The sequence below is a fragment of the Ochotona princeps genome, chromosome 2, assembly GCF_030435755.1.
Source record: "Ochotona princeps isolate mOchPri1 chromosome 2, mOchPri1.hap1, whole genome shotgun sequence".
Classification (NCBI taxonomy): Eukaryota; Metazoa; Chordata; class Mammalia; order Lagomorpha; family Ochotonidae; genus Ochotona; species Ochotona princeps.
The window spans coordinates 73,689,978-73,755,506 of NC_080833.1; the positions used below are offsets into that span (position 1 = coordinate 73,689,978).

At 45.8% G+C, this 65,529-nt stretch overlaps 1 protein-coding gene across 2 annotated transcripts; it reads left to right on the forward strand.

Annotated features, from left to right (window-relative positions):
• Positions 1 to 38,060: 38,060 nt before the first annotated feature.
• LMO4 (LIM domain only 4) lies at positions 38,061 to 54,916 on the forward strand. 2 transcript variants are annotated; one of them, XM_004582074.3, is made up of 5 exons: positions 38,061 to 38,667; positions 41,456 to 41,694; positions 48,921 to 49,017; positions 49,349 to 49,504; positions 54,115 to 54,916. In XM_004582074.3, exons 2-5 carry the CDS (start codon positions 41,459 to 41,461, stop codon positions 54,121 to 54,123), a joined length of 498 nt encoding a protein of 165 aa, XP_004582131.1. In that variant the 5' UTR covers positions 38,061 to 38,667; positions 41,456 to 41,458; the 3' UTR covers positions 54,124 to 54,916. The 2 variants fall into 2 exon arrangements, with proteins under 2 accessions (XP_004582131.1, XP_004582132.1); XM_004582075.3 differs by lacking the exon at positions 38,061 to 38,667 and adding an exon at positions 41,095 to 41,227.
• The last annotated feature ends 10,613 nt before the right edge of the window (positions 54,917 to 65,529 follow it).

Genomic DNA, 65,529 nt, shown 5'->3' on the forward strand with positions numbered 1-65,529 from the left:
CATTGGGGCATGCAAAGGACATGTGGTACCACAGTAGAGGAAAGAGGACAGAACAAATTGGACAACCACCCCAGTCAAACAATGACAGCAAAAATTTGGGTGAATGGAGACCCTAAGTTTGACTATGTCAGCCAATATGCATTGTAAAGCTTTCCTCGTCCTTGGATCAGTGACAGTGACAGCATTTCAGAGCTATTGAAACCACTTGGGCAGAACCCATGCAGCATGCACCACACTGGGGTCCCCATGCTGATACTGGGTGGCCATTCTCCATCCCTGAGTACTGGGGCAGTTGGGAAGCTGGGTATGGCTTATCCTCTTACCTCCCCCTTGACCCCAGATACAAGAGAGGAAAGAGAAACTTGGAAACAACGATCACACCCACTTTCCCTGATCCTCGACCCTTCCTACCGAGATCAACCATGTAAACATCAACAAAAATAAAAATTAAAAATGATCAAAAGAGAGATGAATTATTCTGATTCAGTTGAATTGGAAGTGCCCTGACAGGCCCAAAAGAGAAGCTCAGTAGAAACCTGACTGAATGAATGGGTGAGAAAATCAAGTGCAAGGTCAGAGCCAGGTCCAAGAGGAGCTGTCTGTCTGTGGGGCTGGAGAGGTGGTGGAGTCCAGAGGCAGATGTTGCAGCAGGACCTCTGGCTCGCTGAGACTTAAGGATCACAGGAGCAGAGGCGAGCCCACCAAACAGAAGGAGCAGGCTCAGGTATAGGAGGAGGCAGGGAGAACCACTGTTGCAGGAGCAGGGGTTGCAGCCCGCGCAGGACAATGGAAAGGCTAGTCCCGGGGGACTGGTCACAGGCTCCCAGGCAGCCTCCCTGCTGGCAGCAGCGCTTGCCACTGAGCCTGGTGGTGGGAAGGCGATGTGGTGCTGTGAGAACAGCAGAGACCTTGAGCGCAGACTCTGCCTCAGCCCTACAGTGCAGTGGGGATGCTGTGTGCCTCAGGCCTCCTCTGAGCCTAAGCCCCCAATCCACAAAACGCAGACAGTAGTGCCTTTCGATATGACACACGGGAGGCTTCAAGGAGAGACCCAGGGAGCCTGGCGCCCACCAGGGGTTCATTTCCAGGGCACCCCTTCCTTCCCATTCCCTTCTTGCAGGCGCTATCTGTTGACGGAACTTCCATCAACTCTTCAGCTGAGAAGAGGCAGGACTCCTTGAAGACCTGATGGCAAGTCACTGTCTCGCCTGTAAAAATGACCGTTGCAGGCAGGACTAGGGATGGGGAAGCAGTAAGAGGCAGGAAGTGGAGCGAGAAGTAATGTGGGGATCAGGCTGATGGGACAGAGGCGACCATGAATCTGAGGACCCCTGCCCCAGGGCTGGGAGTGATCTTGTCTCCTAAAAAGGCAATCAAACCAAGCCGGAGGAGACCCGAGGGTTGACAAGGGGCAGTCTTCAAGGCAGAAGGCCATTTAGGACGGCAGGACTCTGGCAGAGGGACCATGGGCTGGAAAGGGACTTTTTGCCCAAAATAAAGAGGATTTCAGAAATCCTGGCGGCAAGCTCTTCCATGCTGTTTCCTATTTCCATGGGAGATATAAGCCCCAGAGGAGGTGGGCTTGCAGAAATTCATTCTCACGCACCCCACACTAGATGCAGGGCGGGGTGGGGGCCCATTATAACCTGGTCGCCCGTGGCTGGGGTGACTTCTCATTACCCACTCACAGCACTCCCATTGGAGCAGCTTTCCTGAGTCCTACCAGAAAGAACGGAAGCAATACAAGTTTACTCAAGTTTTCTTAATAACATTTGCTTCACAATAACCTCTAAGTGACAGCCTATAAAAATGTAAATTATTTTCTTTGCTATCTGTTACTTTGGAGAAATGTTCCAACAACAATCAGGCATCTTAAAAAAATGATCTAACTTCACATTTTATACCAAAATATGGCCACAGAGAAAGGTCGCAGCATCTAGGAAGGTAGATTTTCAGTTTTCGAAGAGCCGGGCCTCTCTGGAGGATGCTGGATCCCTCCGCCAACACTGGGCTCCGCGTAGCTTCCCCTCTGCACACACTCCCCTTTAATTTTAGAAGAGTTTATTCAAAGGTTATTGCACACGTATTTTGGCTCAATCATTGTATAAACTGGTCCAGTTAATCAATACACACCATTTATATTAAAGCGATGTTATTTAGTTGATTTCACAAAGAGCCCCCAGGAGATCTGAAGAGTGGGGAATTTCATATTCACAAACGATTCTCAGCAAGGCGGTGATGGAAATAAGGAAAGGAATCTCCAGAGCAGGGCTTGGGGAGCAACGGTTATGGAGACCCAGATCTACAAGAGAAAGCCTGGAGTGGCTCCCCAGCGGTCAGGGAGCTCAGGCTTTATAGACTGCTCCGTAACCAAGCACGGAGCTGACGTGCTGGGCAGTTTTTGTGTCATGCCACACTGCCTTTTTTGTTTGTTTGTTTTTTGATAGCCAGTGCTAGCCCAGGCTGAAGTCAAACGCCACAGAATCAGTTCAGATGTCCCACATGGATGGCAGGGTCCCAGGTGCTTGGGCCATCACCTGTTGCCTGTCAGAGTCTGTGTTCACAGGGAACCGGGATCAAGAATGGAGCCAAGGCTTGAAGCCAGGCACTCTGCTATGGGATGCAGCCACCCCGGAGAGCATCCTGAGCGCTGCACCAACACCTGCTCCCATGTTGTTTTTCATGGATCTGGCTGGAAGCCGCCTGCGTGCACCTCAGAGTGCTCAACTCACTCCGACCCTCAACAGCAGAGAACAGCCAGCATTACCCCCATAACATTGTCTTTCTTATACAGTAACGCCTTGTCGAACCATATGAAAGCTCCTGCGGGCAGAGTTTATCACACTTTTCTGTTTGTTTTACAGCCCAGGTACCAAGCAAGGCTGTGGCAACTGGGCTCTGAAGCGTTTAGCTTGAGGATCAGCAGATGGCGCTGTTTGTCATTTATTGGTCCCCTTACCCGCGTAGAAAAGCGGGTGGCCTGGCTTCTTGCCTCTTTCATGCGAATATTACAAGTAAAATGTTTTCAACTGTTTATTATGCATGAGCCCAAATTCCATGAGTGTGTAACATTTTCTCCTGTATTTCCCTTCTTTATAACATCATTTAAATTCCTTATTAATAATTGAAAAATGTTCTGGATTTTAATCACTTTTCTCATCACTAAAATGTCTGATGAAGTGATGTTTTCCCTCCGCCGAAGGTGGTATGGAAGGAACCATCAGCACGTAAGGCAGAAGAACTCTCACCCTCAAATCAAGCTCCCAGCCTCGCACGTCACCCCATCTTTCCAGTGTAATTGAATAGTATCTATTTAATTAATAAAAATATCCGTCTAGAGTAGGTTTCAGAAATCCAAGGCTAGCATTGACTGCCATTAATAAAGCACGTTTTTTTATATCCAAGTTTAATTATGGTGGTGTGTGTTTGATAGCTTGTTACTGTAAATAAAAGAGATAAAGGCAGCCCTTCACTAGAGTGGCTGGAGAGCTGTGAAATATGTACCTAATTAAAACTATTGGTGTAAGAGGCTAATAAAGTACATGTGCCTACTAGATGTCTTATTCTAATGAATCTCGGCTAATTTGCTTTGACTGATGAATTTCGGTGTTAGTGGTAGGGGCTGAATAATTATGAAATTTATCACAAGATACAAGGACTCATTAAGGATTACTCAGGTTGAGTTAGAGGAATGTTTCCTTTGTCAAGAACACAGGCCTTGACCAACATAATTACGGCGGTGTCAGCGAGTAGCCCGATTCCGATCCAAACCCAAGTGACTGTTCAATGCCCGGTGCAGGGCTGGGGGGACTGGCTCAGAGCTGGGCTGGGCTGGGCCATGGGGGAGGGGCAGGCAGGAGACACCTGTGGTCAGGCCTGACTTACTAGTGGAAGCTGCCCGAGCCCACAGACCTACTCATGGGGGGGCTCTAGCATCTGTGTTTCTCTCCTTGCGTGACTCTGGGAGACATCCCCCACCGTGTAGGGAGAGCAATGGTAAGGCTAGCCTTTCCTTAGCAAGGAAGGCACATTTAGCACCCTGGCTCTTTTATTTTATTTTTTTTTTCTTCTAAGCTTTAATCCTCTGAGTCCACAGGCTTCTTTCTTTATTTGAGAAAGAGAGGGAGAGAGAGAGAGAGAGGGTGCTCCCTTCCCTATGTCAGTCCCCAAATGTCTGCAACAGCTAGGGCTGGGCTGGAGCTGAAACCAGCAGCCAGAAATAGCATGCAGGTGGCCCACAGGGGTGGCAGGACCACCACGTGCTGCCTCCCAGAGTTTGCCATGACAGGAAGCTGGAGTCAAGAGCCAGTGATGGCATCCAGTGCAGGCTCTCGGATGTGGGACACAGGCACCTTAACCTTGTCTTAACCATGAATTTAATGCCTGCCCTGAGGCCTTTTCGCTCCTTTTCTTAACTCCTGGGGAGTAGACTGCAAAATCAGAATCCATTTGACCAGTATCGTGAAACTGCTTGCAGAATGCTCCTAAAGCAAAACCTCTCTGTACACGCGGAAATGGAGGGCCTCACCGCTGTTCTGGGGGCTGCCAGCAGGGCGTGGGAGAGCTATCACCCCAGTGAGGGCCTGGATGCCTTGCTTGTCACTGCCTAGGGGCCAGAACAGATGATGGCGATCCTGTACCCTTTCTGAGCACCATGGGGCACACAGCTGTGAGACAAGTGTCCTCTTGTGGGTAGCCAGGACCTCAGTTGAGAGGGTGTGAGTGAGCGAATGAATGGATGAATGAATGAGTAGGTAGAAGGCTATGGTGGGCTCAGCTGGTTTCGGTGGAGGGTGTGGTGATGGTGATGGTGATGGTGATGGGGCCATCCCCCAGTGAGTAAAACTTAGCCACACCCCCGTTGGAAATCTTGTCAAACAGTTGGAGGCTCATTTAATCCCCCGCCATTGGACATGGCTGTCCAGGGCTGAAAGCCAGGGAATGGTGCAAAGCCTCATGGAAGCTTCTCGACCCTTATCCCAGTGTGAGAGGGCTTCTCTCTATTCACACACAGGCATTTGCTACGAATAAAGAACTCTACACACACGACATCAAACCAGCTTTATGAATACAAACGTGTACATATCAAACATACCCAATGATGTATTTCTCTAAATGTGATTTAAAACCCTAACAACTAGAGATACAGTTTGTAGATGTGCCACCACTAAAGGTCTCAAACCAATGACCCCTCTCCATTGTTTCTCATTCAGTTTTTTTTCTGCTGTGCAGAGGAATGTCAGATACAACTAGGTACAATTTCAACCTCCAACACAAAGGACCAAAACTTACTGGTTGGTTTGCTGGAATCCACAATGATCCTTTTCCTTGTGTTTTACCTCGGAGAGTCTTCTCTTTTTCAGGGAATAAACTATTTCTGTGATTCAAGACCAGGCTAAGAATGAGGAGGGCTGAGGGCTCTAGTTTCTTCCTGATCGTCCTGATATTAAGTAAAAGTCATCACCAACAGGAAGCTGGGCCAGCAAGTGAGCCACACGACACCGCTGAGACAGGCACCCACATTGTTTCCTTTCTTTTTTCTGCAGAGATTTACCCACTGGTTCAGAGAGCAGAGGGTACGTCCCTCCCACGGTGAGCTGTAGAGTCAGCTTCTACTCCCAGTTGGCCTGCCTAGCCACTGAGCAGTGCTGCCTTCTGATCGAAATACACTCTGTGTCACCTTGAGAATCTTCTAGAATTTCCAACACAATTCAGCATTTCTCATCACTTCATACTAGGACTGATCTTTGTGTTTAAATGAGGAGACTTGGGTTAGCATTTGTTTGAAGGCTTTGCTTCTAAAACTGCAGGCAGTGGGAGGCTCAGCACCAAAGGGAAACCGGGGCAGGGATGAATACTGTCAGGGCCACTACTTGACACATGTATTTTTCCTTTGCCTTGGGTTGACCTGTTCATTGGAACTGGTTGGACAGGTCATGTAAGGGCTGAGAAGGCTGTTAGAAAACCCCCAAATAGGCCCTGCCTCCCTCCTGAAACCTTGCCTCTTCCAACCATGATTTATATGAACTGCTCTGTCTTTTATGGTTTCCTGAGTTAGTTGTTTCAGACTAAATTTGGTGCAATACAAGCCTGAGCGTCCATGATTTCTCAGGTTTTTAATTACAAAATGTAGTTTTGACCTATTAAATCATGTGTGAGGTAAACTTACTGTAATAAAGCTTTATTAATCCTGCACAATTAAGAATTTACAGTTCTTTTGCTGGACTTATTGAATTTCCCAAGAGGATCCTTGCACTGCTGACTGGGAAGAAATGTTCTAGCCTTTAACCAGAAAGCCAACAGAGTACAGGTAAGAGTAGGGTTTGGAAAACAACTTCATCTGTGCATAAGACTTCCTGTTTCAGCCAACAGTATCTTATGGAACCCTGACAATGACCTTGTGGGAAAGGCACTGGTGTTCCCGCTTATAAATGAGGAACCAGAGATACAGAAATGTAATGTGACTTGGCCAAGGTCACACAGCTACTAAGTAGTAGTCAGGATTCGAACCAGGCCCTCCAGCTCCAAGATGCATGCTATAAGCAAGGGTCTACATGCCTCGCTCAACAACAAGAAATCCAGCACTTACTACGCTCCTGGCACTGTCCTACAATAACATTATTTATTGTCACTTATCTCTAGCCATCTCTTGGAGGGGTGTGCTATTCATCGCTGCCCTTTGTAAAGAGGAAACTGAGGCACAGGCAGATCACGTATGTTTTTTGAGATTTCACAGCTGACAAGTGGTAAGCAAGGGACAATGCCAGAGCATTGGGCTGTGGAGTCACTGCTCATGGCCCCATCAGGTCTTGTCCCACCCTCTTCAGGTCCCCCAACTCCCTGTCGTGTCCCAAACCACACCCTGAAAACCTCAGCCGTGGCAATTTTGCCCCTTTCCTTTTTCTGAGCCCACCACATGCTTTCTAACACAAGCCTTGGCTCTGTCTGTTCTCTTGGCCTGGGGAGGGCTCCTGGGCTCTGGAGGAAGACAGGATTGGATCTGCTTTGTCTGCATGATTCCCTAGTTTTTCCCATTTGCCGTGAGAGCCAAATTCCACCTTCTCCCTCTCTGATCACTTCCCAGGGCCACTCAGGTCCAAATCTGGGGATCTACACAGGAAATATTCCCATAGAGGGAAAGCATTTACAGCTCTTATTCTCAAAGCCCCGTTAAGGTCCCTTCCTCTGCAAATCCCTTCCATGGGCAGTCTACTTAGCTGAGCGTGGCCTCTGTGCACACCCCCAGTTAGTGGTAAGCACCACTCGCTCTGTACCAGGCTTACTCCTGTGAGTGTCTGTTTCCTACCAGACTCTGTGGTTCTCAGGGGTCGGAGTCTGTAGCTCATCTTCACATCCCCAAATGCAAGACCAGGACCTTCTGCACTCAATCTCTAAGGAAAATGTGGGTGAATTGAATTGAAAAACAATGTGTTGAAACTGTGAGCTCCATTAATGATGTGCTCCAGGCATCAAGTGGATCTCTGTTAGGCTGGAGTGGCTTCTTGCGATGATTCGAAACAGAGCCAGCCTCCTCCTGCTTTCTTGGTTCCCACCCCGTTCCCCACTGCTGGAGCCACCAGCAGCTGTTCTGGCCAGTGCTTTGTGATCTTGACCTGTTGCAGTGCTGCAAAGGGCACTGGACAGTCCCTGTGCTGGGTCACAGGAGTCCTGGGAGTGATGGGAACAGCCCTCTGAAAGTCGATGTCTTTCCTGAATTCCTAAAGGGAAACCTAATTCCTATAGGGATGATCTTAGGGGTGGGCCCTTTGGGAAGTGATTGGTTTACAACAGTTTGATGAACAGGATCAGTGCCCCAGGTATTTCTCTCCCTTCCTCTACTGTAGGAGGACCCAAATAGGAGTGGATTCCTCATCAGACATGGAATTTGTAGGCATCTTGATCTTGAACTTCCCAGCCCCTAGAACCATGAAAAATGAATTTCTATGGCCCATAAACCACCGGTTTATGGTATTTTGTTATGGTAGCCTGAACAAAAGACAGTCTGTGGTCGATTGAGTTGGTGGCAGAGGTAGTGGACTGACCGCTCTGCCAAGTCTCTCTCCAGAAATCCTGACCTGCGATTCTGGACTAGGAACGCTGTCTTCCTAAGAGTTCTGAAGGAATGGAGGCCTGGAACACGCTGCCAAGGGCTCTATACCTGGTCCTGGCACCCCTTGACATGGCTCCCTGGTAGCTTCACAGCTGAGGGCTGAAGGACTCCTACCTGGAAGTGGCGTCTGTTGACATGGGGTCTGTGTACAGATGGCGTGCAAGCAGAAGATGGTGTCAGCAAAGACAGCCAGGCCTTGGGTGATGGGGATGACACGGAGAGTCCTAGATGACTCACAGAGAATGGAGCACGGGGAAGGTGTGTGGTGGGGAGGGCCATCGCCGGGGGCCCTGTGCTTCCTCGTGGTCCCAAGGCCCCTGCTGCATTTCTAGCGGCTGCACAAGAAGCAGCTTCATTCTTCAATTGTTCCTTCAAGGAGAGAGAGGGAGGCAGGTAGCACCTGTGGCAGTTTAAAGCTCTGACTTGGGGCTGGCACTGGGACGTAGTAGGCACAGCGGCTCTCTGTGATGTCAGTTTCCCATAAGGGTACCAGTTTGAGTCCCAGCTGCTCTACTTCAGATTCAGCTTCCTGCTAATGCTCCTGGGAAGATACTGGGTGGTGACTCAGGTCCATAAGCCCATGTCAACCACAGGGGAAACCCATACGGGCTTCCTGACTTTTGGTCTGGCTCAGACCCGAATCTTGTAATCATCTGGAGAGTGACCCAAAGGGTGGAAGATCTCTCTCTCTCTCTCCTTCTCTTTCGGTGAATCTGACTTTTAAATAAAGAAAGAAATCTTCCAAAACAAAAGAGCTGTGACTCTCGAGCCACAGAGAAGGTGATTTCAATTGTGATTCTGCCAGGAGCTAGTTCAGTGATCCTGGGCAACCTCTTAGTTGCCCTGCCCATTGCTACCATGACTCAGGGAGCCCTGTCTTGCTGGGCACTGAAGCAGAGAAGGCAGCCCCGGCTCCTCCCTGCATCTGTGCCTCCGTCTACTGCAGAAAGTCCCAGTGACTGCAAGAGGCTGCCACAGGCTGCCCATGGTCTACAGAGCACTCCTGTGTGCGTCTTGGAAAGATCCCATTGCATGCATTCTCTGATGCAGCCCTCCCTCTCAGGTGAATGTGCCTGACAAAAGTCACATGGCTTGTCACAGCTGTTCAGGGCAGAGGCAGCTAGCAAGCTGAGCTTCTATCCTGCGCCTGTGGCTGTGGGAGGGCCTGGTGGGCAGTGGGTTTTGGGGATGGGAGTAGTGTTTCCTCAACTCTTAGCAATTGCTACCCCATCCTTAGACCAAAAGAGTGACAGTGCCATGCTTGTACAAACAGGAGATGGCTCTCCGATGGGAGATCACTCGCAGGCTCCATAGCATGCGGCCCATTCCCAGGCCCTAGTTCGGTGAACTTGATCCACTTTCTTTCTTGCCCATGGACATCTCCCTCCTTGTTGGCGATGTTTTCTTTGTTTTCTTCTGGGGCTGGGTTTGGCCCTTGCCTCTCTGCTTCAAGCTGGTGGGTTTTCCCCACCCCCCATCCTCCCCAGCCCTCCCTGGTTCCTATCAGGGATAGGCCGTGATTGAAATTATTGATTCAATCAGTTTATTCTCCTGCCGGGATGCATCTTGGCTGGATCGCTGATTTGGGCACAGCCTCGCACAGTCCACTGGCTTCTCTGCTTAGCGCTGGGGGCGACTGGAGCTGCAAAAACTCCTGGGGTGTCATCAATGAAAGCTGGAGGACTTGACTCCTAATGGGCTCCTGGTCCTCAATCTGGTTGCTCCTGCTGCCACATCCAGAGGGAGAGAGAGAGAGAGAAAGAGAGAGAGAGAGAGAGAAAGAGAGAGAGAGAGAGAGAGATACCCGGCTCTTCCCAAGGCATAGCCTGGCAGCTTGGCCAGCTGCAGCAAAAGGAAGTGCTCAAGCTCCCCAAATTCCTCCAGAGCTGTACCACCCACCACCAGGGATCGCTCTGGAACATTGCTCCCCATGCAATGGGCACCACATGAGTGATGATAAAAGCTTCTGGATGGGGCCAGTTTGGGCAGCCCAGGCAGTGGGCTTGTTGGTATCATCCTAGTTTGCTAGGGTCCTCAAGTTCTCTCAGTCAACCTCGTTTATTTTACGGGAATTCTGTGTAGCTGAAGTAACGTGCATGAATGTTTCGTAACACCCTGTGGATGGATACAGCATTGTAGAAATAATTTAATTGATGAACTGTAATGAAAAGAGCGCTGGGCAAGTCGCTGGGGTTGCAATTTCTCTATGTATTTTTACATGGCCGTGGCTAGCGCTGTTGACGTGAATAGGCCAGTATTGATTTCATTTAAAATTTTCAGCATCTGAATGATGTGAGCAGTGATCTGTGGGAAGATACTGCGGCGTTGCTGGCACAGCCCCTGCTAACAAAATACCATTTTAAAAGGATTTTTCTATTAGCATTCACAAAGAGAAGAGGGAATAAAAGGGGCCAGAGAGAATGTTAAAATTTTCACTAACTAAAGAAGGATGAAGTCACCATTTTCATTTTCCTCTTAATTAATTGAGTTATTGGACCTCGTATAATCCTCTGTTAAGTACCTAAAGGAAAGCAGGCCGGCACCTCGAGGTGATTGTCTGGACTACTGAGTTTTCTAAAGGGAGCACCGGCAATGACCCCACAGAAAGTCCCTGCCGCCAATCAGATACCTGCCCCGCCCCCAGAACTGGACTTCAAATGCGACTGTGACTCCTTCACACCGTCCCGTTAATGAGTTCCAACTCAGTGATTCCAAGCAATCGTCCTCACACAACACTGCCACAGACGGAATTCTCTAACTTTCCCAAATGCTGCTTCTCATGATGCCTGAGACATTCAGGCAACAAACGTCTGGGGGAGAGGCGGGCATTGGGCAGCTGGCCCCAGGTTCTTGCTTTGAATAGCAACCGTGTGGGGTACTGAGGACCCTAGCCGATTCCCTCTCCAGGGAGTGAGAGTTTGAGGTGCTCTCTGTGCCTGCCTCAGAGAAGGCTTCCCGTCACAATGTGGATCCGCACTAAGATGGCAGTTCCGCACCCTCCTCTTTCTCTTTACCTGGAAGTTACCAAAGTCAGGCACGCTAGCAGGGCTGTTGCGAACCTTCCTTTAGGTCCTTGAAGGGCTGAGAAGTCACCGGAGACTGAGAGGTAGCCCCAGCCTTCCTACCTTTTCATAGCCTGTGCTCACCTTCTGCTCAGACACAGACAAGAGATGCGAAGGGCAAAAGCAGGGGAGTGCTTTGTAGAATGCCAGGAGATAGGGCTGATGAAAGGGGCCGCTGAAGGCAGTGCTAGCTAGGCTGTGGGTGCTCCTGGATACTGGCCACTGTCGCATACCACAGGCTGTGCTGAGAATGCGAGAGCGGGCCCATCGTGGAGTGCCTGGCCCAAAGCACACAGCACAGAGAGCGCTCTTGCTGATTGTGGTTGAAGCCAACTGTGGCTTCAGCTCTGGCAGGGACAGGGGAGGGGACAGGGTAGCCACGAGGCTATAGAGGAAGGCACAGCGGGGATTCTGGGCTTCACCCCAAGAACCACAGGAAATCATGAAAATATTTTAGGCCAATGGAGAAGCATTATCCTCAGAGACACTCAGGTGTGACTGTGAACGCAGTGCCAATGCTGTCACGGCGTTCTTAGCATATCCCCTATCTAGCTTCTCATACTGTGTATCATCTCCATGGAAAACAATGAAGCTAGCATCATTTTGAACACAACTGTAACTTGATCAACTTTTTAAAAAAATGACATTGGGCCTGATGCAGTGGCCTAGTGGCTGAAGTCCTCACCTTGCACGCACCAAGATCCCATGTGGGTGCCAGTTTGTATCCCAGCACCCCACTTCCTATCCAGCTCCTTGTCTTTGGCCTGGGAAAGCAGTCAAGAATGGCCCATTGGGATGCTGCATCTGCATGGGAGACCCGGAACAGACTCCAGGCTCCTGGCTTCAGATCAGCTCAGCTCCGGCCATTGCAATTACTTGGAGAGTGAATCAACGGAGAGATCTTCCTCTCTTGTCTCTCCTCTCTGTGTATCTGACTTTCCAGTAATATATATATTTATTTATATGTAATATAAAATATAAAATATTTTATATATATGACATATATATTTTCAAAAAAATTAAAATGACATTGGAGTGTCATCACTGCACAGGCTGAGTGAGGCCCCTGGCACTGATGGGCATGGGTGGGGCAGGTGCCCAGGCCTAGCGTGTTTCCATCTGTCAGACGGCATGAGAGGCTTCCCTGTCTTGTCAGAGTCCCAGGACGGGTAGCCAGAGCAGCAACAACAACCACAACCAAGCCTGCCACCATGGCCCCCTGGACACTCTCCTGCAGCATCACACTGCGGGCTGGCACCCCAGCGTGAAGCCACCCCAGGGAATCATGGCTTGTCACCTTCACCCAAGTGTCTCCTACAACAGCTTGATATTCCCAAAGTCAGAGATAAGTCAGAGGTTAGCCACTATCTCTGGAAAGTTCCCCAGAGAACCTGTGGGCTACTATTTAGTGCTGGCGTGAGAGAAGACTGTTCTTGTAAGATGCCCTATCAAGGGGCCCAAGAGGCCTGAAATCCCTCTGGTCCATAACCCATGGTTACTCTGAGGAGAAAAAGAATAAAACATGGAACATATGTGACACATGATGCCAATGAGAATGTTGGCTTGCAAACCCATTGCAAAGCCTAACAACCTTGGGCTGGACCACAGGGAAGGCGGAGCCCCTCGTGTCGAACCTGCTGCTTCTGGGCTGCCCACATTGCAGTGGGCTGGGGACTTTGCTGGCATTGCGCTCCAGTGCCCTGGTGCTCCTGTTCCTGGAGCTTACTGCAGTGATGATGAAGGAGGTAGATTCAGGGCGCAGTGGACCTAAGGCACCAGGGATGGGAAGCAAGTTTCTTCTCGGTGCTTAGCAGAGAGCTGGCGCACCTTGTCTTCCAGTGAAAAGCAGGGAGAAAATGCAAGGCAAGGGACAAAAGGAGTGTCCCCAGCGGTGTGAGTCCACCACGCCTTGCCACACTGCTGTGGAGAGTGTGCTGGTACCCTGCGAAATGAGAAGACTGAGTTCAGCATCGTATGTGTGACTGATGCCAATTGTTCTTGGGGCAGTCCACACAGTCCTGACAGAACAGTTTTCATGTTGCCCAGGAATGGTCTATCGGTGCAACTTCAGGGTCAGACAGTCTTGTTTTAAGGTGATTTGAGGTTGGCTCATGGATATCGTTAATGAAGTATATTGCTTCATTTAATGAGAAAATGCTTCCATTTAAAATCCTTTCAATCCTCCTAATTAATTCAAGGACATTATCTCAATTGGTGCTATGTATCTTTAACACCTTTTTCATAATTTAGTTCATCTCCCTTATTCACAGAGCATAGGCCTCAGCCTCAGAGCCTTCAACAGGCTAAAATACAGAGCAAAGATTTATGAGCGAGTTTTTATTTTTGTCTGTTCCGTTTTGTGTTAGTTCTTTTTAAATAAATGTCATTTACTTAATTCCTTTAAGGTAGACAAAAAAGATCATCCTCTTACGTTTTTAATAATATAAAAGCAAGAGTCATGTAACACCAGGGACTAGAAATTGTGGTATTTATTGTATACTATTCTCCCCCTCTTATTTTATTTTTTTTTTATTTTATTTTTTTTTTAGTTTTAAAGTAAGATTTATTAGAAAAGCTAAGAAAGGAGACTCCCGCCCTAGTGACGGGAGGGGGTTCTGAGATAGAAAAGACCCCCCCCCTCTTATTTTAAAAGGCAGGGTCACAGAAAAAAGGAGACACACAGAAAGCTCTTCCAACTGCTAGATCACTTCCCAGATGGCGGCAAAGGCCACAGGTGGCTGATTTGAAGCCAGAAACCAGAAACTTCTTTCGGGTTTCCCAAGGAGCAGAGTCCCAAGGACCTAGCCATCCTCTGTTGTTTTCCCAGACCATTATCTGGGAGCTGGATTGGAAATGGAGTAGCCTTGATTCAAACCAGTGTCTGTATGAGATACTGGCTTAGCCTACTGCACCATGAATCAGTCTATGAACTCTCATGTTAAAAACATGTATTTATTTCATTTTTATTTGCTGATTGATATTGGTTTCTGTGCCATTTATTTCTCCTGATGGAGACTGGGGAGACAGCAGGCATAGAACACTGCTGATGGCAGATACAGACTAGGGCCAGGGCAGCCCTGAAGTGAAGGCGCAGCCGTTCCAGCCTGCGTTGGGTGCATTCATGTCACTGTGGTTGACATAGATTCTGTCAGGGCTGACACACAGGTGCTTGGCCAGCAGGTCCCACAGAGCTTGCTGAGGGTGCTGATGTGGTACAGGCTGTGCAGGCTGCAGAGCATGCATGCTCACTGCAGCCTCAGAACCCACAATCTGGTCCAGGACCACATGCACCATGCTGTACTGGGCCAACTTACCTGTGGCCTGCACCAGGTGCTGGGTGAGCTCCAACAGAGGCACAGGGGACATTGGTGTTCACGACAAACAACGGCATGATGGATCTCTGACAGCGAGGCTGGAGCAATGCACTTAAGATTTATTTTATTTATTTTAAAGGCAGTTACAGAGAGGGAGAGAAAGAGTTGGGGAAGGTCTTCTACTTACTGGTTGACTTGTCAAATGACTAGTAGCCAGGGCTGGACCGGGTTAAGCCAGGAGCTAGAAATTTAATCTGCGTCTACTATGCAGCTAGGATTCAAGCACTTGGACTGTTTTCTGCTCCTTTCCCAGGTGCCCCTAGCAGGGAGCTGGATCAGAAGTGGAGCAGCAAGGACTCAAACTGATGTCCATATGGAATGCTGGTATCGCAGGCAGAGACTGAACTTGCTAAGCCACCATGCCAGCCCTGCATAGTATCGACAGAGACAGAGAGACAGATGATCTTTCTATTTGGTGGTTCGTTTCCCAAATGCCTGTAACAATTGGGGGCTGTTCCAGGCTGAGGCCAGGAGCCCTGAATTCAAGGGACCAAAGCACTTGAGCCATCACCACCCACTGCCTCCCACGAGGTGCTTCCTGTGGCCCAAGATCTTTCTGAGAAGCAACTTGCTTGTTTCTGATTAGGAAACCTGAGGTTTAAACCCGAGTGTAGCTTTCCTAGTTCTGAAGATTGTAAATGAAGGGTCTCAGGATGCCTGTCAAGAGCCATTAGTGTAACAAGATATCACTCCAAAGTCAAGGAAGACTCCTTTTGTCTGGGTGGAGTTTGATCCTTTTGTACATCTGAAGCCGCATCAAAGGCAAGGCTTGAGATAGTCGTGCCTGTTTTCCCGCAGCCAACTCAAAAACATCTCTTGATTTCAAATGTAACTTTCTCCTCTGTTGTGTTTATTTCTACAACACATTTTGAAAAGCCTGAAAGCCGACAGAGTAACACACTGCAGTGGCGTGCTGGTACTGTAGGTGGCGGAGATGGGTCCAGGCAGGCTAACCAAGCAGAGCCGGCATGGGGAGTAGCGTCCAGGGCCAGCACTGCCCCCGCTCTCTGTCAGCACAACCTTATCTGCTCCAACAAGAAAGGCCGGTCTGAGTTTGTAATTGTCCTAATGAGGAACCAGTGGAGACATCACGTTATTCTACACGTGCCTTGCTATGACAACAACATGGGCATTTCAAGAGGTTTGATTTTTTTTTTTTCCTTTTACTTTGAAAGTTTTTCAAGTCCTTCAAGTCTTGCCTGGTGACCAAACCCTAGTGTTCTGTGGCAACGCGGGCTCACCTCCCATTTCTCGTCCCTCACTTCCTCCAGCTTTAATTAATCCAAACAATAAAATCCCCACTCTCCAGCCAAACCACCATGGCCTGTAATTTTGTCAGCTCTCTTAAGCCACACAGAAACACATGCTTTTTCTTGTTCAGTCGCCTGCATCTGCTATGTCATGTCCAGAGGAGTCTCGTCTGGCTGTCCAGCATGCCCCGTTCCTCCCTTCCGTTTATTTATGTGCTTTCTCTACTTTGTTTCCCAAAGAAAACCTTGGGTGCTGAGACTTGTGAATCCATAACCGAAGGACTGAAGGCATAGGCCTGCACTCTCAACAATCTAAAGGCTCTTTCCAAATGATGGAGCAGGAGGGAGAAAAAGCCAAAAGCTACCACTGGCATCCCAAAGGGCATGTCGGCTTCCATCAGAGCAACACTGGAGAGCTTTGCCATGCACAGCCATCCTCCCAAGCTTGTAGAAGAATGCATGGCTTCAAAGCATCAAAGCTGAATGTTAAGGCCATCCTTCCCCCAAAATGTGCAAAAGATTGTGTCCTGGCCTCTGTGCTTGGCCCAGACTGAAGCAAGCCTCCTTGGAGGCACATACAATCTCCTCACCCGCGGCCACAGCTGTCTCTACCTGCCTGTTTCTCCTGGATCAGAATATCCTCGTGCTTAGAGAAGAGATACTAAAACATGCACGCGAACCATCAACATCACCTTCGCCTTCACCATCCCCCAACGCCTCAACCTCAGTCCTGCTCACACCGCCCTGTAACTTCACTGAAATCCTATGAATTCCTGGCAGCAAGTACTCGGGTGCCCTGCGTACCACTGATATGAAGATAATGTGTCACTCCCTAGCATACACACACTTGGTAATGTAGCTAGGGATGGGTTTTTCTTTCTTTCTTTTAGTTATTATTATCACTGTTATTCTGAATTACCTAATACAAATTCTATGTACTATGATAAAGATACAAATAAATTGTGGCCTTCTGTTGAGCTGCTAGCAGTAAAATTGCTGTTGGAAACCTTTAACTCTACATTCCCTGGCTTTCATGTGGATGGAGTTTTACCTCTAATGCAGCATTAATGGGGCTTTGCATTGAATTGCCTTTTGAGGTCTGATTTGCCTTTCAGAGAAGCTGGTGTTTGACTGCATGTTCAAACACGGCATGTATTCTTATGAGCGATGTGAGATTCAAATAAACACAACGAGTGTGTTCATTTTGATGACCTTCCCATCACACATTCAAATAAACACAAATGTTCTCAAATGTACAAAAGCAGCTGTGTTTATGTCAACGTGCAAAGCACCAGATATATACATTCAGATTCACTCGTCTGTCTGGGACCATGTACCTCCGCTCATCGTTAAAAATTTAGTGGAAAATCATGCATGGGGCATGTGTAATGTGCAATTTCCAACCATACACACATCTCTAAACAAATTTTCTTCAAGCATGTTACTGACATTTGTTCTAATTGAGGATGAAGCCTTGAGAAACTTTGAAGTTTCTGAAAACAAAACAAAGCTAAACACAAGTTGCTACCAGAGGGCATAGCATATTTAAAATATTCTGGCAACATGAGTAAGTCACCTTCCCTCATACTCATAAGAACTCTCCTTCCATTTCCTGCTCTCCCCTCCCTTCTCCTCCCCTACACTCCACTCCACTCCTATCTCCTCCCCTTGCCCCTTTTCCCTCCCTCCCTTCCCTTCTCCCTTCCATAGATTAAGCAAAACTCAAGTTCTTCCTAGCCTCCCCAATCTTCCCTCCCTGTGTCCCTCCCCCCCTCCCTCCTTTCCTTGCTTCCTTCCTTCCATTAAACCCATGCAATGTGCCATCTCAGAGTCGGGCTTTTCTCGTTTGCTTTAACCACCATAAATGTGGGATACAACAAATGTTTTTCTCCAAGATTTCAGCTGGAACAGTTCAGCATTAATGCTGGGTTAAGCTGCACTTTGGCCATAAGGAATAACTTCTGTGTGTGTCAGACAACTCTTGTTATCTCGGTGTGCACATCTTGGGGACAGTCCCCAGCCTCCACAGTGCTAGCAGATATAGTAATCAATAGAATAAAAGTAACAGCAAAGGAGAAATGAGATCTACCTACATGCTGGGGACCGTTCTGATGTTTGGAGTATTTTGTCTCATTTATTTCTCAGCCACCCTATGAGGCAGGCCCCATCACTATCTGACACAAGGGGGAAGGCAAATACATAAGTTTCCCAAGGTCGCAGGACCAGGAAGTGGTAGGCATGTAGATTCCAGGCCTCTTGGCTTTTAAAACAATCTACAAATTATTTTCCATTTGCATGTAATTTGCAAATGGAAATAACGCAAATAATATCCCAATTTTTAAATGCTAGCTAGAGGCCAATGTTGTAGTGCAGTGGGCTAAGCCACCAGCTAGCATCTCATATGGGTACTTGTTCAAGTTCTAGCTATTCCACTTCCACTCCGTCTTCCTGCTCATGTGTCTGGGAAAGCAGCTGAAGATGATCTGACTGCCTGGGTCTTTGCCATCTGCATGGCAGACCATAATGGAGTTCCAGGATCCTGGTTTTGGCCTGGCCTGGCCATGCCCTGGACATTTTGATCATTTGGGGCTTTGAACCAGTGCATGGAAAATATGCCTGTCTCTCCATAAATTTGCCTTTACAAAAAAAAAAATCTTTAAAAAAATCAGCCAAAATTTCAAAATATTAATAAACTCTGTTAGCTAAACACAACATTTTAACAAACTGTCAACTAAACAAAGACTTCTAGTGGCAAGACCTGCCCCTGGGCTGCAAGTCTGCCTCCTTTGATTTAACGGATACTGTCTTTAGTTTTGCAGAGTCCTGGACCTATTCATGACTAATTGATTGAGTAGAAAGAAAGTAGGATTTGGAGGCAGAAAGCTCATGTTCACCTAAGAATACTGTTGGTTGCCAGTTGAAGGACCTTTAGCAAGGCACTTCAGTTCTGTTCACTTTAGTTTCCTCAGCTGCCTTAGGAAACTGTGAGCACCATGCAATCCTCTCGGCTCCTAAGGAACATACAGATGGAAGCCTTTCTAACCAGAAACTACTGCTGCCATTGTAATCATCTCACACTGAAGTATGAACGGAGGGTGTGTGCATTTGCCAAGTGTTGAGGCATCATGTCAACACTTTGACCTGCAAAGGTCAACAATGACTTGAGCTCCAGTTTTATAGATGAGGACTTTCAAAGGGGTTAAGGAAATTGCCCAACTGGTATGCAGGGGATGTGAAATTCACAAACAGGTCTGTTTGATTCTAAAACCCATGGGACCCTGCACCCTCTGTGACAGCAGCTTACAGATGGAACATCTATCAGTCATTGTAATTTTAGTAAGAGTTAATTTTTAATACTTTTAGAAGGGTCAGCTTGGGGCATTGCTGGAATATAGCTAAAGGTCAGTCACGACTGATGAGGAAACAAACGCGCCTGGAATCCAAGGAGTACAGGAGGACAGGGTTGGGCTGACTCCACAATGGGGCCCTCTCAACACCGTGCACAGGGATATAAGATGCCTGAGAAGGAAAGTTCCAGCATCCCCCTTCCCTTGAGAACAAGTCCTCAGGAGATGAGGTAAGGGCCTGGGTGTGCGTGCGCACGTGTGTGTGTGTGTGTGTGTGTGAGAGAGAGAGAGAGAGTGAGATTGGCGGGAGGATGGTTGAGGGATGGAAGGTCAGACAACTGACTTCTCTCTGCTGGAGTCATCCGCCTTCCAGGCCACCATGAAGTGAGTGTGAAATCTTCCCTTCCTCTAAAAGAGCAATATTAGGACTATTTCTAACTAGAGCACAGGGCAAGGCTGCTTGCCGTGTGAGCCCAATGGCCTGGGCCAAGCAGGGGAAAGCCACGTGGCCCTTGGTGGGAGGCATTTGGCTGGTCTGCTTTTGGGTAGAGCCTCTTACTCCCTGGAGGCTCCTTTTAGGGATTGCAGTGACCTGTAGGGGAGGGGCAGTTCCTTGACTGCTGCTTTCTGGGAAAGGGCCGGTTTTTCTTCTCTCCCCGTTTCAAAGAGGAAAAAGAGGGAGTGGTGCCACGAATGAAACAAACGTCCCTGCCCCCACGGAATTCAAGGTGGGCAGTGGCGGTAACAAGAATCAATACAAATTCGGGACATGCCCTGTTCTAATGCACTCAGTAACCAGATCTCTCATCCCCCAGTACTTCCAAAAGAGAACTGTGGGCTCCCAACTGGCCACAATGCTGTTGTGAAGGAGGTGTGCAAGTGTGTGTGTGTGTGTGTGTGCGTGTGTGTGTTCTCTTTTCTCTTAGGGATTCTATAGCTTCCTTCATTCTTTGCCTCTCTCATATTACAGAGAGAAGGTAATTTTTCCTGGCCATTTACTAAAGCTCATTAAGGACTGGAGAGAACAAACAATGCTACTCCTTAGAGACTACCATTCAAAGTCACTCTACAATTCTCTGTTCTAATACTTGAGACAAATTAATTATTCCTTAGTGAAAAGTGTATAACTCCTATTCTTCATTTGGGGGGGGGATGGGGAATAATAATGGGAAGTTTATATCTGAGTGAAAAGCTGTCTGTACTGAAGGGAAATGAGAAAAAATATGTGTTCGGAGAGGAGTAAAAGCAATTATTCTAATAATAATTCTAAGAATATTAATGTCTTTTTAAAGTAGATTGCCTTCAAATAAACACAGGGGTTGAAGCAATGGGAGGCTGGTTTATTTATTAATCATTCCAAGTGTGCCTTCTTCTAAATGAACAACTGCACCATCAACTTCACCGGCACATATTAAATTTAGTTAAACAGCAACTTGCAAATGTCTCAAAACTTTTGTAACCAGAGACTAATTTGTTTAACACATTTAAAATGTTATATATTGATGTAAAGCCTCGCATATTAAACTTCAAAGGGAAAAGCTCCTGAGAGTTCCTCCTTTTAAAGACTACACGCTGACTCGGAGAAGGGGACAGGCTCCTTTTCCATTCTTCTGTTTTGTTTTTAAATCCAAGGCAGGCGGTTTCTGGGCCCAGGGCCTCATCCTCCGCCCCACGTTTTGGTTGTCTGCAGAACAGCAAGTATCTAGCTGTGGAGACTGCAAAGCTACGGTTAAGAAAGGTCTAGTGTTTCCCTTTCATCTCCATTAATTAATCCTGGCTCCGTTAGCTCCGTACGCTGCTGTTGACATCACCTTTTCCTTACACTTTAAAGAGTCCCGAGAGAGAGCCTGACTGCAGAACAAAACTTGACAAAGGGTACATTTGGTAACCATTTTATTTCTCAATTACCAGCCTCAACGTATGGAAAAGATTTGTGTGCTGTCCGATTTACACAACAATTATGCTTCAAAAGTTTAGAAATAAATAACTTTTTTCTTGAGCTCATTAGTTCCTCGACCAATTGTAATTGGTGTCAACTAACGTGCTTGCTCCATAGCTTGCCCTTAATTACTGATAAAAGCTAAATTGCAACTCTAGCCAATCAGAAACTAGTTTATTCATGAGAGTATAGTATTCTTTTCCAAGCTCTGCTTGTCCTAATAAGTGGCTTTGTGTTTGGCTGAAGCCTTCCATAAGTTCCTGTAACATAAGCACAGGACTCGTCATAACTATCCGCAACACAGGAATATCATTACTGCCCCCATTCAAGCCCATGAAACCAAGGAACTGTTTTCTAAATTTCCTTCGTATATATACCATGAACTTGCCAGGCCCTGAAATCTCATCCAGCCGGTGGGAAATAGATATTGGTATCCATAAGACTGATATTGAGAATTTGTTTCCTCTCTCAATGTCTTTTTTTTCCCAACCTGTCACAAGTCTTCTGAAAGAGGCAGTAAGAAACAAAAGAAATCCAATAGAAGCATGAGGCATATTAAATCCTAATGGTATAAACAAGGCAAGGCTGAGGCCAAAATCCCACATTAAAAATAATAGGCGTTCTGGAAACAAGAGTGTTAAGAGGGAGCATGTGGTAGAATCATGCCACGGGTGAAGCCTGGAAACCAGCAAAACCTCGCATTTCTGATTGCAGAAATGTCATTCTGGCCCCTTTGTTGTTATTGCCAATTTCAGGAAACAAAATAAGCCTCTCCAGGATGGCTAGCAATTCTTTTTCTGTTGTTTCACAATTTTATTTTTATTTTTGTCTGGAAGAGCAGGTACACACATGTCTCACTTCCCACATGTTCAGTGTCCACAACGGCCTGGGCTGGGCAGCGCTGAAGCCTGCTGCCAAGAACTCCATCAGGGAATCCTACAGATGTTTTTTAGGGGGTCACCTATCTGAGCCTTGACCTGCTGCTGCCCGTTAAAGTGTGCATTAAGAGGAAAATTGGATCAGGAAGAAAATGGAGATTTAAATCCAGGTACTCTGGTATGGGATGCAAGAGTCTTAACCACTGTGCTGAATGTTGGCCCTGGTATTATTGGAAATTCAACTTTATAACAATTAGGATACTTTGGGTTGTAATGATCAGAAAACCCAGTTATAGTATCCAGTAAAATAGACATATCTACTTCCTCACTTCACAAGGAGTTGGAGTTCTGAAGTTTCTAGTCTAACTCTTACCAACCTGTTAAATACAGATGTGTACTAATCTGTCCATTCTTTTGCCCCGGTGTTTCCTACATGGATGCAAGATGCAAGATGCGAGAGGTCAGAGGTCAGAGGTCAGAGGCTGCTACTGCCTCCATGCTTATTTTTTGCTGTCACGAAGAGCAAGGAAATCTCCTGGAAATAACCACATTTAACCTCCTGTCGCATCTTATTGGGTAGGACAAGGTCACATGTCTTCTCCTTAACCAAACACGAGAAGGAATTGTCTCAGGCTTTAACCCAATCATTATTTACTTCTGAACATGCTAGAGGATCCCAGGTTCCTGAAGAGCAGTTGTCACCTTGATACTCAAACAGAACCACATTCCCAAGAAGAAGCAGAAAGGGAATGGTGGAGAGTAATTTGTTGCAATGGTGAATGCCATTTGTCATGCACTTGAGATTATTATTCCGTAAAAAATCATGCTCGATTTCTCTCAGTCAAAAATGAAGTCAGTGGGCCCGGCAGCGTGGCCTAGCGGCTAAAGTCCTCGCCTTGAAGGCCCCGGGATCCCATATGGGTGCCGGTTCTAATCCCAGCAGCCTTGCTTCCCATCCAGCTCCCTGCTTGTGGCCTGGGAAAGCAGTTGAGGACGGCCCAATGCATTGGGACACTGCACCTGTGTGGTGACCTGGAAGAGCTCCTGAGTTTTGGCTTCGGATTGGCTCAGCTCTGGCCCGTTGCGGCTCATGGGGAGTGAATCATCGGACGGAAGATCTTCCTCTCTGTCTCTCCTCCTCTCTGTATATCTGGCTGTAATAAAATGAATAAATCTTTAAAAAAAAATGAAGTCAGTGAAAGTGTGAATCCAGCAGACAAATGTAAGAATAAGTCTAGCCTACTGTGGCTCTCAATATCTACTTGGGCAGACAAATGACTCTTAAATAAAGGGGTTCATGTCTTGGTATTGGAAGGGAGTTTGGAGGCCCAAGTGATGAGAGTAGGAGAGGGACCTAGGCGTCAAAGTAAATGCTGTCACTAAATTATGGGGGGATTGCTCCTGAATCCCGGTTCCCTGCACTTCCCTAACTTCACTGTGCAACACCAGGTAGAGCCAGTGGGTCTCTAACATGGCCTCTGACTTGGGAGGATGGATTTTTCCACTTTAGTCGCACCTATCTAGTAAGTCTCCTTTGCCTCTTCACACTCCCGGCAGATCTAAATGGCATGCCAGAATTCTCCCTGTGCCTTTGGATGGTGCTCATCATTTAACTCTTGTTTTTCAGATTAGATTAAAAGATGAAGTACAACTCTTTCTTCTTGGACAATACACAAGACTCTTCTGTTTGCTTTGCGATATCTTGTGTTCATGGAGCTAATGTTTCTTGAGGACCTGCTTGGTCTGTGCATGGCTCACTGTGCTTTGCATACATGTGGTGCATCTACCATCATTATTTCCTTAATTAGCTTTATTCCAGCAGCCTTAGGTTTCTTTAGATTTTCTTAAGAGAGGCAGAGTAGCATTTATGAGGTAGACGCATCACATGTTTAATGTATTATTGTTCTGAGGAGGAGGTCAGGCTGAGTCACACAGGATGACACTTTCTCTGAAAAAGGCAGCACTCCCCATTTCTTAATATCACTTGTGAATTTTATAAGCACAATTTCTGTATGTGGCGGCAAAGTTAGAGGAAGTAGGGATGATCGGTTCCCATAACCTTCCTTAGTCTTGAAGACAAACGGCAATAGAATGTTTCATTTTAAGAACTTCATGAAGGCAAGTGAGAGGATTCCTGCTGGATACTACAAACACAGAGACTGAGCAATCCTGCATTTTAATGTCTGCCTGCAAAATTCTCTTGGACACTTTCAGTTCTTTTTTTCCTTAAAATGTGGTTAGTAGTAACTTTAAGCTTGCATGCATGTAATCAAATGGTATTTATTCTTCCAAGGCTGACAAGCAAGTGATTCTAGTGTTTCAAAGAAGAAAAAAATCCACATGGTTGATTTCTGTCTCAAGTGGCAGCATCTTTAGTTGTAACAATCTTTGGTGTGTTCAACTTAAAAATGGGAGTGATTCTTTGGCAATTAATAGTATACAACTGCGTGGCAGTCTGTCGCAAATGCAGCAGTAAAAGAGCAACAGATCACTTTATGACCATAGGCCTGATGTAAACTGTGACAATGTTTGAGATATTTTACACGACAATAAAAAGCAGCGTGCCAAACACAATTGTGGCCTATTGCCTCCCCAACCCTCAATTCCAGCCATAGGTACACATTTCTCTGCTAATTTTATTTCTGATGTTTTCAAGGCAGAGATCCCCTGAATCCAGGGAAGGTCTCTGGTCCTGATCTAGACCATGTGACAAGCCAGTGTAATTAGGCGGAAGTATAAGGGACAGTTTCCTTTCCAACGCAGCCAACATGCCAGGGCAATGACCTATTTTTTTGTTAGCATCTTAGCTCTCAGCAGTGTTTGCATATTTAACAAGTTTCCTCTTTGCCTCATTTTGTGTGTGTGTGGGGGGGGTTGGGGTGGGGAACCCTGGTTTTCCTCCAGCTGCAGTTACCTTGTCTTTTCCCACATCTTTGTAACCCCTAGAGTTGGGCATGCAAGCGCCCAATCATTGGCTCTTTCCCTACCGAGGTTCCATCTATATGGTCTTGTACATAGCTGTAATGCCTTCCATTTTCAGGTTTATTTCTGCAGTTCAGAGTTCTCCTGTGAGTTCCCAACATCCAAGCCTACACAACTTTCCAATTTGGCCATAAATATGTTAGATGAGAAGTTCAACCTTCTCATGTTTATGTCCAAAAAAGTCTCTTGACTTGCCCCATAATCTTTCTTTACCAGGAAAGCAGGTTTTTACTTCAGGAAAAGAAAGTGGCCATTCATCTGCTCATGCCAACAGAGAACAACTTTGATTTCCCTCTCTCATTCTAAATCCCCCACAATGTATCGACACTCATGCAGGAATTTGGTGTAGGGGGTTAAGCTTCTGCTTGACACACCTGGATCCCATGTAAGAATACTTGCGTTTGAGTCGCAGCTCTGCTCTCCATTCTACCTTCCCACTAACGCAGATCTCTCAGATAGTGATAGTTCGAGTAGTTGGTTCAGACTACGAAGCAACCATGTTTGATCCACTCAAGTGTCTTCCTATCTGTTCAGATTAAAATGGAATGATTCTGCTCTTTCTCCAACATCATCAGCTACAAGCTCTTTCTCACTCTATTCTTGCAATACTGGCATCCCCAGCTTATTCCCACCATAAAGCCTTTGCACTTGCTGTTTCTGTTGCCTGGACTCCATTCCATTTAAATCTCAGGAGGTTTGACATCCAGCTTTGTTCAGGTGCAGTCTGGCTTGGTTTCTTGATTTCGCTTCCCAAAATGTTATATGTACACCTATCGTCAAATTTCGCAAGAGTCCAGAAAATCTTACTGTTGGACTACCCATTCAAATTATCTCAAACACAGCCCACAATAAATACAAGTTGCGTGTGCCTATATAAGAGTTGACATATCACAATTGTCAGTCTCATCAGTTACTTTTTATAGGTACCTCCTTGGATTCTTTTTAACTTCTATTTTTAGTTTGTTTTGTACTTTGGGACTGGAAGACTTCTAGGAACTGAGCTTTGCGCCACACAACACATGGGGTAAAATTTCCCCAAATGACTGTAAATCTTTCCCCAGACAACACACTGAAATTGTTTTGGCTATGGAAACTTCCTCATTTTAGAACTTTCGGCTTAAAAACTCCTTTTTATTTTACTTATTTGAAAGGCAGAGTGATGAAGAGATAGGCTCTTCCATCTCCTGGCTCACTCCCCAAACAGCTAAAATGGTTACAGCGAGGCCACACTGAGCACTCCACCCAGGTCTCTCACAAGGGTCCTGGCACTCCACCCAGGTCTCTCACAAGGGTCCTGGCACTCCACCCAGGTCTCTCACATGGAGTCCTGGCACTCCACCCAGGTCTCTCACAAGGGTCCTGGCACTCCACCCAGGTCTCTCACATGGGTGACAAGGACCCAAGAACCAAGGACCATCTTCTGTTGCTTTCCAAGGTGTGTCGGCAGGGAGCTGGATCAGAAGCAAAGAAGCTGGGACTGAAATTGACACTTGTGATATGGTATGCTGCTGTTGCAAAAGTAGCTTAACTTGCTGTACCACAATGCCAGCCCCTCCTCAGTTTAAAATCTGAAGGAATGATTATTAATAAATGTCTTATAATTTATGTTATTTCTGCTGTGATTATTCAGTCATCCAATAATTGTTTAAATGAGTTTCTCAACTTGGGCATTATTGGAGTGTAATTCTTTGCTGTAGGATATATTCCCTGCCTCCTAGGATGTGTTCAGCAGCCTCTCTGATGCTAGCAGCAACCCCTTTTCACGCATCCCCCGTTGCCATGCTCCTCCCCCACCGAAAAAAACATACACCCCATGTGATGACAATCAAAAGACACAAATCATTCAGGGTGATTGTCACTGGTTTAGAAGGTAGAGTTAGAGGACTCTATTTAATAAAGCCCGTGTTATAAATTTATTGTCAAGTAGGAGTAGATCATGGGAGATCTCTTCAGTGTGTTACAGAATATGAATGTTAGACAATCGAGGGGATAGTGCCTGTTATATCAGGCTGTTATTAACATTAAGTGAACTTCTCTAGGGAAGGAACTCATTCATCGTCTGACACCCAGTGAGAGATTCCACATCAGCTATTTCTCCTTTCTGAGTTAAAATGGAAAGATGTGAGCAAAGGGCCCAATGAGATGGCTCAATGACCCTCTAAGTGCCAGAATCCCATATGGGCGCCACTTCGTGTCCCGGCTGCTCCACTTCCTATCTGCTGCACACATGCGGCCTGGGAAAGCAGCAGAGGATGGCCCAAAGCCTTGGGACAATGCGCCCATGTGAGAGACCTAAAAGAAGCTCCTGGTTCCTGGCTTCGGATCAGCTCAGCTCCGAGGCTTACAGCCATTTTAAGAGTAAACCAGTGGATGGAAGATTTTTCTCTCTGTCTCTCCTTTTCTCTGTAAATCTGATCTGCCTTTCCCATAAAAAGAAATAATTCTTTTTAAAAAATGTTCATGAAAAACAACAGTCTGTTATTTCTGAGATGAAGGAAAGCTGTCTGTCCAACCTTGTAGAAACAGACAGGGACTTACACCTGCCCTGACATGAAAACACAGAAGATTTGTTAAAAGCACATGAGTGCAATGGAAATTGTGAAATAGAAGCTGTGGTTCTCTATATATCAATTTAAAAATACATTCAAAATATGATCACTCCTTACCTACCCTTCTACTATCATAATGGATCAAGCCACTGGCATCCCTTGCTTGATTTCTGCAAAACTCTTCTGCCTGGGGATCTCATTGCTCCTGCTGGACCTCTCTGTAGTTGGTTCTCAATACCACAGCACAATGAGGCATTTAGAGTATAAATCAGATCATATCGCTTCTGCTCAGAACCCTCCAAGACCACTCAGGTGAAAACCTATGTCCCGATCTGCCCTAATCTGAACTCTGATAGCATCTCTGTACTCCAGGCCATTGCCTCTTGCCTGCTTCTATTTTTCTTTTGGTTTGAAAGGAATAGAGAAAAGGAGGAGAGGGAGGGACAGAAAGAGGAAGGGGAAGGCAGAGAGAGAGGAAGGGGAGGGAAAGAGAGGAAGAGAGAGGGAGAGAGAGAGGAAGGGGAGGGAAGAGAGAGAGGAAGAGAGAGGAAGAGAGAGAGGAAGGAAAGAAGGAAAAAGAAGGAGAGAGAAAGGGAGGGAGGGAGTGAGGAAGGAAGGATGAATGCAAGGAAGGAAGAAAGGGAGGAGGGGAGGAAGCATGACTTTCCATCTCTGCTCATTCATGGCCCCAGTATCCACAACAGCTAGGGCTGGATCAAGCTGAATCTAGGGGGCCCAGAACGCAATCTGATCTTCTACATGGATATCAGGGACCCAGATACTTGGGCTGTCACTGCTGCCTCCCAAGGTCTACATTAATAGGAAGCTGGAATCAGAAGTGGAGCCAGGACTTGAACCCAGGCATATGGTATACAGGTGTCTCAAATGCCCACTGCTCCCCTTCCCTTCCAGCATCTGAATTACACCAAGCACTTGTTCTCTGCTCATGTCATCTTCATGAGGGTGCTTCTGCTTGGAATCAACCTTTCCTCAGAATCATGGCTCCTTTACTTTCTGTAGGTCTTTGCACAAATGCTGTCTTATCTTGAAACTCCTCTGATTCTCTTGTGTTAAAAAACAAAACAATAACAACAAAACCAGCTCCGGGCCCAGCATGACAGCATAATGGCTAAAGTCCTCACCTTGCCATGTGCCGGGATCCCATATGGGCACCGGTTGTTATCCCGCCAGCCCTGTTTCCCATCCTGCTTGTGGTCAGAGAAAAAAGTAGAGGAAGGCCGAGGGCCTTGAGATGCTGTATCCATGTGGGAGACCTAAGGAAACTCCTGGCTTTGGGTCGGCTCAGCTCAGAGAATCAGCGGATCGAAGATTTTCCTCTCTGTCTCTCCTTTTCTCTGTAAATCTGACTTTCCAGTAAAAATAAATGGATCTTAAAAATAAAAATAATAATAATAAAAAAATCAAAAACCCAGCTCCAGCCTGGTCACATTGCTCCCGTTATTCTTAAACTGCTTTGTTTTGTCATAGCATGTACCCCCAGGTAACAACATTAGCTATGAGCATTATGGGGCTAGAAGCTGTGTGTGAGGAGTGGAGGCTAACACTGCTGGGCAGAGCAGGTTCTCCATAAATCCTTCTGGAGTGGAAGATTGAACAGAGGATGCAAAAAAGTCAATCCACGAGCCCATTTGCACAAGTCAACTGGTGTTTATTCTGCAAAGCCTTCCACCTGCTAGGCTGATGGCTCCCTCAACGACTTATGTGGTCTCCTGCCTGCCACACCTACATCTCTTTTGATACTTGTTTTGGATATGTTCCTTAGATGGGCTTTCTCCTCTCCCACATACAGGGCGACAGTCTCTGTCCTCTGGCCACATGCAGTTTGTCTGATGCTGGTCACCTAAAAAAAAAAAAAAAAAAAAACTTAACTCCTTAGTATCTATTTCCTTTTAGTGCATAATTCTTTCTCAGCCTAGAGATCGTTAGAGGGAAAGGATGTCCAGCATTTGCCTCACTGTGAATTCTCTCCGGCTTATTCTTTGTCCCTGGAGGGGTACATCATCCCCCTCAGATTGCCCCATAGGAGGCTCTGGTTGGAGATTTTGCAATCTGAATTGTAGTTGGAGTCGGCACCACCCTGACCATTCCATTCCTGCAAGGAGGACACGATGGACATGTCTACTGGTATATCTTTAAACCTTTAAGCCCAATCCTCAGGCCTTGTAGTACTGATATCTTTCCCCCTGTCCCTTGTGCCTGAGTTAGTTATTGGACTCTGTTACATATAAACCACATCCTACCTATTATGTACCCTGGCTGTGTTGAGAATGCCATTTTTTCCTGGCTCTGCTAGAGCAGGGACTTTTACAATAAAGAGCAAACAAAATAATTCATGGGGGGAGAGAGAGGGGTAGCCGCAAACTATTTTACTTTATTATTTTTTAATTTACTCATTTTTGGTCATAGCATCTGTATTCATTTTCTATTCTTGCAAAAACAAATTACCATCCATTCAACAGCTTAAAGCAACACTCATTGTTTCAGTCTCTATAATTCTGGGCTCAGTGTGGTTGATTCTCTGCTCGGGATCTTGCCAGATTGAGATGTCACTTCACACTGCGTCTTGTCCTGGTCCCCACGCACTGGTTGTTGGCAGGATGTAAGTCCTTTCACTGGCAGAACAATGGTCTCGAGCTGCTGCGGGGGAGGCTCACTTTGCCTAGTGTCCCTTCCGTGGGACCTTCACATATGGCACCCAGATCCTTCCAGGCCAACAGGAGAGCACTCTGGCTTTGAATGTCTCTGACTACTTCCATCAACTTGGTCTCTTTAACAAGGGCAGTCCTCATCAAGGTAGCCTACCCATGCTTGAGGAGAAGGGGCTGTCAGGCCATGCTGCCCTTAGCTGGTAATATTGGGGGCCATATTAGGACCCTGACGACCATCACTGCATTTCTATGAGTAAGCCACCATACTGGAGCCCAGACAATCAGATGCACTCACAGAAGAGAAGTCCAGGACAGGTGACCACAGTTGCCGTCAACTGGGAATCAAGACCTGGAAAGTAGTGCAGGTGTTTATTGATGTTTCTAGAAGAATCGATAACATTAAATATATGATTGCTTTTTTTGTTTTGGAAGTCAAAGACACAGTTGCTTTGTGTGTGTGTTGTTGTTGTTTGTTTTTGTTTTGGTATTTGTTTCTTTAACTGGTACAGCCTTTAGAAGCTGCTTTTTTGTTTTTTTGGTGTTTTTTTTTTTTTAAAGATTTTATGTTTGTTACAAAGTCAGATATACAGAGAGGAGAGACAGAGAGGAAGATCTTCCATCCAATGATTCACTCCCCAAGTGAGCTGCAACAGGCCGGTGCGCGCCGATCCGAAGCCAGGAGCCAGGAACCTCCTCCAGGTCTCCCACTCGGGTGCAGTGTCCCAATGCATTGGGCTGTCCTCGACTGCTTTCCCAGGCCACAAGCAGGGAGCTGGATGGGAAGTGGAGCTGCAGGGATTAGAACCGGCACCCATATGGGATCCCAGGGCCTTCAAGGCGAGGACTTTAACCACTAGGCCACGCTGCCGGGCCCTAGAAGCTGCTTTTTTGATCAGGAGAATCACACAACAAACCTTTATACTAAAAAAAAAAAAAAAAAAAAAAAAAAGCACTTTCCAACAGTGGGATCTCAGCCAGAGTCCTTGACCCCCTCGTCCATCAGGGAAAGGAATGATTCTCCATCAGCCATTTGACAAAATTGAACCAAAGTAACTGTAACACAACAGTGTCATAGGATACATGACACCTGCCTCAAAACTGAATCTCCTGGCTTTGTCTTTCCCTTTATTTTCAATAAATGCTCCAGTATTATTGCCACTGCATTAATCTAGCAGCAGGAAACCATTATCCTATGACAACAGTCTCTTCCATTAACATTATCTTTTAATTTTAAGATTGTTTAGATGACTGCTAGAAGCTACTAAATTAAGATAAAATGAAAAAAGAATTATTTTCTTTGAGCCAAGTGTTCAGTCAAGTTACCAACCTGCAATCTAGACTGCTTTGGCAAAAGAAGCATGATTCTTTTTGTACCAGAGTACTAAATGCTCTTTGAGTGTAAGTTGAAATTTCCAGAAACTAGACAGGTTTTTTAAATGTCATGTAGGAAAGAACCATTAAACTTTAAATTCTTACTTATATATTTTTGCTGTATTAGACTAGAAAATACTGTTATTTTTTTCTAGGAAGCAATTGTTATAGTAAATAAAACAATAATGAAATCACAATGATGAAAACTCAATAAAGAAATAAAGGAAACATTTGTCTAGCAGAGTTTACCCTGAGAAATAATTGAATTTGGAAAACACAGAAAAAAATGAGTCAGGAGGAAAATAAACCTAGAATTAAAGGGAAACTGGGAGTACCAGTAACTGTTTTTAACATTCTGACCAACTTAAAGTAACACTGATACAGTAAATGTATCTGTGAGTTTTGTACCAATACTTTTCCCAATAATACCTGACTTGCCGATTGCCTATTAATTTAATTTTCTTTTATTCTATCAGCTATATCCCAACACTTGCAGAAACTCAGTATTTGTTTTATTTCATCTTCAACCATCCTAATTAATATTTCCAGGGCTTTCTTTCTAAAAGGCAGAGGATCATATAACTACAAGCTAGGAATCTAAATAATTACTAGATTAGTGATAGTATCCATTCAGTAGTTGAAACTGGTGATTCCGTACTCCCATGAGTAAATGACCCAGGAGGAAATTAATAGAAGCCAAGTTAATATTTTAATAGAAATCGTACTGGGGGATAAAAAAAGAAATGCTAAGCCGTGAATTCTCTGTCACTCATGTCGTTCCTAAAGGCCATCAATATGTGTCCTATTTACTGATAGGTGCAAAATAGGTGGTGGGAGATCAATCAAAATCCCCTTCCATAAATTACCATGACTTCCAGAAATTATCAAAACTTCACTGGAGTGTCATATGTAGTCTTCCCAGCTTTGAGTTATAGTCAATGATTCATTCCCTGACAGTGCTGATAACAGGCAGATACTCTAATAATGTGCTAGGATTTACTACTGGACATAAGCAGTAGGTAGGAATTGCAATGCAGTGGTAAATGTTATCTCAGTAGAGAAAGGCAATAAAACCGGACTCAGAGCGGCTTCTTGGCACAACGTGTGGGTGTGTTACCCCTCTAGTTATCACACACACAGTGTACAGGTAGTGCTGCTGAAGTTCTTTTTTGAAGCAAATTGTTTCCAAAGTATTGTTCTGTGATGACTTCTCCTGGCCTTATTGTCAGAGAACACTGGGGAAAATGCCGAAAAGAAAGTCTATTCTATTCTTCAGTTGTTTTCCCAACTTAAAACTAGTTTCGTTTGAATATTCTCCCTTCAAAGGAAACTTCCAAAAAAAAAAAAAATGATCATCTTAGGCGAAAAGTCTTAAATATATTTCCAGAGATTTCTTATCATACAGAGAAATGGACAAATTTGCTCTCTCTGTCAGAGTGTTTTGAAGCTAGAAAAGAAGTGGTGATTCATCAAAAACAATTTTATTATGAAATTTGATTTATGTTGAGAAAAATAAATGATGACGTTAAAATGTGTACCTGGCATGGAGGGAACACATTTTAGTCAATTGAGTTATCCAATTTTATTATTTTAAAAAAATCCATATCTGGTTGTTCTTTTTATTCTAAAAAATTTATGGTGCTGTATTGAATAGAAATGTGTGTTTCTCAAGTCTATGGACAGCTATGGATTGTAATCCTCTAATTTCAACAGAGTCATTCATTACAATTGGATGAACAAATGTTATCCTACTTTCATCATTTTTTTTGCAAGGGTGAGCAAATATAAAAAAATTTCCTACTTTAAAATATTGCATTTTATTATAAATCTAAGCAGCAGAAAAAGCTTTGTTGTATCAATGATTAGAGATGACACCAACTGTAAAAGCTATGGTTTGGGGCACTTGAAATTTCTGAATTATTAACCTTTCTTTTACTAAGAACAGTTAGTGGGGAACATATGGGAGAATGAATTATGTTTTAATGTGTTGGTTTCTCTATCAATAAGTGCTCATTTCCAAAGCTGTAGAGAGGAACAGGAATTAATTTTAAATGGAACTGCTATTTTCCACTGGATTTATAATTTTAATATATATTCTTGGTAATAACTACCTCACATATGTACAAATGGCCCAGTCATCTATATATGCTCTTTTGTAACTATTACAAAATTAAATTTATCCATGCAAAGATTTAACTCGACTTTAATAAGCATTGCCTGTCGACCCAGTAGATCATTTAGAAGAGCTTAATGAACATATGATATACTCATGCAATAGTCTGGAAATTTATTTGCATTGATACATACAGAATATCACTGTGTTTGAATACTGTTGACAGAATTCAGTCCTAGAAGTACTGGAGTTAGTGTGTCACATGAATTTTTCTTCTGATGGCTTCACAGTGAACCAGGCATGCGTCAAGAGTTCCTCATACTTCTCAGGCAGGCTTGGGGATTTTAAAGGTTCTGTTTCTACCTTACTGAACCTGTGTGAAGCAAAGGTCCTGGGATCATCTCTAAGTGGCCTTTTGGGGCCAGGATATGTTTTCTTCTTTCCCCTAACCCGTTTCAATTATCCCGTCATTCCCAGAAGTTTAAAAGTCCTAATCAAGCAAAATAAGTGAAAGCAAAGCCTACAACTGAAGCTACATTTCTGCCCGCATCACTGTCAATGTCACTTTGTTTTTCTCAGTGAAATCCTTTCTCACTGTGCTTTTATATTCCCCTGTGAAACAGAAGTTAGGTGGGCTGGCACTGTGGCATACTGGGTTAAGCTGCCACCTGCAGTGTAAGCATCCCAAATGGGTTCTGGATCAAGTCCTGGCTCACTCACTTGAAATGGCTGCACCCACCAAGGCTGGGCCAAGCAGATCCCAGGAGCCAAGACCTTCATCAAGGTCCTCCCCTGTGAACGCATGCCTCAGTCGCTTGGGCAATACTCCTGCATTCCCAGTCACACTAGCAAGGAGCTAGATGGGAAGTGGAGCAGTGGACGCTGGGACCTGAACCAGGGTCCACACGGGTCGCCGGCTGGTAGGTGGCAGCTTAACTCACTGCATCACCTTGACCCTTTTATTCAATACTTATCCCACTCAGAATTGCTACACTAGAGTCATGCTTTTCAATTTACTTTAGGGGTAACTTTCAAGGGGGCTCTGTGATGGCCCCAATAAAGATGAGATTTAAAAGCTATAGTCGGAAAGGACTTTATTTAAAAACAGTTTTGCAGTGACAATAAAGGGAAAACATCTTTCCCCATGAGGAAGAGGACACGGCTGCTTGTCTGGGAGATTGCCCTATCAGCATCTAAACAGTATGGGCGTTCTCTAGGCTTCAGAGACCCCGTGGGTCAGCACCAACCTCTGGCCGCACTGTCACTTGGAGAATGAGCATGATCGAAGGACTTACATGAAAGGGAGGGAAAGTGAGAACAAATCATTTTGGGATGAATGAAAATGAAGCCTTCTTCTAGGATCAATATGGTTCCGTATTCGATTGCAATTCAAGCAAGAAGCAATTTGAGCTTTCTTGTCCGAGGTAACATACTCTGGCTTCTTACTGTAAGTGAGTAGGATGAATGCGAATGAGTGACCACCAGCAGAGGCTTCTAGATTATTTTAATGTAGGCAATTTTACTTTACACTGGACTCATCACTGGGAGCACTGTCTTTGTATTTAAACACCGAATACAAAACTCGTTTACACATAATGAAACTCTGTGTGTGTGTGTGTGTATGAGTGTGTGTTTGTACAGTTCTTCAGTGGTTAGTATCAACTGAAATAAAAGTGACACTGCTCCCCTACTCCGGCAGCCACTTCAAGACCACAAATCTTGCTACTCCAAGGAGAAAGGACTTCTTCAAGCAAAGAATGCAGAAATAAAGATTACCCAGAGGTGGCGCTGTGGTTCAAGTACACCTGCATTCTGATGCCAGTGAATGTATTCACTCCCTACTCCTCACAAGAGAGACTGTTAGCCATTATCGCTTTTGTATTTCTATAACCACAACATCAGCAAATAAAGCACTCTAGTAACACAGTCACACTCACTCTGACCTATCGGGACATGTGTAAAGATTTCACTGCGCACTGAGCTGCAGCCAACCTGTTAAAGCATCCTAGCGGTATGCGCATCCAAACTTTCACCTGGCCTTCTCTCCTTCAGATAATCTCTCAAAGATATCTGAACATATGCCCGGTTAAATATCTAACATTTCATTCTCTTATTAAAGCTTCATTGTAGCATACATACTTTAGGCAAACACGAAAAGTGCCACAATCCATTACAGATTCTTTCATTATGTGCCCTATCGTACGTAGCAAACCATTTTTACAAGGGAAAAACTGGAGCAGACATGGTAGCACAGTATCTTAAGCTGCTGCTTGGGAACCCACATCCCATATGGGAAGGCCAGGTTGGAGTTCTGCTACCAGTAGCTTTGGGCCTTCCTTTCTGCTAATGTGCCTGGAAGACAGCACTATTTGGGTCCCTGTCACCCACAGTGAAGGCCTGGATGGAGTGCCTGCCTTCTGGCTTCCAGCCTGGCCCAATCCCTGGGTGTTACCAGCGTCTGATTTGTGAACCAGCTGATGGAAGCTCTGTCTTTCTGCCTCTCCCCTTTCAATCACTCTACTTTTCAAATAAATAAATATTTTTTTAAAAGGAAATTTAAAGACCATTTAGTTTAATTCCCTCATTCGAGAAAAATTAAAGTTCAAGGAAGGATATTTATTCATACATGACAAATCATTACCTAATTGTGGCTTACTAACATCTTGTGCCGTCTCGTTTTGATGATTATAAATTATTAACAAATACAAAATGAACCAGGGAATTAAAACGTATTGTTTGTTCACGGGTTCCTTTCCCCCTATGGTTAACTGAGTTGTCTTGACTAGGCTTGCAGAATAGCAAATCTTTGCTAAGTTGCCCTTCTTGAATCACGCCCATGTGCAGCTGCTTTCTGAACAGGACATTTTAATTACTACTCCAACCTTAATGATTTTTGCAAAAAAAATGTTTTTCATATTTGCACAAGGTGAATTGATCATAATATGATTTTAAATACAAATCAACAGCATGTATTCACTTAATTTTAGGATGCCAGGAATTTAAGGTGCTAGAAAATAAAAATAAGTCTTTCATTGGCATTTAAAATACCCTGTGTCTGATCCTGTAGACAACTTATTCTTTCGTTTGCTACCTGTGTTTGCAGTCTGAAAGACAGAAATGCCCCAGACACACACCGAAGTCTTGAGGGTTGACCACCTGCCATGATCCCACTCAAGTTCCTCTCCTCAATCCAGCCAAGCAGTGTGTAACCCAATATGAAAACTTGTCCCGCTACGTTGGCTTTACTTAATGATACTTAACAGAAGGGCTTTGCGCTTTCATGATCATTTCCACCAGAAAATTCTATCTGGAACTTACTGATAATAATCAGATCTAATACGAGCCTGGGATCGGAGATTTATTAGAACTATTTGGCAGAGTGGCTCAGGTGCACCGCCCAGGTATTTAAGCATCTAGGTGGGGCTGGGGACCTGAATGCCTCCCACGCCAGCATCCTAAGCCACTGCTCCCTCCACACAGGCCCTGAGTGATGCTGACCGACTGCTTGCACCGCTTTGGGGGGCCTGGGAGGCACTGTGGCTCTCTTCTTCCACGATGGAGAGGCTAGTAGTGGAACCAGGCTTTCTCTGTGCAGTTTCCTTTAACTGCCAAACGAGTGACAAGCACCTATAAAATGCCCACTGGACAGAGTTCATTCTCGGGGTTACAGAATGGGACTAAGGAGGCGAGAATTTAGGTAGGAACTATCACCTCCCTCGCTGTTCTTATCTCCTGAACTAAACTTCCACTAAGGTAAGAAACCGAATAACAAGAGCAGCACAAGCGAGACGGCGAGGTAGAGGGTTGGGGGAGGGGAAAGAGACGGTAGTCAGTCCACCGACTTTTTTTTTCCCCCTCAACAGAAAGAGACCACGTCTAAGAAAGACGTGCAGTAAGTTCCTAAAGGTCTCCCTGGGACGAGCACGCCCCGAGGGATGAGCGGGTGGGGACCGCGGCGACCGTGCGCGCCGCAGGCAGGTGCGGTGCCTGCGCCTCGGCTCCCGGCCTCGCGGAGAGCCGCGCGCCACGGTCCCTCGGGCACAGGGCGCCCGCTCCCTTCTCCCCGCCGGACTCCGGCCCTCGGGCGGGCCCGGCCCGCTCCGCCGCCCGCCTCGCTCCCCCCCGCCCCGCGAGACTCCTTGCAGTCATCCCTTTGTCCTCCCCCGGATTGGCAGGTTTTATTATTCCGCCTGAACAATCCGGCCGCCCAGTGGCTGAGGGTCGCTGACGTCGGCGGCAGAGCCGGGGAGTAGTTGGAATTCTGCTCCGTCAGTAACACATGTGGAAGCGCCGCGGAGGGAGCGGGCGAGCCGGCTAGAGGCCCGCGCCGAGCCGGGCAGCAGCGCGCAGCAGCGGGCAGCAGCAGCCCCCGGGCAGCGGCGCAGGCTCCAGCGCGCCGGGCCCGGCCGGCCGCAGCCCCCCGCGCCGTGCCGCCGGCCGCTCCCGGGGCCGTGCTTTCCTGCGGCGGCTCCCGGCCGGAGGTGCAGGGGAGTGCGGCCGAGCCGCCGCCGCCAGCCCGGGCGAGCGAGCGGGCGGGCGGGCGGGCGAGCGCGCGGGAGGGAGGAAGGCGGCGGCGGAGGAGGAGGAGCGGGCGGAGCGCGGCGGGGCGGGGGCGTATACAAAGTGAAGCCACATTGCCAAACTTGCAGCAGCGATTGCAGCAGTTGCTGCCGCTGCGCCGCGCCTCCAGCCGCGCCGCGCGGGCCGAGGGCTTCCTGCAGCTGCTCGAGTGCAGCCGGGAGCTGGACGAGAAGGACTGAGCGCCCGGACTGACACTTCTGCTCCCGGCCGCCTGCCACTTTACGCCGGGGCTCCCCAACCCAGCGCCAAAGCTGCGCGGTTAAACAACAACAACAACAAACACCCGGCCGCCCTCAGCCCCCTCCTCCCCTTTCCTGCATCTGCGAAAACTCCCTCCCTCCCTCCGCGCCGCCGGCCGAGGCGCCCCTAGCCAGGAAGCCGAGCGGCTCCGCTCGCCCGTCGCCACCGCCGCCCGCAGTCTCGCAGTGTAGGGGAGAAGCAGGTAAGGGGGCGGCCGGGGAGTGGGGGAGGCCTCCAGGAGGGGGGCCCCGTTCGCACCCGGGCTGTTTCCTTTGGCTCCCTTCCCCTGACCGTCCCAAATTGCAAGTAAACAATACGTCGGCGTAGATAATGCGCGAGTCCGAAACTAGCGAGGCAGGCCTGCGAGCCGGCGCCGAGGGCACCGAGGGCAGCCCCGGGCCGCCCGCTTTGTGGCGGCTCCGGCTTACAAAAGGGTTCCTCTTGGAGACCGGGGACCCTGGAGGGGGTGGGGATGTTCGCAGGTCCTGACGGGGAAGGCGCGGGAGGAGGGGGGTGTTGCTTTGATGAGGGTCTAAGTGTGAGAAGTAGTGTGTTGAGGGGTGGGGGTGGTCACGACCCCCTCCCCCTTCTGGGAAGCACAATTTTCGAAACAGTGGCGCAAAGAAGCCAAGTGACCAGGATGAGGTATCGCTGAGTCTTTAAAAAAAAATTCCTCTTGGCTTGTAAGTCTTTTGTTCCAATCCAGGAGAAATCCGGTGAATCACCTAATTAAAATCAAGACATGAATTAAGCATCCATTTTTGTACTACAAATTGCCAGCGCTACGTTTGTCCCTCCCTTGGTCTCCATTAAAAAACACCAGAGACGTTGTTAAAGGGGGGGCAGATTTTGCCTCTAGCTGCCAGCTCTGCTTTCTATTTCACTGACTATCCCAGGACCTAAATTGCTTGGCTATGTAATTACTAGAGTATAAGCCTATTTAACTTAAAAGCTTTCTTTTTTTTTTTTTTCCAACTCTAAATGAAACTTGATGAGGGCCCGTCCTTAGTTATCAGGGGAGTCAGTTTCTGGTCAGTCGTCTTGATTCATCTCTTTTAGATTTAATCAGCATTAAGGTATTGCTTGTCCTTAAGAGCTTTAGCTAATGGGGTTACTGGATGCTTTTCTCAGTGTAATGTTTCCTTTTCAAAAAATATATACATATATATATTTACCTCTCACCAACCATGGGGGTAGGGAAGAGCTTGAATCTTCTCCCTCCCTCTCCCCTTTTAAGAAGGAATTCCGAGCCTTTAATACAGTGTGTGTGTGTGTGTGTGTGTGTGTGTGTGTGTTGGGGGGGCGTTGAGGGGAGGGAACAGTTTAAAGACCCAGGGCAGGAAATGCAGATTCATTTGGGTTAGGGCTGAAATTGTAACAAAAAGCAATTCCTCGAGTAAATGCATCAGATAAATCAATTTACATAAAGGTATGATGCATTCGGATAAATGCAATGCTAATGGGTTTTAGAGTGGTCCTGTTTCCAAAGTCGCAGGGTTTTGTTACAGCTTAATTGGTGCAGTTCTTATTCTGGTTTATTGTGCGGTCGCTGGACACACGTTCCGGGACTCTTTCGGAGGAAATGTGTTTAAAATCGGCCTATTTAAGGAACCCAAGTCCTCCTTTGGTTCCCTCTCCCTTGCTTCTTTGCAGCGGCCAACTTGGGCCGGGGACAGGGGAAGTTCGCCCTGTCCCCTCTGAGGGATCAGCTGAAGGTCTCCAGCAGCTAGCCTGGAGCCGGGGGAAGCCCACAGTCCGGGCTTAGCCAGGACAAAGACAAAACAGGCTGCTTAATTGGCAGTAAATAACTTGATCTTTTTATAGAATAAGTGACCGAGGAACACTGGGACTTTATTGGACTCAGGATTGGAGGCAACAAATTAATCGGTTTAGGCTAAGCTTTATAAATTGATTCCTATATTACACTCCAGTTGCTTCTCCTGCGGCATGCATTTGGAAGAGTGGGGAATTTTTAAAAGCAGTTTTTGGTGACAGCAGGATTGGCTCCAATTTAACTTGTGCATCCCCCAATAGTGCCTCCTCACATATTATCTGCACGCACCGCCCCCCCCACCCCCCTTGGAGGAACAAAGCTTTAGCATTTAAATTGCTGATCAAGGGCAGATTAGTGAGACCAAAGTGGAGAGTGTTTGTATAGGAAGTTAACAGGCATCCTAAAGTTCAATGATCTATTATTCTTGCCTGTGTCCTGAAAACCCAGAGAAAACACTCACTGATCTTCAAAATGAAATGAGATTTGGAACAATAATGGGAGATGGCGGTCACCACAATGGCATGTGAAAGGTGCTGTTTAAAATACGAAAAACCAGTTTCGCAACTTTACACGCCGCAACTCCCCCCATCCCCAGCCCCACCGCCACCGTGCCTCCCCTCCCACCACGACGCTCGCTCGCCTCCGCCCCTCCGCCGCTGCCTCCCCTTCGTCCCTTTCAGAAAACCCTCCTCTTTGCAACTTGTGAACTGCAGCTGCACTTCCCGGGCAAGAGCTCGGGAAAGAACGTGGCTCCCCCGGGCGCGCTCCGGGGCTCGGCGGGGGCCGGGGAGGGGCCGGGCGCGACGGTGGGTGGGTTTGACCCTCATTTGCTGGGAGGCGGGCGGGCGGCGCCGGGGGAGGCGCCGCGAGGGGTGGAGCGCACGGCGCGGCCAGGCTCGCGGAGTTTTGACAGTACTCGAGCTGCGATTGTCAGCGAGTGCAGCAAAGTTGCGAGGAGCTCGTGGCCCCAGAACAAAGCTTGAGAAAAGTAAACAGGCGGCTGCTGCCGGCGAGCCTCCCTCCTTCCCTCTCCCCCTCATCCTGCTTCCCGCCCTTGCCCGGCCGCTTCCTTCCAGCAGCCCCGCGGGGAGGAGGGGAAGACGCTAGCCTACTCTGCTGGCCTTTACTAACTTTTGGTCGTCCATATTCTCTCTCTCTCTCTTTTCCTCTCCTCTCTCTCTCGCACTCACTCATATCCTCTTCCCGCCCTCTGCAGATCATGGTGAATCCGGGCAGCAGCTCGCAACCGCCCCCGGTGACGGCCGGCTCCCTCTCCTGGAAGCGGTGCGCAGGCTGCGGGGGCAAGATTGCGGACCGCTTTCTGCTCTATGCCATGGACAGCTACTGGCACAGCCGGTGCCTCAAGTGCTCCTGCTGCCAGGCACAGCTTGGCGACATCGGCACGTCCTGTTACACCAAGAGCGGCATGATCCTCTGCAGAAATGACTACATTAGGTGAGACTTTCTGCTACTTTTCCCTTCCCCAAGCTGGGCAGGCACAGCCAGGGCAAGGCCACAAGGTTACCTTACAGGGGTTTGAAGGAAAGGAGCGCTTCCCACCCTGGGCATATCCTGCAGCCTGCGCCCTAAACGCCTTTGGATTAGCTGGATGGAGGGCTTTCAGGAAGCACGTGGGAGTCTTCCCCCTCCCTCCAGCATTTGGTGACAGGTTCATGGCAACTGCCACACTAGGTAAAGGCTGCCCATAGGTGTGCCACCGGCCTGCCACCGAAATTCTAGGCTGGAATTGTGTGTGGTCAGCCTCGTGCGGGACTTCAGGCTGCTCAGACACGTTTCAAGTGGGAGTTAGGCTGTGTTCTGCTAGCAAGGGAAGGGACTTCCAGAGAAACTCCGGAGACAAAAGGTTGGCTTTAAAATGAAACATGTAGTGAAAAATTATTTGTCTGTGGTGATAGCTAATTATGGTATTTACATAAGCACCTTTAAACTTTCTTAGGTTTGAAAAGCTGTGACTCATTCTTTGTGCTCCCTGTGAAAAATGCTGATTGCCCATCAGCTTAAAGACTTGTAATTCTTTTTATAGCAAAGCACAAAACAAAACCCCAAACCAAAGCCTAGCAGTAGCGCTTCTCTCCGTGCTGGGACGCAGAGCTGGGAATGCTCTGTGTTAGTGTGTGGTTTGCGATGGGGAACTGGCAGTTGTGTTTTCTTTTTCTAATTAAAGAATGTTCAGGTTTGGGGGTATTTTTGTTGTTGTTGCCATTTGTATCGCTGCCCTTGATCCCCAAAGGAAATTTAGAAAAAGAGGCTATAGAGTTATACTAATCTTGCATTTTAAAGCAGTGTATAGGAACATTCATATGTCTGTGTAAGCAATCTTTTCCAACAAGTTTCAGTGCAATTAATGGAAAGAATTCAGGAGGTCAGGTGCCTATAGGATCTTTTCAGGTGAACTCAAGCTACTTAAACTCATTAATTTGAAAGGAGGCATTTGAAGGATTACACATTTAATTTGAGTAAATGGTTTGATAGACTGATGCACATGAATGCTTCTAAGAGGTGTTCTGTTTCAACATCCAGTAATTAAAAAAATAAAACACCACCCCCCCACACACCGTTGATGCTAGACACCCGCACAGTTTAAAGGAGAATTTTGTTGTGCGTAAAGCTCCTTTCTGCACCTTTTTATTGATGGTAATAAGTAAAAAATTTTGTTCTTTCTGCAGCATGGGGAAATCAGTTACTGATTTTGCTCCAAGTTTAGCTGCATGGCGCTTGCCCTCGCCTGCTCAAGATCCCAGTATAGTACAGGTCTGAGTCCAGCGGGCATTTGCCAGCATGTGGAAGGATGCAGCGAAATGACATGTGGTTAGACTAACAGTGCACCTTGTGTCCACCACGCTGGCGTCCTGCATCAGTCAAGTGAGAGAACTGTTGGAAGGGAGAGGGCTTTGGTTTCTATATGAAGACGGCTGTATTAATTCCACTAAGTGTTCTTCTAGAAATGAGTGTTGGGAAAGCAGCAGGATCTTGGCTGCAGTGCCTTCTGGTTCCTTTCAGCAGACGACAGTATTGTAATTAAATGGAGAGCGAAACTGTGGTCAGGAAGGAGGGCTGTTTGAAGTGGGAAGATGGGCAGGGGCAGTTGAGATTGGGAGAGTGGTACAGCTTCATCTTCTCTTCAAGTGCCTTCAAAAAAAATTACCACTAATTAAAAAGATGGGTCCACTGCATTCCCTTAGGACAAGTTGAGGCAAATGGCGCCCTGGGAATCCTGAGACCATTCCTTTCCCTGTTCTTGGGGCCACAAGTCAGTGCTTCCCTGGTGTTTTCCTGCACCTGATGCAGCCGGGAGTGGAGCCTGCCTGAATCTGTAGTCATGTAGGATGTCATGCTGAGCTGCATCCAGGAGAGCTGTGTTCTAGTTCAGTACCAAGTTGATCCTGGCCGTCAAGGCTCTGCAGCTACTGAGAGGGAGATCTCACAGGTCTTCTGTTGACACAACCCTCACCACACACACACACATACACACACACACACACACACATACAATCTCTCTCTCTCTCTCTCTCTCTCTCTCTCTCTCTCTCTCTCTCTCTCTGTCCAGCAAGGTGCCACAGGGGTGGGAGGTGGTCCATAGCATCTGCCTTGCTCTCCCTCTCTGCTGCTGGAGCACCAACTCCACTTGTTGGAGGAGCCTTCAGTCCCACAGATTCTCAGCAGTGGAATGATTGGTCGGCCAGGCACGAGGTGAAGGAGTCTCCTGGGGTCCTGGCTAGGACCACAGAGTGATTTATTAAGGGGCTTTTAAACTGTCTGACTTCGAGGTTGTGGTTTTTTTGAAAACACCCGTGATGTGACTAAAAAGCGGAGGGAGGAGCTGGGAGAGGCCCGCCCGGTCAGGACGAGGGTTTGGGGGCATCCGAGATGTATGTGTTTGTGTTTTGGGGGGCCATGTCCCCTCCCCCTCCGTGGCCAAGTGTCGACCAGGCAGAGCCGCTGGCTCTGCCTTCTCTTCCTCCAAGATTTCAGATAAAGCCGCTGCCTTGCAGCAGCGAATCCGCACAATTAAAAGCTTTAATTAGTGGCTCCTCCATTTTCTTAGTTCTGATGGGCTTTATCTAATGAGATCTGGTCTCTGGCTTAGATCTGCTCCGAATGACGTGTCCGCAATGAATGAGAGCTGCGTCGCAAACAAAACATTTAATTAACAAAATTGGCCTCTAAGAGAGGGAGGGAAAGGCGGGAGGAGGGGGTGTGCAGAGCAGGGGGAGGGTGGATCTTAAAGGGACCAACGCCCGCCCTCCTTGCCGCCCCCCCCACCGCCACCTTACAAAAGTCGGCAGAGCCTTCCCGCTGCCCGCGTGCAGCCCCCAGGCGCCCGACCCCTTAGCTGCACCCCAGCGCCACCGAGTAGCTTCAGCAACTCCTTGCTCCAGCCCTCTTTCCACCGCCCCCTCCGCGGGCCCCGAGACTGGCGCGGAAAGTGCAGCCTTGAGAAGGAAGTTGGGGGACCGACGGGTGGGGCTGCAGGTCGGGGGAGGGCGAGGAAGCGCGCAGGAAGCCCGAGTGGCGGTCGTGGGCGAGCCCTTCCTCGCTGGGCCGGCCCCTGCCAGGGAGAGGCCGCTGCCGAGGAGCCGGGCCGGGCGGCCAGCGGCCTCGGGCCCGCGAGGGGGCGAGCGCAGGGCGGGAGCCCGCCGAGCAGGCTGCGCTCGGGCGGTTCACGTGGCGCCCGCAGCCGCGCCGAGCACCGCGCGGCCGGGGAGCGGGTCCCGGGGTGGGTGGGTGTGTTTGGGGAGGGGGTAGTGTCAGGAATGGAGGCGCCGCCAGGCAGTGAGTTCATTTCCCTGGTAATCAACAGCAAGCTGCTATATTCAGAGAATGCTGTCCCTTTAATTGAACAGGCTAGGTAATTAAATGGCACTTTTCCAATAGGACGTGCTAGGTAAATCTAATAGTTGGTTATTTAATATCACTTTGAAGTCTGCCCACTCAAGCACAATGACAGCACAGGAGCATGTGAACTATTAGCTAGGAAAAAAAATCCAGGATCTCAAAAATTAATTAAATCGCATGCAATTTAGGGGGAACGTTTATCTTGATTTGTCATAACAGAATTAATTCAAGGCCTCCAATTCACTTGGGGGCAGATCTGTTACTCTGAATTAACCAAGCGTAATTTGGCTGATTTTTTTCCCCCCTCCCTCCCTTCTCTAATGCAGCCGTTGCGATTATGCACAGCCCCCCTCTGAAGTATCAATAGCTTCTGGTGCTTTTAAGGTGCTTGGTCTCTAGTTATTGCGAAGTACCTTTAATGGACTTGGCTCCAGGCATAATTTCTGGGTTGCATTTCTTTGTTACATTTAATATAGCTGGTGCAGAATTTAGATTAAATATAGGATCCTGCTGGAAAACCAATTGCTTCTGGATCAGTAGCTATGGATGTGCATTTTTCTCCTCAGATAGGTTGCTGATATTTACTTGCAGGTACAAATGTATACCTTTCAGCCAGCACTCTTAGAGAAAGTGTGTCTGCTTGCCTGAAAGCAGTTTAGAATACACAGCCTAGTCGCTTTCTGTGGTGTATGGATTCTGCTGAAAGTCATAATGCAGTGTAAAATAGGCCCACCCATTGGCCACTGAAAGTTACTGGGCGATGCTAGGCGTTGATACTAAACCAAAAATATGGCCTGCTGTCTGTTTCCTAATGTCGACAGGGAAAGTTGGAGCTGGGGGGGGGGGTTGGCGTCGGGGACTCAGCATACTGGGGTGTCCCCTGCCTTTCAAGTGCAGAGGTTTGGTGGGATTTCTTCCCATCTCTTCCCTTTTCCCCACATAAGGAACCTCCTGATGTTTGTGATTGATTGCATTGCCTAAATGCTGAAATATTAACGACCTTCTTGGGCTGAGGACCCAAAGAAAGGAAACTGAAACCAATTCTGTCATCACAATTAAAGACTCCCCTGGCTTTAATTAGCCTGACCTGGGGTATATCTCCCGGTTGCTTGAGTTAAAGAGAAAAGAGCCCATTATAGTCCAGTCTGAGACCGATAGCTACTTAATTGAGCACCTAAAGCCTCTAGCCTTTTAAATCAAACACTGTCCTGGACAGTCCCCCTGGTTAGATAATTAACTCTCCAGCGCACAGAAACGTTGTAAAAACACGCACACACACACAACTTTTCAGGAAGAATAGGGTGAAATTCTAATGGTAGCCTTGCCCTGGTACAAGGGGATCAGAATGTGTGTATACGTGCAAGTTCTGCTCTGAGGCAGCCTGGAAGCTGGAGACAGGGAAAAGATCTTAAACTCTGGCAGCACATCAGCCCTGGCAGATCATGGTCATTTTCAAACTTGGGAACTATAATTTTGGACACTTTAGGAATCCCACCGTTTTGTGGCTGATTGTTCTCTGACAGGTTGTGAAAGCAGTGCTGGAGAAAATAAAGATCCATGAAAAGCTTTTGGATTATAGACGGGCTGCCCTGATTATTAAGATACACTTAGATGGTGAAGACATACAGCCGACTTTACTCAGGGTGGATTGTTAAATAAATGAACACTTAGGCTGGGTAATCAGATCAGTACTGTGAAAGGGTATTTTGGAGATGGAGTGTCACCGTATACCTGTTGGTAGCGGCAGCCATAATTATAGACTGTGGTCCATTAAAATACTTCTGCGTTGCTCTTAGAGGATATTCGTTCCTTAGCTCTGGTAGGATTCTAACCCCATGTCCTCTGCCCAACCCCGTTTAATCCTCCTTCAGCCACATAGACTTTTCACTTTGTATTTTCTCCTCCCTGAATTGTTTGAATTTGGTATCCCTGTTGGGGATTGAAATAGCCTCAGCAGTTTCCAAAAACTCTTCCCCCCCACCCCCACGGTGATTCTCTGGCCACCCTGCCCATCTGCAAAGGCCCCCCGCCGAAGCCGCAGCACCCTGGTTGAGCCTCCACGAGGCCCTGGTCCGGGTCCTCCCAGGGTGGCTGGTTAGGAAGGCCTGAGCTCCAGGTTGGTGGGGACCTGGTGGGGACCTGCGCTGGAGCTCCTGACACTGTATTATTTCAGCTTGCTTTCTGTAACTGTTCTGAATCTGCGAGAACGTGTCAATGTGTCGTGGATCTCAGACTAATTAGTTTTGAAATGGAGTTTTGATTGAACTCTTCAAATCGATGCTGCTGCAAAATTTGTTTCTCAGGCTTCCTATTAAAAGCCATCTTAAGGGGCAGTTTTACTACTCTCCCTGTCGTTCAGTCGATACATTTAATAACAACTTACAGGCTATTTTCAATAAAGTGGCGACAGCAAATTAGTAGTTTGAACATGACAAGCCTCTTCTGCAAGACCAGATTCTGAAAACTCAAAGCAATTATTTTTATATAGAGGCATGCCACAGCCATTCAGATTACGGGGCGTTCTATAGGAACACATCTTCGGATCTGACACAGACGGCGCTTTATGTCTTTATTTGGTGAAGGAGGAAGCGCAAATATTAATATTTATTATGACACCAGTATGTTCATTTGTTAGTGCCATTACTTTGTTTGTCGTCCATGCAAAGTGCCTCTGCGACCCTGCTCACTTGTCCCACTCTCACCCTGCAGTGGGGAATCATTTTGGTCTGTTTAATAAATATTTGTGGATATCAAGGAGGGAAACCCGAAAGCAAATAAAGCTTCCTGGCCTGGGTCTACAGATTCCGTTAGAGCCAAAGTTCCCCCGTCATTAGCATATTTTGCTGTGCCTGGAGAAGACTGTGAGGAATTACGTGTCTGTTCCCCCTCAGCACACCACACTTCCTCCAGCATTCCCCTCCTCTGCAGCCCTTTCCTTCTCCCCCTCCTCCCCCCATGGCAGATGTTGTGGTCTCATTTGATTGCATAGGAAAACTGCAGTGATACAGCAAACACCCAGAGAGATATGATGACAAATGGGTCCAGATCCCGGTAAATTACTTTCTGCTCAAATCGAAATTTCATTCAGTTTGTTGCTAGCAGAGATGAAGTAATCTAAATTGTGGACTCAGGAGCAGATAGAGGGAAGTTGGAGCAAGCATTTCATTATCAAGAGAGAGAGAAGGTTAGGATGAAAGAGATGAGCAGAGGCAAATCTTAAGTGTTGACACCATGATTGAAAAGGTTAACCCATACACATTATATATCAACCTGGATAGTACAGAGTTTCTAATGGAAAGCCTGCACTGACGGAGCTTTACGGGAGTTTCAATACACTGAGCATGATGTCTTCTTAGATATACAATCAAATCCTCTTAACCCTTTTGATGACTCATATCTCGAGATATGATTAAAGTACAAAAGAGTTCTTCATATAATTTCAAGGACACAATGCATTTAAACTCCAGTCATGAATTGTATCTTTTTTATGACAGGGGCCCAGTAATCTGATCAAATGTGTGTGGAGAACAGAATTGTTTTGTATTTGCTGGAGGTGTTAGTCAATATTCACTTGAAATCTGGGGTATCCTCTTGCTTGGACATAGGGCAGAAGCTAGCTGTCCCACCCCGCTTCCTCATCCAACCCCCAAAAAAGAATTTTTCTTCCTGGATGATACAAATGGCTCAGAAAATTTGAGGCCTGGGCCTAAAACTTGAGCCTCTTGTCAGGTACATTCCAAAGGGAAGGCCGGATACCAAGACTAGGAGTAGTGGCCTCTGGTTTGCCATGGCTCACCGGTGTCAACTCTCTCGCTTTGTTTCAGGTTATTTGGGAATAGCGGAGCTTGCAGTGCCTGCGGACAATCGATTCCTGCAAGCGAGCTGGTCATGAGGGCACAAGGCAATGTTTATCATCTTAAGGTAGTGCTGGCACCCCTCCACCCGCTTGGCAGCTATCGTGCCTTTCCTTTAGCAAGAACTCTGTTTTCTCAAGCCAGAAGCAGTGATGCTTGCAGGTGTATGCACACACACACACACACACACACACTCCCACTCCTGAGTGCACAGGTATTTCTCTTCCTCCATTCTGATCCAATTCATTGTGTTTCTGCTTTGCTGGGCTGGAATCTTGTCAAAGGAAGAAAAACACTAAACCCTAAGTAGCCCTGTACTTGACAGATACCTGCTTAAAAACAGGTTACAGCCTCGTGACCCAAACCAGACTTAATTTGTACTTGTTTTTCCCTTGCAGTGTTTTACATGCTCTACCTGCCGGAATCGCCTGGTCCCGGGAGATCGGTTTCACTACATCAATGGCAGTTTATTTTGTGAACATGATAGACCTACAGCTCTCATCAATGGCCATTTGAATTCACTTCAGAGCAATCCACTACTGCCAGACCAGAAGGTGAATACCCAACAATTACTAATGGGCTTTATTAGATCGAGTGGGAAGGTCTAGCCTCTTCACTTTAGCAAGGGAGGTTTTCTGCGTACTTATGTTTTTGTGTGACCTGGTACAAAAATGTAGACTGCTTCTTATCCAGAAGAGGGTGCAGAAATAGGATCGTTCGTTAAATGGGGAACAGTGTGTAGTTGAAAAAAATTATATCACCTGCTATTGGGTTTATTTGTAGATTGCCCCATGTTGAACATAAATTTTAGCATATGCAGAATCAAAGTCAGTGTGCAAAACTCTCCTGTAATGTGGTTGTTTATTCCATGTGACAGTCTTACTATTGCGAAACACCAAGTCATAGGTTATTACAGCAGGAAAATTAGGATATTTATGACAGGTTGAGGGAATAAGTGTCTTGGTCATGAGAGAATGATTTCTGCGTTAGCGGTATCCTTCCGGACACCTGCCTTCCAAGCCCAGTTCATAGTGCTTTTATTGTTAGGGGAGCAGTTTTACTAAACGTTCTGTGATCCCAAAGGAGTACAGTTTTGTTGCTTGGTCATCGTTCAGACTTTGAATAAGTTATGACTTTGTTGAAGCAGAGTTCTTGCCCCTGCAAATCCCTCTGTACCATTGATTGCTCTGTTAAAAATTACTGAACCAGAACTTGAAAGTATTTTTGGACAAGATTTAGAAATGAGGAAATTATGCAAGTATACAAATCATATAGCGGTAGAAGGCACCGCGGAGGGAAAAATCGGTAATCCAACAGTTGTCCAGCACCCCTAGGACTAGGTAGTTTTAGATCTATTTTAATCTCCTTAATAAGTCCTATAGCTATGCAAGTGAGTGCATTTTGATAACTGCTGTGCCTAATTTGTAACAATTACTGTCAACCTTCAGTTAAGAGACTGTTCATTCCACACTGGCCCAGAAAAGAGTGAAATGTATGACTCGTGTGCATAATTTTATTCACATCATATTTCATACTGATTATGTATTGATGACATTGATTCATTTACTCTTCACAGCACCACTTGCATGGATATTAAATCTTATTGACCACAGATGAATTTTAATTTCAGATTGGTGATAGATTTTTCCATCAGCTCTGATAGTATGTTTGACTTTTTCATCATTAACCCAGGCAATCACACAGCACTGAGTTATTGCATTGAAACAAAAAGTGCACACTTCACTTGGTAATTCTTTATGGATTTACAATAGGAACTTCATTAATGTCTGTTGTAAGGATCCGGGGAAAAAAATACAACATTTATCTGCAAATAGAAATTCAGCAAGCTTCAAAAGTCTGGGGAAAATATTAGCCTTCTTTGTCTTCAGTAATGCATTTTCTTAATGCTCTGTGTGTGTGGAGGGGAATGACAAATATTTGCAAACTTTGTGCCATTTAAAATTTTACACGGCTATATTTTAGTGCTTATACTTCTCCCTTAGTTAATTTTATGGGGTAATTTTAAATGTATTTTCCATTTTTTTATAAAATAGTTGTTAATTACATGGAAACAAGTACATTTGTATTTATTTACTATCAGAAGCTGCAGGGAATAACCACTTTAAGATTAAAACTAAATTTTGTTTTCTTTTGCAAATTAACCCATCCCACTGATGAGGTATTGCAAACTAATTTAAGGAGTGCCAGGACATACAAATCCAGTTCTTGATTATTTGAATTCTAATGAAATGACTCCAAGGAGCAAAGGGCAGAATAATGGATGGGTAAACCAAGGATTTTGAGATACTCATTTGAAATCAGAGGTGATAGTTCACCCTCATGCTGATAAGTTGGTAGTGAAAACAAAAAAACCTGAAGAAGTACTGGGAAGAAAATGATAGATTGTTTCTCCACACCTTTATTGTAAAAACTTGGTTTTTCTCCCAAGTTTCGTCGCAGAGTTTGCTGCTGGTTTGACACCATTTCTGTCCTGGCTTAGCCGAGGATACAAAAAGGTTGTTTAAGAGCTTAGCCACGTAGGCCTGGTACAAACCGAAGGACTGAGGCAGGAGGAGGGGACTTTAGCTGAGTGTGAAGCACTGGTATAGGCCAGGGGTACCTCAAAACACGAGCGGGAAGTGGCAGTGCCAGCCTGCTGAGGGCAAGGTGAGAGCAACTCAGAGCTGCTCAGAAGACAGACTGGAGGGGAAAAAAAAAAATCAAGTTTGTGCCTTTAGGAAGTTCCACACATTGTGCTTTCTCATAAAAGTCTAATGGGAGGGGTACGCTGTTCATGTTAGAATCCAAAATATATTTTACACAAACAATACGAATTACCAGTGTCCAATTTTTTAGACAACCAATATGAACCCATATGAATTATCAGTGTCTAAATTTTTAATAGTGGAAGCCGAAAAAATAAAGGGGCAGGTGGCCTTCAGAAATTAATAGCTCTTACAGAGGCCTCAGGAAAAATAACTTGAGGATATGTTCTTGTCAGCCGTTGGTGAGAAGCTGTGTTTGGGGTAAGGTTAATGAAGAACATTTCCCTGTTGGCATACATGTCTCACATTTTTGCCCTTGGTGCTCAGCTCACCAAGAGCACAGTCGATTCACAAGGTAGTTTTTGTAAATAAAGGTTTTGGGTGAGCCAAACACAGTCCAGAGAGATATTAATGAGAGGGCAAGTGGGAAGAGGTAATGAAAACACACTTGATCGTGTAGTATTACCTGCTGTTTGGATCTAGTGAAGGCTTTCAAATTCTCTTCCCAAAACCTTATGGCATTTCTGTTCCACAGGAGATGAGTGGGAGAGAAATGACAAATAGCTCTGTTTTATTATTTTCTTTTCTCTGGTTCTCCATGTTTTTGGTAGGGAAAATTGGACACTTACTTTGGCCGTTTTCCTTCTAGTCACAGAAGCAATTACATTTTTTTAGTGTATGATGCCTGGTAAATATATACAAGCATCCTCTGGCTTAAAAGGTAATGAGTTGATTATTTGTACATGCCTTCTTTAACAGCAGTTAATTGTATGGAATGTATAGGCCCCATCCTCTGGTCTGCTTGAACTTCTAGTCCCCTAAAATTTGTTTCCTGTATCAAGGGTGTATAGTAGTTAGTTGTTCTGCTTCATTGGCTTTTGTGTATTCGGAGGGAAAAAAATTATTTTAAGCTTTTAAAATCGCACAGTGATTGAAATTTCAGATTGTCTGAAATCTCAACCCACTGGTGTTCACAGAGCTACAAAATTGTTTTGCCTGTATCACTTGAAGCAAGTTTGGCTAGCCTCCGGAGAATCCTGCCTTCTAGAGCGTTATGTAAATCAGGGGATGGGGCCAATTTTTTCTTTTGTGGATTGCTGCCTGCTCTGGAATTTTTTTCTTCCACTCACAAGGATGAGGGTGCCATCCAGAATTATGTGTGCTCTTCTGTAAAAGGCTGGTGAGATCACATCTCCGCAGGCGGAGGAGAAGCTGGTGAGCTTTGTAGTTTACAGATCACTTTGCAGTTCCTCCATAGTTATGTAATTGGTGTTCTGTGTGTCCATCGTGCAGGACAGTTGATGCTCATTTATTAAATATGCTTGCTGGCTGCTGCTGCATCTTTGTTCTGGACAAATTACCTTTCTCACACTGAGCTTCCACTCTAGGGAATTAAGCCTCGGCCACTTTAATTAGCTTGGAAGTGGGGGGTTGCAGTTCCTAATAGTCTTCAGGCTTTTAGTTAAGTTAGGGAAAGGGTGACAGGAGAACTTCCTGCTTAGGAAGCTCAAAATCATTTTAAAGCCATAAAATCGTAAAATATATGTTACTCACTTTGGTGATGACTGTGTGAGTTGTCGCATTTCTAACCTAGACACTGAAGTTAGACTTGCCTTGAACCACATTCTTTAGCACAGGTCATTGACATGTTACATACACTGCCTTGCATATGTATAATATTTGTGTAAGAGTGACTTAACTGGAACATTCGTTGAGAAATAGTATTTGCGTATTTGCATATGGAATGTTTCTGTCTCTACACACACAACACTCTCTCTCTCTCTCTGTCTCCCCACCCCTACCTGTGGGTTAAGACCCATATGGATGAATACAAATCACACGGGAATATCTAACTAAGAGTGACAGCTGCGTTGTTGAAAGTGCTCTCTCATAAGGCTGGAGCCTTGATCGTAGTAGTCTTACTCATCTCCACTTTAAAGATGAGGCTATGCAGGCACAAGCTGTTGAAATAACTTGCCAAAGGGTTTCACAGTTGCACATATTAAGCCAAAACTTCTGGACTGGGACTTTTCTAAGAACGTTCTGTGATTAAAGAACCCAAGAAACCACCACTAGGCAAGACTTAGCATGCATCCCTTTTTAGAGAACAACTTGGCTTTTAATGAAGTTCAGCAATGCATTGTAGAACTTTCGCTCCAGGAACTTTCTGAACGTCCATTTAGTGTCTCGTCTTCTCTGCCAGTAAAGCTGCAGAAAATGCTGTGCCTTAGCTCTTTGCTGCTGGGGTAAGTAGCATAGAGAGCCTCCGTCAAGTCGCAGTTGAGAAGTAATCTAATACAAGAGTAGTGAATGTGTGGGAGACAAAAACAGTCATGTTTGAGGTTCCAATCTCTCCAATTTAGCATTTTAGCTAAGATGCCCATTTTTATGTCTTGCAGGTCTGCTAAAAGGTCAGAGTGATGCAGAATGCGTGCCTTCATCTCAGATTTTGTTCATCACAGGTGGACCCCATGTGTCTTCAGTAGACAAGTCACCTCCATAGCTAGCACCAGTGCCAGCTCCATGCCATTGCACCTTCTTAGTCTTGATTGCCCTTCCCGCATTTATTGGTGTATTAAAATGACTGAATATGAACATTAAGGACTCCATGAACCTGGGCTAATGGGAGACTGTAGAGAAAATGAAAAAAGATCCACCGGAGGACATCTTGGGGTGGGGGTGGGGGAGGGAGCTTGGGGGGAGGGAAATGACTAATGAAGCTAATTAAAAGAAGCATTCAAATCTGCTTTCTACCCTCATTAACAATTAGCAGGGCACTGGCCAGAGTTTGTACCCTGTGTTTTACCTTAACAACATTCTATTTGCTCTTTGTATATTTAAGTGTTGTAAGGAAACGTGTTTCAATCAAAACTGAACATGAGATAAAGAAGAGATGTGGCTTTTGTGATATTCTATCACAAACACTTTTATTGTATCTCTGTAAAATACAATGTATGTATGCATGTAAGTGTTTTTGTCCTAATGTTGCTACTCTCATGGCAAAGATTAAAAAATAAATGAATGAAAAAAGGGAAAAAATGGGAAAAAAATCAGGCTCATAGCAGCTACTTGTGTAGAAATTTCCCCCTACTTCTAATTTGCTGAATGAAGAAAAAAAAATCTTTTATTTGTGATATTTTCAGAGACATTTGCTCTAGTATGGTGTATTTAAATAATAAAAACTTAAAAGAAAAATACGCATTGGAGTTTGGGTTTAAACACTGCTTTTTCTCGTCTCTATTTTGGAAAAATTTCTGGCTTCTTTGTTGTTCTATAACTAGCTCACTTTGCATTTGAGGGGTTGGAGAAGGTGGTGTGTATATTTATTTAACTCTGATCCAGTAAGGTATTCTGGAAATGACGTAACTGCCATTTTTGGCAAGGGTACAAGGCAATGTTTCTAACGGAGTCCTTTCATACATTTAGAATATTCTGTTAACAGTACCACTTCATGCTGTATCACAGCGAATCTTTTGTTTATGTATAAACACTTGTTTGATTCTTGAGCGATTTCATTCATTCTTTTTTTCTCAGTAGGAGAGCCTTGGGTAGTGATCAGAAGCATATTCAAGAATATGGCACAGCCATCCCATTCCCTTCAAGTCGACAGCTTTGGAAGGTCATAGCATCTCTAAAGCTCGTCTCCACGCTCATTAGGGACTGGCTCTGTCCTAGCTTCCTTGCCTGGAGCAGCCGTGTTCTGGGGAGCACTCAGGCTTTTGTGATCTGCTGGAAGGTTTGTTTGTTTTGCTCTTATCCTCCTCTTCTGCCTCTGCCTTTCCATATGTTTGCTGGAGAGGATTCCAATTATGTTTACTAGTGTTGTTGAGAATGTTGTTAGTTCCTAGTTGATAGTGCTAGGCAAAGAGGATCCCACGGAGGCGCCTGCACCACCTAGAGAGAGGTCCAGAGGAAAGGAATCGGTGGACCCATGGTTGGAGCCAGGGTGCAGAGGAACTAAGCAGTCCTGGGTGCTGGGGCTGCTCTCCCAAGAAGCTCACTGTTGGCAGGTGAACTGCAGCTTCCACCACAGGCTGATAAGCCACATGCATTTGTGCTACTGCTTCTGCTTTTATTTTGAATATGTCATTTACTGTCTGTGATTCCAGAAAAGCACCTCTAACAGACTTGAGAACAGGAGTAGGTTATTGAGAGAGATCCCTGTTGGCTCATGTCAGCTGACAGCCCAGGCAACTGCAGAGCTCCACAGCGCACTTTACCAAGGTTCTGGGCTGGGGCTCGGGGCAACATGAGTTGTTCAAACGACACACGTCCTTTTAAAAGAAACACTTTCTAAAGGAATTTGTATCCTTGGTGATGGTGGAGAAAGAGGTGGTAAATGTTGTGCACATCTTTCCCCACCTTTTTTTTTAGGAATTTTTTTTTTAATTGGAAAGACAGATATACAAATAAAAGATGCAGAAAGATCTTGTCAGCTGGCTCACTCCCCCGTGGCTTCATTGATCGAAGCTGAGATGATCTGAAGCTAGGAGCCAGGAGCTTCTTCCAGGTCTCCCACGTGGGTGCAGGGCACCAAGGCTTTGGGCCGTCCTCCACTGATTTTCCTAAGCCACAAGCAGGGAGCTGGAAGGAAAGTGGAGCAGCCAGGACACGAACCAGTGTCCTCATGGGATCCCATGGCATACAAGGTGAGGATTTAGCCACCAGGCCATCGCGCTAGGCCCCTTTCCCTATTCTTTTAGATGTGTATTCACAGCTCCTCTAGAGTAAAAATTTCAGGAAGATAGGTAATGACTTTGAGTAAGAACCACGGGGTAGCATTCAGTGATGGTAGGGGGCTGAGGTTGTTGTAGACTTTAATGAACTGTTATATGGCGGGTTCCTCAAGCGCTGCTACGTATTCAGTAATGAGCTTCTAAAAGCATTTCTTAAGTTGCAGACCTATAAGATTACAAATGTCATTCATGTTAGTATAATCCACATGCCAGTGATGAAGCCCTCTCTTTGATGTGCTAAATTGGAGAAGGACTAATGGAGCTATGAATATACAATAGAACATATTTAAGTAGTAGTCTTGCTTTAGGTAAAACACTTTCTTGAAACCAGAGGCATTTCAAACAATAAAACCCAGCTCTAATGGGGATGCTGTGTGGGGATGGCAAGCTACTCCAAACACTCAGGTTTATTCTGATGTGAGCGTGTGATTGTGGGGCACTTCCTCCCCTAGCCCCAGCGTGGCTTAGGGGAAAAAAGAATCTATAAGAGCATTCCCTTTCATCCACCGTGTTTGAGAGGGTGCTTGGCAGTGCAATGGACGTCGTTCTTAATACTACCTGCATCGCGGAACGAGATGGGCCCCAGTCCCAGGAAGTGTGATTAGAAACAAAAGCAAATGGTGCAGAGCCCTGTGGAATTGCTTAAAAAAAAAGTTTATGATAATATAACTCTGACTCATGCATATTGTCACTCTGGTTAATGAAAATTTTGTGAAAATGATTGTCCTCCAAAAGGGTTTAGTGGTTTTTTTTTTTGTTTTTTTTTTTTTGCCTATCTGATTAGATTTATACATCCCGCAAGGCAGAAGAACCTTTTGAAACCAGATCACTTGCCAGGATGAAACTCTTTCCAGCTCTTCCTGATTTATTAAGAAATAGTTTAACATGGACTGTAGTGTCTTACAAAATTCAAGATGAGAAAACTGAGTGAAGCCAGAGAAATTGTCATCCTCTTAATATTAACTATATTTAAATTCTTTCTTTTGCCCTTATTAACACTGATATTTGAAACAACTAATCATCCAAAATGAAGCTCTTAAATTAAATGGCTTTAAATGTCAATATCGCAAGATTCTAATATGCTACTATTTATATAAAATATTTCTTAGGGCCCATAAATTATATAACAAACACAGTGACTACAACAGCAATGGATGAAGCCTTCTTAGGGAGGAAGGAGTTTCCACGTAGCCTAAATGATTCTATTTAAATTGAAGGACTTTTTCTTTGTCTTGTTTTTTTTTAAGACTTCTTGTCGGGGTGCCGTTCCCATCCTGCAAGCTCTCCCACCTGTGATTCAGGTGGAGCGGCCCCTAGAAACCCAATTAATGCTGCTTCTGGCTTTGTTATCAAAACTCACTATTGTCAGTCCAGCCAAGTCACAGAAATGCTTATTGCAGTTAAATAGCAATTTGTTTCCATGAAACTGCAATTAAAGTATTACTGAGCAGCCATTTTAGATTGGCAAAGCTCCGCACGCATGTTAAGCAGCCGGTAACTCGCACTTTGCAGAGCTGGCGTCCTAGTGGCAGAGCGTAAACCCCTTGGCCCATGTCGTGGTCGTCGGGGTGGGAGGCATTCTAAGACCTCCACTCCCATCCAGAGCGTGCTGAGAGCGTTACAAGTCGGGGCGGATTTTTGGAAGGTAATCTTGGAACTTACCTCAAGTGACTACAATTTTCAGTTGTACAAGAAGTGTTTTATGCCAGCTCATACGTGCGTGTTTCCTGGAGGGAGTGTTTTCAAGTTCAGATTGATTCTGCTGAGAACGGACTGCAACTCAGAGGCCGTAAGGCAATAATGTGCAGCAGGTCCTGACATGTTGCAGCTGTGTACCCATGGCCATCTCGTCTCCTAAATCACCACTAATCAAGCAGGGGATGGAAGTCCATTGATTCTCTTGTAGGTTCTGTGAGTGGCTCTGGAGAGTGGTTTCAGGTCTCTGTTCCAGTGAACAAGCCCGACTTGAGCCACCCAAGGGCCAGTGTTAGTGGTCAGCCCCCACCCCCGCCCCAGGTGCAAGCAGGGGTGGGGGGCCTTGAGGGTTTGTGTCACGGCCAGTGCCTGGGATCTGATGCCAAAGGCAGGATCTGCACCACATCCTTGCTGCTGAGCTGAAGTTCCGAATGTGTAGAGTGAGAAAGGTGAAGTGCAAAGGTTTTATTGAAAATGTGAAACGTTGATGTAAGATCCTGAGAGGGGAAAGGCTTTCAGAGGTGGTGTTTTAAAAAATGCAATTAGCACTGAATTCTAACCAGCTTGGCACAGTCGTCAGCTTGCAAGAACTCAGGCATCTTGCCTTGCATCGGCCTAGAAAGATTCCCCACCTTGAATCAAGAGGTTGACATCTGCAACGTTTTCAAAATCAATTTTCATTCTTGAAGGGTTTCTCCTGGCTTGTTTGAACTGTACCTTTTTTTTTTAAGCAAGATGAAAACATTAAAGAGTTTCTTCCTGAATTAATTTTTCATTTTTAGTGAAGTGAGGGTTTTTAGGAGCTATAATGAGAAAAATCTCAGGACAAAACTGAATTTACAAATGAAGATTAATTATGAAACCTGCAAAGAAAATTGATTGCTTGGCTACAATTGAATGTACCTTTTTCTTTATTTCAATCGGGTTTGGTAGGGATTGTTGTGTTTTAAAATTCTGCAGTTTCCTGTAAGGTCCCTGTTTCAATTTCTGTCATCAATCGTAGGGCTTAAGCTTACAGTTTTAAATACAGTGTTTAGTGTATGCAGTCTCATACTGCTTTGTGAATGCGTTTTTCGGGAACAGTTACAACAAGCAAGTACTTAGGCGCTCTCACATTCTTAATTATTGTTATTATTGTAGCTTTGCAGGTGAGATAACTTAAGGATTTTTGGTGAGGGGGAGAACTCATGCGGCAGGGCCCATACCAGAATAAGGGGAGTGGGCACCACGTTGGGTACAAATTTTAAGGAGTGCCAGAAAAACCCTCATTCTTTAGCATGGTGCTTGAATGCAGGGTTTCCAAATAAAATGAATGCAGCAGAAAGTCCAAGATGAACAAAGTGAAACCATTTTAAATGAAGGCAGGATCAATATACAGGGGCTTCAGAAAGTTCATGGAAAATACATATTACAAAAAACTAGGCCTGAATTTCAAAAAAGTAAACGATTCTAAATTTGAGCTCACACACGGGCTGTCATCTGCTTATTTCTCAGGCAATGCTGCAGAGAACTGGATCAGAAGTGGAGCAGCTGGTGCCCCTCTGGGGTGCCAGTGTCCTAGGTGGCTGCTTAGTCGGCTGTGCCATAATGCTGGCCTGTGCAAATTTCCGCATCAGAATGCCAGCCTCCATCAAACTTAAAAATATCTTCTTGCTACATAACTTTCCTTTGGTCTGTTCCTTCAACATGAGGTAGGGTCTGTTATTCAGATCCAAACTGCCAAAGTGTTCGGCATTTTGGTATTGCCTTATAAACTGTGATGCTAATACACTATGTTAGGAGCCATTACTCGATTGCTTTCCCTTAAAAATTAAAGCACCATGTTTCTGTGCAACCTGCAGTGCCAACTCACTTAGGTTGCCCACATGTCTCAGCCTCACTTGGGAAGATATTTCTTTTGATTTTTTGAGAAATCTCAACTACTTGATGACTAGTTAAGAATCATTAACAGCGATCCTGCCCACAAGTTGTTGAAGAAAAAGTAAAACGTTAGTAAAACTAACAGTTTAGAAAGCAAAATAGATATACAAACTCCATGTAAAGTACCAAATGATTTTCTAGGCCAGTGTATTCGATTATATGAATTTATATTGTGTAAATATAAGGAATCACACACATATGAACATGTTTTAGCAGGATGCCACTGTGCAGGAAGACACCACAAAAGCATTCATATTTATATTGTTCTAGCATTGGCAAATATGGAAGCATTCGAATGAAACAAAGCGTATCTTGAATTACATCCCAAACATAAGCTGATTTTTAAGAAATGTTATTACTTTCTATTTTACTGTTAATTGCTAGAGTCCAAAAAAATTAAAATCTGTGACAAAATTACTGTAACATATAACGTGTTATTAAAAGCAAGATGTGCTTATTACAAAGAGCAAAATAGTTAAGAAAAAATCTAGACCACTTTAATGCAGCCTTTTTGTTTTGGTTTGTTTTTTAAATTTTTATTGGAAAGGCAGAGTGAAGGAGAGCCAGAGAGATTTTCCATCTGTTGGTTCACTCCCTAAATGGCTGCAGCGGCTAGAGCTGAGCCAATCTGAGGCCAGGAGCCAGGAGCTTTTGGATCTCCCACATGGGTACAGGGTCCCAAGGCTTTGGGCTGTCCTTAGCTGCAGGCCATAAGCAGGGAGCTGGATGGGAAGAGGGGCATGTTGCCGTCTAGCAGCGACACTAAAATGACGAGGAACACTCTCGAGGGTCTGGAAAAACAGGAACCACCACCGCAACCGGAACCCCAAGGAACAAACGGAACAAACGAACGAACGAACCCGACAGGATGAACCTTTATTGCCAAAAGCGGGCTGCTTATAAATACAGCTCTCCACCAATCACTTCTTCCCGTGGGTCCACTGGGCGCTACCTGATAGGCCAGTAGCAATGACATAATCGCAGCCAGGGCATCAGCCTATCCCCGTGACTTTCTGTTTGCCGACTGGCGGGACCAACCCCGCCCCCTGGCCCTCGGCCAGCCGCCATCTTGCCATACTTGTGGGGTCGGCTCCGGGCACTGCTCCCCACAGGGGCACTCAGAAGAATTGGCACCCAAATGGGATCCTGGCATTGCAGGTGAGGATTTAGCTATCGAGCCAATGCACTGAGCCCTTTTATAAAGCATTGTTTGGTGTAGGTTTGAAGATTAAACAGAAAAAGATCTTTATTTCTCAGGTGATGCTGGCCATCACACAGTCACAGTTCCCACAGCCCCTAATTTCTCTGTTTTGTGCAACAGTTCATGGCCTAGTGGCCTTTTGCAAGCTCCCTTTTAATCTTTTGTTCAACTATGCACAGAGTTAGAGTTGACTAAAGTTAGCCAATCTGTGCTTTTCCCGATTGAGAGACCCCTGGAATTTGGGTGGTTGCACCTATATCCTCCTCTGGTTATGAAGACCCGGAAAATATACTTAGATCAACATGCTGATAGATCAATAGCAAATAATAAGGTGCTGTGTGCTTGTGCGGGGTAGGCCGCGTCCTAAGCTCGTGCAGTCAGGCGGCCCGGTAACAAGCACCCAGAGCTAGGCTTGCTCTGGCGCTGTGCAGCTGCCCACATGTAGCTGCTTGATTACTCTGTGGGGTGACCAGAAGCCATGATGTACTCCGGTTTTTCAGCAAATGCTGTCTGAGTTGAATAATAAGGCATAGCAATAAACCTGGATAGTATTTATTCTCCTTTTTTTGTCCTTTTTTTTTTTTTGTGGCAGGGACTGGGGATAGATGTTCATAGAATTTGTAACACTTGAAATATTTTCTCTTACAATTCTAGGCGTGTGGTGAAGTGTTCCTATCGTGAGAAAAGGGAGTAAGGACTGGAAGGATCACCTGCCCGAGTCAGCCTCTCTATAAGGTAATGGGGCTGAGGTCTCTGAGGTCAGGATGAAGAAAAACTGTGGAGGGTACCCCAACACTCTCACCATTGACCTCATTTCATTTTTGAAACAAATTTGTTTATTTTCATTTCAATTATTTATTTTTATTGGAAAGGCAGATTTACAGAGAGAAGGAGAGACAGAAAGATCTTTCATCCACTGTTTCACTCCCCAAATTGTTGTAATGGCCAGAGCTGAGCTGAGCTGATTGGAAAGCAGGAACCAGGAGCCTCTTCCAGGTCTCCCAGATGGGTGTAAGATCCCAAAGCTTCAGGTAATTCTCTGCTGCTTTCCCAAACCAAAAGCAGAGAGCTGAATGGGGAGTGGAGCAGCTGGGACACAAATTGGCACCGTTATGGGATTCTGGCGCTTGGAGGTGGAAGATTAGCCAGTTGAGCCAAAGCATAGCCCCCCCCCCCGCCCCCCGTTTTCATTTTATTTAAAAGGCAGAAAAAGAAACAGATCCCAAATGCTGCAACAGTCACGGCTGGGCCAAGGCAAAGACAGTTGCCAGGACTGAGTCTGGGTCTCCCACATGAGTGGCAAGGACCCACGTACCTGAGCCATCACCGCCTGCTGTGGCGCGCATTAGCAGGAAGCTGGATTCCAGAACAGAGCCAAGCACTGTGCTGATAAGGGTTGTGAGTGTTCCAAGCTGGGGAGGGGAGGAGAAGAAAAGAGTGTCTCAACAGCTGCCACACCAAATGCCTGCCCTCTGTGACACTCATGTTTGTTTCTTGCTTCACTGCTGTCAACAAGGGCCTTTGCCTTATCCATATAGGTGCTGATAAAACCCGGGCTTTGCAAAGCTGTGACATCAGCAGGTCTGACATTCACAATGTTGGCAGTTTTGAAAAGCTGATGTGATACAGCCTCTGGTGACACTTCGCAAGTGTGTCAGGCAGTGAAGCAACAGAAAAAAAAAACTGATTGAAACATTCTTGATGAGGTTTGGGTTGCCACTGCAGAAGGCAGGGTTGCCTCTTGGTCTGTGAAAGCCACAGCCTTTACCCTTTACCTCTCTGAGAGTAAAGGGGCGGTGGTGGAGCCCGGAAGAGGTGTGTGGGGAGGAGGGCAGGGACGGAGGGGCGAAGCCCAAGTTTTCTGGTTTGTCAGTGAGTGAATCTACCAGATATACTGACTTGATTTTCAAAGGACAGGCAGTCATTTTAAATGGATTTCCGATATGGATTTTTTGCTTTTTTAGCTACTGCTTTCTTCATAGGGGTGGGTGTGATTAAGAAAACTCCACCAGCCGCCTCATACTGTATGCAATTTTTTTTTTTTTTTACCCTCTTTGAGTAATAAAATATGCTTGAGAATTTAAGGGACAGGGAAGAAAAGATTCTGGCTGCCATTGGCACACAGGAAAATCAGACACCCTTTGGTGGGGGTACCTGTAATATTTTTTTCCCCCAAGTTTGTTTTTTCTCTGCCTTGAATTTGATTTCCAACAGGCTTACTAACTGAGTCTGCCTCTGGAAGCCCCTTGTTTTGCATGCAGATGGCATGTTAATGAACTCATTACTGTGCATTTTATCCAGCTCTGGACACATTTGTCACATTATTTTTCAAAACAAAACGGGGTTAGGCAGTTGGTTAGTCGGGTCTGATGAGAATTGGGTGACTATGTTAAAAAATAATTCTCAAAACATTACCAACCTGCTCTGGGTTGCTGCTAGAGCGGCTGTGCGTTTGTGAATTAATCCCTCCCCAGGGAGAGGGCCCGGAGCTCTCCCTGCCTTCCCAGCGTGGGGAGACTGTGGGTCTGGGTTTCCAACTTCCAATTTCCGGCCAGCGCGCTCTGCACTTGGCTTTTGATTCCTTGGGTAAGTGGTGGAATTTTATGTATCCTTTTCTTTCCTTTTTTATATCTAATTTTTTTCTTAAGCTTGGATTTCTGTACTGTCTTACCCACCAAGGGAGAGACAGTGGTTCTCCTCATCCTCTTAAGGGTAATGTTATACAAATTAGTGATGCAGTAGTCACTGTGTTCTGAGCTCTTGGGAAGCGGGGCCCTCATACCTCCCCTCCCTCCGCTTTTATTTTAAAGCGCGTACCGGAGTGCGTTTTGTGCTGTGGTGTGTCATAAGCACCAAAGTGAGTGGGAGTCAGGAAACACTTAGAATTTAATTCCAATCCTGAAGGGAAGTCAAATGGCACTCTGATTAAATTTATCTTTCTAATCAAATATTAGCCATGGGCTAATCATTTCATTTGACTACCTCATTTTGTCCATCTGTTAAATAGGAGTTTACCAATAATAGCTATTACTTGCCAGTGCATTCAATGTGTTCATTAACAATAAAAGGGCTTTATATTCAGAGAACAGCACTTTTTTTTTTTTTTTTTTGGATTGTGATTACTGCAATACTGAAAAATGTGACAACTTCTGTGGTTTAAGGTTTCATGATAAGGTCTCTAGTTCACGTTGAAAATTATTCTAACCAGCTCTGATTCTCCATGGAATCAGAGTGATGATGTGGATTAATCCAAAGCAGTAGATAGCACTTTACTGTATTGTGTGAAGTTTTTGGTAGCAATGTAATAATGTTTTTGTTAGGCAAATGTTACACTAAATTTACAGTTTCATAAAATACCAAATGGTGATGTGGAGGGTAGCTCAGGAAAGAAATGGGTGCTTCTTTTTTTTTTATTATTATTATTGGAAAGCCAGATATACAGAGAGGAGGAGAGACAGAGAGGAAGATCTCCCATCCGATGATTCACTCCACAAGTGAGCCACAACGGCCGGTGCTGTGCCGATCCGATGCCGGGAACCAGGAACCTCTTCTGGGTCTCCCACGCGGGTGCAGGGTCCCAAAGCTTTGGGCTGTCCTCGACTGCTTTCCCAGGCCACAAGCAGGGAGCTGGACGGGAAGTGGAGCTGCTGGGATTAGAACCGGCGCCCATATGGGATCCCTGGGCATTCAAGGCGAGGACTTTAGCCACTAGGCCATGCTGCCGGGCCCTGAAATGGGTGCTTCTTAAACCTCTGTGTGAGCCAGTCACCTTTCTCCTGTGTTTCTCTCTCTGTAAAACCTCGAGGAAGAGAATTCTGCTCCTCTGATGGCAGCTGAGGAAGCAGAGACCCAGGTTCAACAACTTGCCCAAGGTCACACAGCCAGAGTTACTGGAACACAGATGAATCTGCCGCCCAGAGCCTGATCAGTTGGTTCCCTTGGTCTCCTGTAGGGAAAAGCATATTAGGATTAAAGGTTCACCGCAGTTACTCCCCCTGGTTGATAAATCTACTATCAGATAATAGGGTTGATGGCATACATTCAAAACCATAGGAATCTTGTGAATATGAAAGTGCTTGATCGCCTCAGCGAGTTGACATTGATAGGTCCATTGGTATTTCCTTACAAAGCTAGTTGTGGTGTCCTCTTGAGCTCACGCTTCCTTCTAAAGGTGACACCTCTCCTGTCAAGGCCATTCAGCGAAGGCAAAGGAGTGACCATTTGCTGTTTGCCCTGTCATTCCATTAGGGCCAATAATTACC

Coding starts and splice junctions, on each gene's coding strand:
- LMO4 (XM_004582074.3), top strand. CDS start 41,459: ATGGTGAATCCGGGCAGCAGCTCGCAACCGCCCCCGGTGACGGCCGGC. Junction 41,695..48,920: donor TGCAGAAATGACTACATTAG/GTGAGACTTTCT, acceptor GCTTTGTTTCAG/GTTATTTGGGAATAGCGGAG. Junction 49,018..49,348: donor GCAATGTTTATCATCTTAAG/GTAGTGCTGGCA, acceptor TTTCCCTTGCAG/TGTTTTACATGCTCTACCTG.